The sequence below is a fragment of the Notamacropus eugenii genome, chromosome 6, assembly GCF_028372415.1.
Source record: "Notamacropus eugenii isolate mMacEug1 chromosome 6, mMacEug1.pri_v2, whole genome shotgun sequence".
NCBI classification, from domain to species: Eukaryota; Metazoa; Chordata; class Mammalia; order Diprotodontia; family Macropodidae; genus Notamacropus; species Notamacropus eugenii.
In genome coordinates, this window is record NC_092877.1 from 36,025,671 (window position 1) to 36,097,759 (window position 72,089).

General features: G+C 39.2%; 1 protein-coding gene across 1 annotated transcript; it reads left to right on the top strand.

The window, feature by feature from the left end:
* The first annotated feature begins 16,760 nt into the window (after positions 1-16,760).
* Positions 16,761-52,014, top strand: TMEM41B (transmembrane protein 41B). Its single transcript, XM_072619474.1, has 7 exons — positions 16,761-17,074; positions 32,298-32,415; positions 35,007-35,135; positions 42,439-42,532; positions 43,264-43,368; positions 48,316-48,454; positions 49,660-52,014. The coding sequence occupies exons 1-7, from the start codon at positions 16,975-16,977 to the stop codon at positions 49,827-49,829; spliced, it is 855 nt and encodes a 284-aa protein (XP_072475575.1). The 5' UTR covers positions 16,761-16,974; the 3' UTR covers positions 49,830-52,014.
* The last annotated feature ends 20,075 nt before the right edge of the window (positions 52,015-72,089 follow it).

Genomic DNA, 72,089 nt, shown 5'->3' on the forward strand with positions numbered 1-72,089 from the left:
TTTTTTTTAACCTCAGTATTCTTCTGGTGGTCCTGTATGATTACAAGTCAAGGAATACCACAGGACCCAAGAATTAAAGTTGTGGATCAACCAAAAGTTAGTGGACAGTCTCATGGAGGACATGACCAGATTGCAACATACTACCAATGGAGAACTGTGAAAGAGAAGGAACCAGCATCATCATAGAAAGGGATGATTAGAAAAGGAAATAAGTATGTTATGTAGTAAGAGTAAGATATAATTGATGACCAGGCCACATGCTTTATTTTTATTTATGCAATGTCAAGCATTCTAGAGGAAGGCTTTGAGTACTGAGTTGACCCCCTATGGAACATACGTGTGACGATATGAACAAATATAGTACAAGATCAGAAGGTATGAACAGGCTGGCTATGAGGTGTGTCACATTGGGGGACCCTATTGATGACTTCCCATTGCTATCTAGATATCCTAATGGCAATAATGGGGCAACTATGTGGCATAGAAAATGGAACACTAACCTAGAGTCACAAAAGCCCAAGTTCCAATTTAGCCTCAGATGCTCACCAACTGAGTGACTCTGGGTAAATCACTTACCTATATGCCTCAGTTTCCTCATCTGTAAAATGATCTGGAGAAAAACATAGCAAATCACTCCAAAATCTTTGCCAAGAAAACCCCAAATGGGGTCATGAATAGTCAGACATGACTGAAGTGACTGAACAACACGGCAATAAGAATAAATACTAACATTTCAACAGCAATTTAAGATTTACAAATCCTTCTTTAAAACACTCCTGTAAGAGGGGGAGCACAATATAATTATCCCTACTTTATAGCTGAGGAAACTCAGGCTCACAGAAGTAAGGAAGGAAAATTCTATACTCTGTGTTTTAGGCACAATGCTGCTAGAGACAAATTTGCGAATTAAATAACTCTAATTCTAAGCATTTATTCTCAGGAAGGAAGAAAGCTGAACTGGACAGAAATCCAGCCTGCCTTTGAAAATTTCTCTTAAACAAGCCACTTCTCCTCACAGTTTAGAGTTCCTAATTAAAAAACAAAATTCTGCAATAAGACATAATTCCAGGGCTCAGGTTAGCTTCATATTAGACATTACCTTGAACTCAGTCATCATGAGACACAGAAAAGATTGGGAAATAGCTTGGTCCTTAAGATGAAAAAAAAGACATTTGTTATAAATCAATAAAATGCAGCACTAGGGCATTTAAATAAGTTAAAATGCTACTTATCGCCCCTGGCAGGGTTGTTGTAAGGATCAAATAGGATAATATCTGTGAAGAATTTGCACAGTCCCTGGTGCACAGTAGCTACTTACTAAATGCTTGTTCCCTCCCTCAGTTACCAGAAAGGAAAGAAAGTGTTGTTTTTCTTATTGGAATGTTTTGTCGAATCGGTGACAATGTAAAGATTCTCGAGCGTTTGTAGTTAAACTAATATTTGCAGATGTTCAGTGCTGAGATCTCACACAAGCCACCAGGATGTCTGAGTCAGTCACTGTCCTGAGTCATCCAACAGAACAATAGTTATTTAACTTTTGGCTCATTTAGGAGAATCATTATCCTAAAGCCCTCTGTAGCTACAACTTTCAAGGATTCTTCTTTCAGTCTGGTAGAAAAGCAAATTTAAGAGATACTTCTGTTGATTGAATGACAAGACTTCCTCCTTCTCTTAGTCTGATCATCACCCTGTATTCTGGTCAAGCTACAGAGAAAGTAGGTACTGCTTCTGTGTGAATTCATCAGCGGTCCCCTGCCCTTGTCTAGTCACTACCCTAACTGTATTTTCAGAGAAAACAAACTTTGGCTTGGTTTTTTCTTTAGAAACCATGTAAGCCTTTGAAAAAGATGTTAAAAGGATTGCAGACTAGGACATTGATTAAATATTTAAAAGGTGGTCTACTGATATGGGACTAAGGACTTCAGATGATACTATTACTACTGCTACTACTACTACTACTACTACTACTACTACTAAGATTTATATAACACTTACCATGTGCCAGATACTGTCTTAAGCCTTTTAGAAATATTAGTTACGATAGCTAACATTATATAGTGCCTACTATGTGCTGGGCACTATGCTAAGCATTTAACTATTATTATAAATAATGACTTGCCTAAGGTCACAAAACTAGTAAGTGTCTCAGAACAGATTTGAACTCCCCCACAGAGCTCTATGCACTGAGTCACCTAGCTGACTACAGTACTATCTTCATAATATTTTCTAATCTGTAGCCTCAAAGGGGAACAATAGGTATAGGGAAAGATGGAGGGGGTTCAATGTGCTCCTGAAGACACGAAATGTGTTTCCTAAGATTCCACAACTGTTTAAACTGGTAAAAAATATTGAAACACTCAACTTCTGCTCAAGAACTTAGAATGGCTCCCTATTCCCTACTAGATGAAGTCCAAGTTCTTTCCTTCTTCTTAAGCCTCTTCTTAAGTCTTCCATGGGCATCTACATTTACTCTCTTTGTTTCCCAGTAGGAAACCACCGCTCTAGCCAGACTGGTCTTCCCCAAGGGGGCCAGGCTCTAGGCCTTTACCCAAGACCTCCTCCTTACCAGGTGGCTACTTTGCAGCAGCATAAGCCTTTTACATGCATTATTTCATTTGACTTACATGGAAACCTTGGGAGAGAAGTAATTCAAGTATTACTCCCCCCATTTTACAAATGAAACAGATTCAGAGAGGGAAAGTCATTTGCTGAAGACTGGTGATATCAGTCAAATAAGATAATATTTGTAAAGTGCTTAGCCTACTGCCTGGCACACAGTAGGTGCTCAAAAAATGCTTGTTCCTTCCTTCCCTCTTCCATGGAACAAGTTTTTTTTTTAAATTTTATTTTTATTTAAAATTTTTAATGTTCTGCAATCACTACCATAAAATTTAGATGTTCCCCCCTCTACGTACCACCCACCACCCTCCTCCCTCCCCAAGATGGCATACAATTCTATGTGGGATCTACACATACATTCCTATTGAATATATTTTCACTATAGTCATGCTGTGTAGACGAACTAAAATAAGTGGAAGAAATCATATAACAAATCAAAACATAATACACACACACACACACACACACACACACACACACACACACACACAAATGATCCACTACATTCTGCGATTGAATTCCATAGTTCTTTCTCTGAGTGTGGAAGGCATTTTGCCTTAGAAGAACATTGGGAATTTTTTTTTTTTAATGTCCTTGCATTGCTGTGAAGATCCACATCTACTCTCGCACACTGTGGTCGTTACTGTGCGCAAAGTTCTCCTGGTTCTGCTCCTTTTGCTCATCATCAGATCATATAAGGAACAAGTTTTTAATTAAGCATCTACTATATGCCTAGGGAAAGGGCTACAAGTACAGAGAATGAAACAATTTCTACTTACAAAGAGCTTGTATTCTAATGGAGTAGACTACAGGTATGCATATTAGTATAAATAGCATAATATAAAGTAATAAATGCAAATATATTCAAAGAAGTTAAAGACATAGTAGTTTGGGAAGGTAAACTGTCAATTGAGGGTGGGGGTAGGGAATAGTAAAGGCTTCATGCCAAAGATGGCAGCTGAGCTGGATCTGAAAGAAAGAGAGGGACTCTGAGACGGAGGGAAGGAGGGAATGCATTCCAGGCATGGCTGATAGCCAATATAAAGCCACAGAGAGAGGAGCTAGAATGTCCTGTGTGAGGAACAGAGAGAAGGCTCATTTGGCTGGATTACAGGAAGGAGAGGGAGGAGATAATACACAATGTGAATGGAAAAGATAGGTTGGCTCCTGGTCAAGTAGGGCTTCTAAACTTATACAAAATAGTTTATCTTTGATCAGAGAGACAATAGAAAGCCACTGGATTGAGGCGTAGCATGCCCAGATCTGTGGTTAAAGTGAGGAGACACTTGAGAAAGGGACACCAATTAGGAAGTTTGAAATAATCTAGTCTTGATGATGATCTGAACTACGGTGGTATTGGTGTGAGGGGGGACAGGGAGGGGAGAACTGACTGAGGATTCAAAAGATTCCCAGAAGGTAGAAAGGAAAAGATATGGTAACTGATTGGGCCTGTGAGGTGATGAAAAGAAGGAATGAGTCCAGGATCATGCTGAGGTTAAGAAGCTGGAAGACTGGGGGAATGGTGACGCTTTCGACAGAAATGGTTGCTAAGGAAGCCTGGCCACTACTGATCCCATTCCCCACTTAGAAGGCTCTAGGGATGCTACCTCCAAAGTCATGATAATGTGTAATGGAAGTGTCTTGGAGGGACTTGGCACACAGTTAGACTTTCTGTAATTGGCTTTGGCTCAACAACCAGACATAAGGAGGAGCTTCACCTTGATTGACTGTGCCTGAGAACAGAGCCATTTTCTTTTAGTGGGATCTCCTTGGATGACAAAGATCCCATGAGGGACAAAGAGGCTCAATCCCTCTGAGGCCCATGAAAATAGATTTGGTTCTTTGCCTCGGCATTTGTTCTTAAATTTAGATGAAAGAAACTGGAGGCTGTGTGTGGGACCTTGTGAGTTTTGAAAGGTCATGAGAGTGAGCCACTCGATGTGCAGGTGTTGAGTCCATGCCAGTCTATGGCAGCCAGCTCAGAAATGATGCCCAAGGAGGGAGGAATGACCTGCTGGACCCCAGTCTGGCTATAGCTGGGAGAAGGACTCAATAGGCAGAGAGGTCACATTTGGAGCAGTCAGACTGGAAGTGAACCAGGAGAGAGAACTGTCATGAAAATCCAATGGGGAGAGAGTATTCAGGAGGAGAGGGTGGTCAACAGAGTCAAAGGTAGCAGATAGGCTGAGAAGGATGAGGTCTTAGAAAAGATCACTGAATTTGGCAAATAAGAAATCCTTGGGACTACAATGATGTAAGTGGAAAGATCAACCACTACAAAACAATTGAAAGTGAATTTTGCAAAATTACAAAGAACAAGGCTGTCCCAAAAGAAAAGATATGTGAAATACTTCCCCTACACACACTCCTTTGCAGAAGAGGGGGTTCCACAGGTGTGGAACATTGTATATGTTCATAAATCATTTTGGTTCCCCTCCCCATTTTCTTTCCTTTTAAAAAAAATCTTTGTTATAAGGGATGACTTTCTTATGTGGAGGAAGGACACAGAGAGAAATTTAGGGTACATGGAAACAAAAGATATACATACTCTTTTTTTTTTAGAGAGATCATTGGTAACTTTGGAGAGAACAGTTTCAGTTGAGTGATGAGGTCTATAGGCAGATTCCAAAGGATTGAAGAGTTAGAAGAGAGGAAATGAAGGTGACAAGAAGTTTGAGAAAGGAGAAAAGATATAGGACAATATAGCTTAAGGAGATGGCAGGATTAGGTGAAAGTTTTTTGAGGATGGGGAAACTTGGAAATGTTTGAAAGCAGTTAAGAAAGGACCGATTGATAAATTGAGGCTGAACATTTGAGAAGGGGGATGATTGAGGATGAGATCTACTGGAGAACTTGGGAGGGGATGAAGTCAAGTGAAGATGATGAAGGTTTGGCTTTGGCAAGGATTCTTCTTGTTAGAACATGGGGGAGAGGAGGAGACAGTGGAAGAGGATATTATAGGATTGCAAGATGAAGTAAATGGAAGAAGAGGGAATTGACTTTGAAAGACCTCAATTTTCTCAGTAAAGAGATAAGATCCTCAATTGAGAGGGGAATAGGGAAAGAAAGAAAGGTCTGGAATAGCTTCTATAGGGAGTGAGATAGGATTAGGGAAGCATAAAAAGATTTTTTTGCTACAGGGAGGTATTTTTGGAAGCTGGATAATATGAGTTCATCATGTACCCAGTTAGCACAATTGTGAGACTTCCTTCAGCTTTATTAAACAACTAATGAGTGAAGGTGGTGGAAGAGTTGAGGTTTGGCAAGAGTAGTGATAGGATAAGAAGTGTGTGTGTGGTGGTGGTGGTGGTAGGGCAGTCAGTCAGCTAGTATTTATTAAGTGTCTACTATGTGCCAATTAGTCAGTAAATACACATTTATTAAGTGCCTACAATGTGCCAGGCACTGTGCTGAGATCTAAGGGGAGGACAGTATAGAGTTGGAGTGGCTATTGGATCAAGCTTGGAGAGTGAGAGAAGTAAAGTCAGAACAGGCCTACTAGCCTGAGAAAGTCTTAAAGGGTAGATTGGTTGAAAGTCCCAATGAGGGTGAAGCATAGGTTTTGAAGGGATGAGGCAAAGGAAGAGGTAGAATAAAAGATTATGATCAGACAAGAGAATGTCAGATTTTCCAGTTAGGGAAATGGAGCACTTGTAGGTAATGGTGAGATCTAGTGTGTGACCACGTTTATTTGTGACTTAGAGTGAAGGATAAGGTTATGGGACCTAAGGAAGTTGAGGAATTGGCAAATTAGAGAATTTGAATTTACATGAATATTAAAGTCTGTAAATGTTAAAACAGAAGCTGGGGAGGACAAGTAGAGGCTGAGCCAAGTATTGAACACCTAGAGAAAGATGGGAAAATGACCTAGAGGTCGGTATATTATAGCTACCATAATCTTTCATGGGAACCAAAAACATGATCCGAGTTCTCAAATTCCCAGAGGAAATTCTGGGTAGGACATAGGCCATAGAGATCATTGAGAAAGAGGCCTTCAAGACTGAACCTATGAAAGTCTACCCTCCAAAGCCACTAAACTGTACATGCCCTTCTACCTAGCAATAACATTACAAGGTATGCCAAAGAGCTCAGATGGCAAGGTCCCAGATGTGCAAAAAGATCAATAGCCATTCATTTTGTTGTAGCAAAGAATTGAAAACAAGGTGGGTCTTCATTAACTGAGGAACAGCTGAACAAATTATGGGATGGAGTATTATTGCTCCATAAAACAATGAAATGGATAGATTCATGGAAACCAGAGAAGAATCTTATTAACTAATGCGAAGTGAAGTAACCAGAATCAGAAGAACAATTTCTACAACTATAACATTATAAAGGGAAACAATTTAAAAAGAGTCAAGAACTCTCATCAATGAAGCGTCTAATCATGACAACAGAGGATGCAAAGTAGCACGTTTCCTACCTCTTGGCAAAAAGGTGACAATAAAAAGTAGGTTTAGAATGAGGTAAATTTTCAGACATAGCCTATCTATGCATTTATTATTTTTTCTTAACTATACTTATTTGTTACAGTGAGAGGTTTTTATTTTTGGAGGGAGTATAGAGGGGATAGTAATAAAGAAATAAAATTAAAAAAGAAAAGAATGTCAATCTAATATTTATAAAATATTCAGGAAATAACAGAAGAAAGTTCATAATGGGACAGACCAGTAGTGTTAATACTACGGTGTTAAATTTAATATGAACTGGAAAAAAATAATCAGTACTTAATAGAAATTCATTGTTTCACTTACAATCCTCTTTAATGTTCCTTATACATAGAAATGCTTATATTTATTGATATTGATCAAAGTCACAATTTAAAAAAAAAAAGAAAATTTGGGAAAAAGAAAGAAATTTGAACCTGTGAAGCCAGAGCCTCAGGTTTTGGGCCACAGGGAAAAATGACACTGCACTCTCCAGGTCTTCTAAGTCTTTGGCTAATCCTTCCTTGTTTCCTGGATGATTCCTATTCCTGTTCCTGCCTTCTATATACTGATGCTCAGGAAGCTTCCATCCTTAGTTTTCTAATCTTTTCCCTTTCTTCATTTGGCTTAAATTGTCTGTTTGTACCTTCAATCCTGCTATTTTCCCTAGACTTCAGGCCAAATTTCCAGCTGCCTGCTGGACATTTCCATAGGAATGATGACATTCATTCCAATTTATCCTGATCAAAATTGAACTTTAAAACAAGTAGTATTGCAACTTTATGTCAGTAGGTGGCAGGCAGGGGAATTCTAGGATATCTTTCATGATTCTTTGTCCTAGAAATTTGAATCCCTATACAACACTCTTGTCTAGGAGCCAAAGACGCTGCTTATTGGGTTGTCCAAGACATTGTGAAATACAGCAGTGATGTAGACAATAATTGTGACTCTGAACAAATGAAAAATCAGTGAATTTCCCTGTCCTGTCCCAATCTTCTACTTTTTTCAGTCTAAACTGAGTCTCTATCACTTGACTCACTGACCTTTCTGGTCTCCTGTTCCTGCCCCTGCCCCATACCCTCTGCACTGAACACCCCTGGAGAAATAAGCCTTTATTGTCCTCTGATCCTCAGTTCCTTTTTCAATACCTCAAAAAACTTTTAAATTTGTCCATCTGGTGCTTCCTCTGATGGCGTGCGTGGGCTGCATGTGTTTGGGTCCCAATTCTAAAACCATATTTTTCTTTAAAAATAACATTTTTCCCTAGCCTCAAAATACTATCCCAGGCAGTTTTTCTCAAGCCCAAGGACACAGCCTGCCCCAGCAGCAACCTTCCTGCTACAGTAGCCAGTTGTACCTATAGAACTCATTAGTCTGAAGCAGCTGTGTACTGGCTGAACAGGCTGTGTACTGGGTCATAACGACATTTACTACTCACTGACCAATCATATGTATCTTAGACTTAGACACATGTATACTCCCTTACATTTATCTTGTCTCACAAGACATTGATGAGAACAACCTGGTATTTCTGAGTCAGCCCCGACCGCTAGTTGACTTAGTGACTCAGGCCTAAAACCACACCTCCAGGTAGCCCCACTTTGGGCTCTTTCCAGATGAATTCTGGGTAAAATACCTGGGCAGTAGACACCAAAAGTGCATGTTCCTTAAAGAACTGACCACTATTTAACCACTCCCGAATTCCACCCCAAAACACCTAGTTAGCATGTTTGGCACATGCTTCCCTACAGAATATCCTACATAAACTTTACCTGTACCCCTCTAAGTTTGCAGGTTTCCTAAGAATTCTTGCCCGCTTAAAAGCATAATAAATCTTTACTTTGACCTCAACAATGCTTGAGTCCGTGAATTCTTCTCTAGATGACCTGCCTCTGGTACCCTGGTTTTGTGGGGGGTTTCACATCCTTCTTCCAGCCCTCATCATCTCCACTAATATAGACCTTAACTTTTACAATAAGAGGTCATATTTACATAATGTGTTAAGTTTTACTTCATTTGGGAAATTGTTTCCAATCCTTCTAAATGGGTCTCTGGTGCAGAAAGACATCTTTTAAATGTTTTCTGGGTGGTCCCTGAAGGTTGAGAATCCTGGAGTAGTCAGAGAATCAGTAAACATTTCTGTCAGGTACTCTGCTAACCACTGGAGATTCAAAGGAAGGTGAAAGATAATCTCTGGCCTTCCAGGACCTTACAGTATAACCCAGGAAGACATTACACAAAAGGTAGCGTAAAAGCAGGGAGGAGGCTGTATATGCTGGGACGATGATAGGGAAATAAAGAGGAGCGCAGAAGAAACAGCCATCCCGGGTACACTCCTTAAATGCGGTTCTAGGAGGAACTCTCTAATCTCCATCATCCAGTCTGAGGAAGGGCAAGGCCCCAGGGGAAGAAGAGACTGAAGAGGTGGGAGTTCCAGGGCTGAAAAGATCTTTTAAGATGAAGAAAAATGACTCACTGGTTAGAGGAGATGGGAGAATGATGTTGGGAGATAAAACACTTATTAACTTTCACACCAAGATTGACTTTGAGTTTACTTATTTTATGTTCAAATGTATTAAGACATTCTAGCACATAACTCTTCTGAGTCCCCAGAGTGCAAAACCAGCTGAAGGTGTGGGTGGTAGATCACTTTGGGGTCAAAATTTAACATGGACAATTGGAAACTAAAGGAATGTTCATCCATTGAGGGATGTCTAAACAAACGATGGTATATGAAAGTCATGGAATAGTAGAAAAAATTGTGTAGGGGATTGTTTTCAGAGAAACCTGAGAAGATTTGTACGAACTGATACAGAATGAAGTGAGCAGAATCAGAAGATCAATTTATATATAAGCAACAATATGGTAAAGACAAACTATGTTGAGGGCGGAGCCAAGATGGCGGAGTAGAAAGACACATATACACATAGCTCCGAACCCACAACCCATAGAACATCGGTATAAAGGAACTCACGGCGAATTCTGGAGTAGTAGAGGCCACAGCACAGTGGAGCAAAGGAGATTTCTGTTCCAGAGGGACCTGCAAACCTCTCGCAAAAGGTCCATCACGCTGCAGACACGGAGCCCAGCCCAGACCTGCCGTGGCCGCGGCACGGAGAGGAGCAGATCTGAGCGGGCTTCAGGGACAGGATCTCCAGCGGCCGTGCAGGTCCCTCCATCCACAGGTGACGGGGGTCAGTGAGAGGGTCATCTTGGCAGGTCGAGAGGGGAGTGGGGTGCCCCCATAACTCAGGCCCCCTCGGGAGGCAGTAGCTGACACAGCGGCAGACCAGGGCTCCCCAAGCAGGCAGGAGCCTGGATCCATTGTTGAAGGTCTGCGCATAAACCCCCTGAGGGAACTGAGCCTGAGAGGCGGCCCTGCCCCCACCTGAGCACCTGAACTTAATCTCACACTGAATAGCAGTCCTGCCCCTGCCGAAGCCCCGAGGCTGGGGAGCAGCATTTGAATCTCAGACCCCAAGCGCTGGCTGGGAGGATCAGGAGGCAAGGTGGGTGTGAGGAGAATATTCAGAGGTCAAGTCACTGGCTGGGAAAATGCCCAGAAAAGAGAAAAGAAATAAGACTATAGAAGGTTACTTTCTTGGTGAACAGGCATCTCCTCCCTTCCCTTCTGATGAGGAAAAACAATGCTTACCATCAGGCAAAGACATAGAAGTCAAGGCCTCTGTATCCCAAACATCCAGACTAAATACTCTGTGGGCTCAGGCCATGGAAGAGCTCAAAAAGGATTTTGAAAATCAACTTAGAGAGATGGAGGAAAAGCTGGGAAGAGAAATGAGAGATATGCAGTCAAAGCATGAACAGCAGGTCAGCACCCTGCTAAAGGAGACCCAAAAAAATGCTGAAGAAAATAACACCTTGAAAAACAGGCTAACTCAACTGGCAAAAGAGGTTCAAAAAGCCAATGAGGAGAAGAATGCTTTCAAAAGCAGAATTAGCCAAATGGAAAAGGAGATTCAAAAGCTCACTGAAGAAAATCATTCTTTCAAAATTAGAATGGAACAGATGGAGGCTAATGACTTTATGAGAAACCAAGAAATCACAAAACAAAACCAAAAGAATGAAAAAATGGAAGATCATGTGAAATATCTCATTGGAAAAACAACTGACCTGGAAAATAGATCCAGGAGAGACAATTTAAAAATTATGGGCCTACCTGAAAGCCATGATTAAAAAAGAGGCTAGACATCATCTTTCATGAAATTATCAAGGAAAACTGCCCTGAGATTCTAGAACCAGAGGGCAAAATAAATATTCAAGGAATCCACAGAACACCCCCTGAAAGAGATCCAAAAAGAGAAACTCCTAGGAACATTGTGGCCAAATGCCAGAGTTCCCAGGTCAAGGAGAAAATATTGCAAGCAGCTAGAAAGAAACAATTCAAGTACTGTGGAAATACAATCAGGATAACACAAGATCTAGCAGCTTCTACATTAAGGGATCGAAGGGCATGGAATAGGATATTCCAGAAGTCAAAGGAACTAGGACTAAAACCAAGAATCACCTACCCAGCAAAACTGAGTATAATACTTCAGGGGAAAAAATGGTCTTTCAATGAAATTGAGGACTTTCAAGCATTCTTGATGAAAAGACCAGAGCTGCAAAGAAAATTTGACTTTCAAACACAAGAATGAAGAGAAGCATGAAAAGGTAAACAGCAAAGAGAAGTCATAAAGGACTTAACTAAAGTTGAACTGTTTACATTCCTACATGGAAAGACAATATTTGTAACTCTTGAAACTTTCCAGTATCTGGGTACTGGGTGGGATTACACACGCACACATGCACACGCACACACACATAGAGACAGAGTGCACAGAGTGAATTGAAGAGGATGGGATCATATCTTTAAAAAATGAAATCAAGCAGTGAGAGAGAAATATATTGGGAGGAGAAAGGGAGAAATGGAATGGGGCAAATTATCTCTCATAAAAGAGGCAAGCAAAAGACTTATTAGTGGAGGGATAAAGAGGGGAGGTGAGAGAAAAACATGAAGTTTACTCTCATCACATCCCACTAAAGGAAGGAATAAAATGCATGCTCATTTTCGTATGAAAACCTATCTTACAATACAGGAAAGTGGGGGATAAGGGGATAAGCAGGGTCGGGGGGGATGATGGAAGGGAGGGCATGGGGAGGAGGGAGCAATTTGAGGTCGACACTCATGGGGAGGGACAGGATCAAAAGAGAATAGAAGTAATGGGGGACAGGATAGGATGGAGGGAAATATAGTTAGTCTTATACAACACAACTATTATGGAAGTCATTTGCAAAACTACACAGATTTGGCCTATATTGAATTGCTTGCCCTCTAAAGGGAACGGGTGGGGAGGGAGGGAGGTAAAGAAGTTGGAACTCAAAGTGTTAGGAACAACTGTCGAGTACCGTTCTTGCCACTAGGAAATAAGAAATACAGGTAAAGGGGTATAGAAAGTTATCTGGCCCTACAGGACAAAAGAGAAGATGGAGACAAGGGCAGAGAGGGATGATAGAAGAGAGAGCAGATTGGTGATAGGGGCAATTAGAATGCTTGGTGTTTGGGGGGGAGGGGACAAAAGGGGAGAAAATTTGGAACCCAAAATTTTGTTAAAATGAATGTCAAATAAATAAATTAAAAAAAAAAAAAAAACAATATTGAAAGACTTAAGAACTTGCATCAATTCAATGACCAATCCCAATTCCAGAGGACCCATAATGAAAAATGCTACTCTTTTCCTGAAAGAGAGCGGATAGATTCAAGAGTAGAGATTGAAATGTACTTTTTTGGATATATTAACATGAAAATTTGTTTTGCTTGACTATGCATATTTGCTACAATGGGAGAAGGAGGTGGAAAGATGAAAAAAGATCTTTGATAATTAAAAAAAGTCAATTTAATTTTTAAAAAGATTCAACATGGATTGACTCAAATTTGCCCCCATTTGTACATATCACATTAAATAATAACTATGCTCATAATAAAAATTACAATACTACTTAAATTAAAATTTACTCATTCGGTGCCATTCTAATCAAATTACCAAAAGATTACTTTTTAGAGCTAGGAAAAAAATAATAAAATTCATCTGGAAGAATGAAAGGTCAAGAATCTCAAGAGAAATAATGGGGGGAAATGGGAAGGAAGAGGACCTAGAGCTACCCCATCTCAAACTACACTACAAAGTAGTGATCATCAAAACAATTTGGTGTCCATTAAGAAATAGAGAGTGGATGAGTGGAACAGACTAGGTACAAAATATACTGAAGCAAACGAATCTAGCAGCCTGATGCTTGATAAACCCCAAGATTCTAGCTCGTTATTTGACAAAAGCTATTAGGGAAATTGGATATCAGTCTGGCAGAAATTAGATTTAGAATAAAACCCCATGTCCTATATCAAGATAAACTCCAAACTGATACATTACCTTGACATAAAAGGTCATACAAATAGAGAACATAAACAAATTAGAGGAACAGGCAAGAAATTGTTGTTCATACACATGGATGAGTAAGAGTTCTCTATAGGATAGAGAAGACCATGGAAAACTTCGATTGTATAATTATTGATTATCTACACTTCCCATAAATTCAAAGCAGCTAAGATTAGAAGGAAGTCTATTAACCAAATATCTTTGCAGCAAATTTCTGGGGGGGAATGGGAAGGATAAAAAAATAAATGTTTCATAGTTGAAAAAAATTAAATTAAAAATAGGAAAAATAACAACAGATATATTCCCACAGTTTTGGAAAACTTTGACTTCAAAAATGTTTGCTGAAATGAAATATATGAATTAAATGAATTTGATTCCATGAAGGAGGGGTTGATCAGAAATCTTTTGAAATACTAAAGAGTGCAGTTATCTAAACATAGTATATTTAAACATCTTTGACTCACTAAGCACCTATCTGGGCAGGTCAAGAATCTATGCCTGAAATAAGGAGGTCCATTCCTTAAGTGACAAAAAAAATTACATCTTTACCTTCACTAACCTCTAACTAAAATTTAGCATTTCCTTCCATTATGAATGTAAGCAACAAACCTCAGTAGAATGAGTAGTATCTGTGACTTTGTCACTAATAGAAAATGTTACACATACTTTCATATTACATTATACTTGTTGCAGCTATTTCAAAATATCTTCTATGCTCATCACTACTTCAATTTCCTGGAGTTATTAGATCCACTGTTAAGTTGTTATCGGTCTTCGTTTACAGACTATTTAATTTGGTTTCTTTTATAGGCCCATGTATTTTATTTTATGCATTTAAAAACATTATTGGGAGAAGGGGTCTATAGGCTTTTCCAAACTACCAAGGGAATCTGTGACATGAAAAAAAGTTAAAAGCTCCTTGATCCAGGCACTTTTAGTTTCCATAGTAACCACAACAAATATTTATGCTGTACTTAATATGTGCTAGAGACTGGGCAAAGTGTTGGGAACAGACTGGCAAAATGATCTATGACTTCTAGGAGTCCCCAGTGTAATGAGGGAGAGGACAGGTATACAGCTATGTACGCAGGGACTGAAGACAGGGTAAACTGGGGATGATCTCAAAGGGAAGGCAACTAGCATTTGGCACAGCCAAACCTGAACCTCCCTCCATCAAACACTGCCCTGTATTCTGTATAGCCTCAGGAGACAGATGCAGAATGAAGTGAGCATCCGGAAACAGTGGGACTGGGACTGGGGAAGCAGCGAGAGATTTCGTTTCCTCTGTGTGAGAGGCTCCCATCCTGAGTCAGTAGAAGTGCTCATTTTTCAGTCTCTGGCTGGGAAGAAGGTGAAATAATAAGGTCCTTTGGGGGAAAGGCAAGGCAGGCCTCACCCTAAGCTAAAATTCAAAGTGTTATTGTTCAGCTGTGTCCAATTCTTTGTGACCCCATTTGGGGTTTTCTTGGCAAAGATACTGGAGTGGTTTGTCATTTTCATCTCCTGCACATTTTCTAGATGAGGAAACTGACGCAAACAGGGTTAAATCACTTGCTCAGAGTCACAGCTTTTAAGTGTCTGAGACCAGATTTGAACCCGAGAAGATGAGTCTTCCTGATTCCAGGCTGGCACTCTATTCACTATGGCACCACCTAGCTGCCCAAAATTCAAATTACCTTTTATTTAAAGCTGCCCAAGCAATTCAATCTTCCTCTTCCCCAAACCTCTTAACTTTTCCAAGTGTGTTTGCTCCTTAATGTTGAATCATTTCAGTCATGTCTGACTCTTAATGACTCCTATTTGGGATTTCCTTGGTAGAGATACTGGACTGGCTTGCCATTTCCTTCTCTACTTCATTTTACACAAGTGAAAACTGAAGCAAACAATGACTTGCCCAGGGTGACAGGGCTATTAAGTGGCTGAGGCAGATTTGATTGTTTCTTAACACAAATGAATGTCTAATTTATGGTATTGTATTTGTCAACATATAAGACAGATTTGGGTGACAGTGTAAAATTGAAAACTGATTTTAATTTTATTTTTAAGACTCAGTCAATCTGGCATAGGTTAAGTACTCTCTCCTGGCTGTATGTGTCTATACTCCTTTTTCTTAGCCTTTCACCTACATTCTGGAGAAGCTCGCCTAAAGGTTAAACTTTTATCATAACTCTAGCCACGTTTCCTTACGGTAACCTCGGGTCATTTGAGTCTCAAGTCTATTAATTTAGTTTGTATCTCCAAATCCAAGCTACAGACCACACCCAAGTCTGTTGACTGCTCCTATCACCTGAGGATGGAGGTTGGCAAGTCCTGACCTTTGCCCTGGGTGAAGGGTGGCAATCCCTGTAATCTACAGGAAGGGACTGCCTTTAAACAAAGCTTTGTATGCCACTATCCTGTCCCAGATCTGTCATAGCACTATGTCCTCCAAAGATCAAGTCCAACCTGTCCATTGTTCTCCAGAGTGCTGCAATATAAGCCAGTGAGTCTGTAGCCGTAAATCACAGGGTCCTAGATTTGGAGCTAGAAGGGCCTGAGAGTTCATCTTAGCCCTCATATGCTAGCTGATTTTACTCCTATGCCTTTGCACAAACTGTACCCTTCCCCCTCTTCGCCCTCCTCCCCCACACCCCAGGAGCTACCATGCTTTTCATCCTCACCTCCACTTCTTTTCATTGGGGGGGGTGAGCTAAGTCCCCCTCCCCTTTCTTTGGAAAGATGAACTATGTAACAAATATGAATAACCAACCCCTCAGAAAATCCTCGTGCTAGTTTTATCTAAAGCCGTCTATCTCACACTGCAACCTGAGGTTATCACCTCCGCCCGGGGGGGGGTGGCACGCAACGTCTCTAGTCCCCTGGGATTGCAGCTGGTGGTAATTGCTTTGACCTTCGCTCCGTCAGGATTTCTGCTTAGGACAGTTCAGCACGCAGCTGCCTCTACAGTGCAACTTTGGGAAACATTGTAACCAGAGAGCAGCAGCCGGGGGAAGCTCCGCGGGTTATGCAAAGGTCCCAACGCCTTCGCACGCAGTAATTAACACAAACGACTCGGACTTCCGACTCCTTCCACCCCAATCAGAAGAGTCCAGGTCACACAGTTTTTTGTGGTAACACCTCGCAGCCTCCCGGCCCAGCGGCGAACGTGGGCGTGCCCTCAAGCGCGCATGCCCCACGGCCATCGGAAGACGAAGGAGGAGGGGGCGGGGCTTTAAAGCCGGCCTCTCCCGGCTCGCGGCGGCTTTTGTGGGCGGGCTCGCACGCGCTCGCGAGACTTGGGGGCGGAGCGAAGGGGCGGAGCCAGGAGGAGACGCTCAGGAGGGGGCCTGCGGAGGCAGGGGTCGCTCCGGGTGACGAGCAGGAGGCGGCGGAAGTGAGCCCGGGCCGCCCCGGCAGAGGCTGTGCGTGCGTGGAGACGGCTCCGGCTCCGGCGTCGCGAGGGAGTCTGCGCCCTCCCCTGGTTCCCCCCCCCCGCGGCGGCGGCGGCGGCGGCGGCCATGGCGAAAGGCAGGGTCGGGGAGCGGGCTGAGGAGGTGGCGGCGGCCCCGGCGGGGCCGCGGGACCCCCCGGAAGAGGCCCACGGAGACCCCCTGAAAGGTGAGGTGGCCGCCCGGCTCCGCGAGGGGTGGGGAGCGGGGCGGCAGCCGCGGACGAGGGAGGAGCCGGTTGGGAGGATCTGTCAGTCAGTCGACAAACGTCCCCGAGGCGCCCCCGGGCTGTGGGCTAAGACCCCGCAGGAGGAGCCGCAGTGGGGGGTCCGGGCCGTCCCGGCCGGGACCCTGCGGGGGCCCAGGCAGCGTCCCGAGCCCAGTCCTGCAGACGCTGGACTTGGCCCTGCCCCGGGAGCCCTGGTTCTGGATTTGGGTATGGCTGCGCAGGAAAGGCTGACTCCCTCCAGCCCCTGCCCTCCTGTTGCCCCCAGTCACGGGGGGGAGACAGCGTGCCAACCCCCAAGTACGAACTAGACGTTGGGTGCTCCCAGAGGCTGAGTGCCCTGTTTGTCAGCCCTGTGGACCTCGCGGAGACCAGGGGCTAAGGTTAAAGAGGACCGGGAGAGCTGTCTTCCCAAAACCATTTTGGTTTTTTGTCTTAGAAACCCCGGCAGTCCAGCCCAGGGCCTGGCTCTCCCCAGAGGTGGTTAGCAGACGTATCCAGGACCATCTCTGTGCCAGGCCTGGGGGATAAAAAAAATGGCTAAAGCAACCCCCCCACCACCAAAAGACCCCCCAGTCACCCTAGACCCTCCCTGCTCCTAGGGAGCCGCGCTTGTGGAACAAAGAAAAATCTGGGCTCCTAGTCACTAGAATTTTTTCCAGTCTAGGTAACTTTTATTGCCAAAGTGTTTAGTAATCTGTATAAAAAACTAGTTTTCTTTTCCTCAGTTGTCTTTTGTGTAACTTAAGCCTGTTTAGAAATGGTCGCTGCATAAAACATCTTCAAAGTTCACCCTGTTAAACTATTATACAGAAGGCAAGTTGGTTTTTTGGGGGTTTTTTTTTTGCATGCCTTGAATAATGACCCTAGATAATAAATGATCTTGAATCTAGTTCGGTGTGTACTAATCATTTACGCCCATTAACCACCAAAAATGATTATGCTTCTAAAAACCTGTGTCTTTGAAGTGGTCAGAAGAAATAGCCTTTAAGCATGCTGGTTATTCAGGTAAAGTTAGATGTTTTCTGCATCATCTTGGCACTAATGAGGGAAGAGAGAGTTGGCTGTGTTCAAGAATTGCACTTCTGTGAGTCTTGTAAATATGAAAAAGAGATGTTAGTGTTAATAATATTAATCGTTCCTTGTGGAGTGTTGTGCTAGGGAATGGGGGAGCTTACAGTCTAGTAGAGGGAAAGGGCATAAATACAAATAATTTACATAATATTGCATATTGTAAGTCGTTAGAGAGTTGTGAATCATGGTGCTAGCTGAGTTCTGACAGCCTAGGTTGATGGTGTCAGGGAAGGCTTTGGGGGAAGCTTTGGAAAGGAGAAATTGAAGTTTACCCAGAGAGAGAAGATTGTAAACAGAGACTTAGGAGGGTGCTGTTCTTGTTCCCGATGCAGAAAGAAAACCAGTTTGACTGAAGAATGGAGTGGTTTGAGGGATAATTAGTATCAAAGCCAGTTGCCACTCACTACTCAACCGAAGAGTTCTGTTTGGTTTGCAAACACAGTTGATAATGTGAGGAACCTGTTTTTGAAAGTGTGTTGTGAGTTCTTCTCTATGTGACACCTATTAGACTTCCACCAAAATTCTACTCCATTGCCTTTCCCAGGTGACTGTCCACAGAGCTCAAGCACTTTTGAGATACTTCCAAGCTGGAAAAGCCTTGAATATTTATGGCTCAGCAACGGATAATTACCCTAGCTAAGTTTGGAGAAGCTTATACTCAGAAGGCAACCTACCAAGTGTTGAAATTTGAATGGCCACAACAGCTTACCTCAGTATTGTCTGTATGCCCTGATATAGAGAAGATGCAGTTTACTTTCGTGAAGTGTGTCAACATTAATTAAAAATACAGGATCCTTAAAATTCTTTATTGAAATAGGTATATATTAAGCACAGACTTTCCTGTCAAAGAAGTTTGCAGTTTCGTTCTTGAGATATACATGAGATTTTTCTTTTGCCTTGACTTGATATTTTATTAATGTAGGTTGCCCTGACTTGATATTTCATTAATGTAGGGAGGTCCCTGGTGAAGACTAATTTTACCACTGTAGATCAGCATATCCTACCAATTTGAAGTGTTTGAGGCACTGAGAAGTTATGAACCTAGGCATGGTCACATAATTTCATGGCCAGATAATTTCTGGCTTTGACGAAGGCTTTCTGTCTGTTAAAAACATACTGCCTCATATATAGGAGAGTAAAAATAAAAATGCAAGGCAACATGATGAGCTTTCAGAATGAGTGTTGTCTGCATTCAGTTCAGAGGAAGATGAGAGCATCAGCTGAGGCTAAGTAGAGAATTAAGGAGGAGAAGGAATTTGAAGGAGGAGTAGATTTTCTATAGAGCAGAGAGGAGAGTTGGGGCTTTAAAGCTGTCTTTGTAGGGAAGATAGGACCAGCAAAATGGAGACCTAAGTGAATAAGGCATATCTCAGGTATGTTGAAGAGACTGACTTGTCAGGGTAGTAGTATTACTTGAGGTTGGGTAAAATAGGATGGGACCAAATTGTGGATGATCTTGAATTGTGGCACAAAGGTATTTGAATTGCATTCTGTACATAAGACTTATCATAGATTTAGAGCTGAAAGGAACCATAAGAGATCTAATCCCCTCCTGTTAAAGAAAAGGCAGCTACAGGCTAGAAAGGTTGGGCAACTTGCCCAAAGTCATAAGGGCAGCTCTGAGTCTGGAATCAGGAAGACCTGAGTTCACATTCGATCTCAGGCATGTACTAGCTGTGTAACCCTGGGCAAGTCACTTCACCCTGTTTACCTCAGTTTCCTCATCTGTAAAATGAACTGAAGAAAGAATTGGCAAACCTCTCTAGTATCTTGGCCAAGAATACTCCAAATGAGGTCACAGAGAGTTCAACTTGACTGAAATAACAATGTCATATATTCATGCAAGATTTGAACTCAGGTCTTTTTGATTCCATCCATCACACTTATTAGGGAGCCATTGAAGTTTTTTAAGAGTGCTAGAAGTTAATGGTGTGTGCAGAATAAGTGGAGGAGAGGTGATTTGGTTTAGGTAGGCAGAGAAACCAGTTATGAGATTATAGGAGTCGAAGTATGAAGTGATCAGGGACTGGACTAGAGTGGACTCCATTCCACATTGTGGTTTGCCATCTTAGTCTGTTTGCTGGCACTTCATTGCAGTCACATTCTGAGTTAGGGGAAGTGGTTGAGGGAATGTGATTGTTTTGCAAAAACAATATTGTTGGGACTGATAAATTTTCTTTTTTTAATCCATTCAGGATTCTGCCCTTTTAGTGGAAGAAGACCCTGAATAATGAGAATAAACTTTAGAAGAAACTGGGATTCTTAAGATTTAGAAGAGAGAAGAGAAAATGATTCTGTATTTCTTACCCACACAGCATGTTATTTCATTTGGAACCACTTTGTAATCTAAGTGATTTTAGTCCAGGCTACAAGTGACTTGAATGTGACTCCAAGAAGCCCCAATCTTCACTTTATTGCTGAGGGCGTGGTATTTGGGCTATTTTCTCTCCATCATTACTTATTTGGAGTCCAAAGTAGTAATGGGGTTCACAAGGGCAGGAGAGTGTGCATTACGTTGATAAATCTTTTGTGAATAAGTCATGTTTCTTGCCAAATGCTCCTGTTGGATTATTCTCCCGTTGGTTTGTCTGATTCTCTTACATCCATGTAAGTAACTGGCTCTATCAGGTTTTGGGATCTCTTTGTATCCCTGGTGCCTAACAAAGTGTCTGGCACTTCACCTTAATAGCTGCTTGTTGATTGATTGCTCCTTTAGGCTTGTTCTGCAGGAAATGTTGAGTTCATTCCCTCTTTTAGTAATGAAGCCTGGAGCACTTTTCCTCCACATCATCAGTCAGTGAGTGTTACTTGAATACTTACTTTACCTAGGCTTTGCTTTCTAGGCAACAAGATCAATCAGGTACTATTTATTAAGCACCTACTAGGTGCCTAGCATTATGCTAGGCTCTGAGGATACTAAGACAAAAGTCTCTTAATATTCATTCCTGATTAAAATTTGTTAAACAGTTAATTTATTTGAGAACGTTTCCTAAGATACTTGCAATCTTTCTTTTCCCATTTGTTTTGCTTCATTTGCTCTATAGTCTGTATTTTCATTGTGTTGGCATTCTTTGTTCATTTCATTTTGGGGTAAATTTTCATTCTCTTTGTGCTTTTTACCTACTTTTCTTCCCTTCTATATGTCTCCCTTTCTCTTCCACCTATCCTCAAATATGAGGGGCCTGGTTCCCTTGTAATCCCTTTCTCTTCCATACTGACAGAGGTTCCCCTAACCTAGCCTCAGGAGGAAGAGTTGACTGTATGGTATGTTATGATTTATGAAGACTTCATAGAGAGGAAGGACTTGCCATTAGGTTTTGGAGAATACTTAGAATTTGAATTAAAGAGGGTAAAGGAGGAAATGACCAGAGGTGTACTGGCAGGAAAATTTGACCTATTCATAGGTAATAAATAGACCTATAGGGGCCATCTCTAGTCATCTTGATCTATATTGGGCCACTGTACTCTGAAGGAGAGAGTGAGGCTGGTCACCTTCCCGATATTATGGTCCTCTTGGAGAATGCAGGTTGTGCAGCAGCCCTGCTGCTGTAGAGGAGGAGACCGCATACACAAGGAGAAAGGAAGGGGCACCTGGCACCTGACTTGGTGAAGCTGAGGTCAGGCAGAGCAGTGAGGGAAAGTAGTGAAAAGGAAACCTAGGATGATAACTTGGGGACCAGACTTAGATACTGGGCTTCACTAACAGTAATCATTTTATTAAATGAAAGCTTTATTTTCAGATCTGCATTTTTTTTTCCCTTTTCCAGCAATTGAAAAAAGTAAGAAAAACAAAACCCCAGTTACAAACCGTGTATAATCAAGCAAGACAAATTGGGTCTGCATGGGCCATGTCCCAAAAAAAGGCTCAGTCCATCCTTTATTTCTCTCAAGAGATGGGGTAACATGTTTCCATTTTGAGGCTTCTAACATTGTGGTTGGTCATTGTTTGGATCAGAATTCCTAAGGCTTTCAAAGTTGTTTGTCTTTATAAAATCGAACAGTAGTTATTAAATGTTTACTCTTTGCAGACCATTGTACTAGACTCTGTGAAAGGTATAACATTTAGATAACTCAGTCTGTGCCCTCCAGAAGCTATAGTATAGATAAGAAGCCATCATAGTAGCCAAAACACACAATATTATTTAGTAAGTGTATTAGAGAAAACAGTGCTACGTGAGTTCAGAAGGGAAAGGTTATCTGCCACCCACCGTGGGTGAGAAAATTTTCTGGAGAAGGTAATGTTTGACTTTGCCTGTTAAATGCCTTCTCACTCTTTAGAACCAAAGAGAGGAAAGGAAAAGCTTCTCAGGCACAGGATAAGCTTGAAGAAAGTCTTGAGAGTACAATGTGCATGGGTTGTTGGGGGTGAAATGGAGAAAGAAGGGCATAGTGTGTAAGGGCAGGGAATTGTCCTGTTGTCTAAAGCAGAGAGTAAATAAAGGACACGGTGGTTCCAGGTTCTGGAAGGAACTGAGTGCCAGGCAGAATAGTTCAGACTTTACTCTGGAAGCAGTAGGGAATCACAGCCAAGCTGGAGAGTAACATGACCAGATCTACATATAGAAAAGATTGTTTTGTCACTGGCAAACCCCTGAATGCTTTTGAGCAGAATAATGACATGAGCAAAGTCGTGCTTTAGAAAAGATAAAGCTGGCAGCTGGGTGAGAAATGGGTTAGAGGGGGAGAGAGGCAGGAAGATCATTTAGATCTTTTTAATCTTTTTGTGTCATGAATTTCCTGAGCAGTCTGGTGAAGGCTATAGACTCCTCAGAATAACGTTTTTCAATAAACAAAATGAGGTACATAGGATTATGTAGGAAATCAATTATGTTGAAGTAAGTTGGGGGCAGTTAGGTGTTATAATGGATAGAGTGTCAGGCAGGAATACCTGAGTTCAAATTCAGCCTCAGGCTTAGTAGTTGTGTGATCCTGGGCAAGTCACGTAATAGGAGATAATAATAGCACCTATTTCCCAGGGTTACCATGAAGATCAGATGAAAGAATAATTGTAAAGCACTTAGCAGAATGTCTGGCATGGTAAGTGCTGTTTAAATCTTAGCTATTTTTATTCTTAAATGAGGATGTAGGTTTTTTTTTTCTCATTCAAGTTCTTGAACCCTCTGAAATATATCATTGTTTCCCTATGGGATTCAGAGGCCCCCAGCTTGAGAACTCCTGATTTAGGAGCTTTTATATTAGTTTGGGTTGAAGGTGATAGTGTCCTGAACGAGGGTGGCAGTATTTTGAATGGGCAGAAACAAGAGAAAAATGTGGAAAAGGAACTGATAGGACTTAGTGACTGAATGAATGTAAGAGAGAGAGTGGAGATTAGGGGTTTCATGTTTTTGAGTAACTAGGAAAGTGGTAGTTATAGAAATAAGAAATCTTGGGAAAGACAGTTGTTTCATTTTTAGACCTCATTTGGGGGGTAATAGGATGTGCAGCCTACCCTGAAGATGTAGGATTGGATATGGTTAGAGAAGTTGGAGAAGTCTAGATTGGATAATAGTCTAGGGAGTCACTTGCATAGGCTACAGGATGAGAGGGAAAGCCAAAAAAACTGAACCCAAGGCAAAGTCCACATTTAGAGAGATGAGGAACTAGTGACAGAAACTGGTCGCATTTAGGAAGAGAATGAAAAAAGTGTCATTTGTAGAACTCAGAGGTAGAAGATGTTTCTGAGAGGGGAAAGTTTTTACTATGAGAAAAGGGCATCTAATTTAGTAGGTGATTGATGACCTTCAAAAGGACAGTGTTAATAGGTCAAAAACTAGATGGTAGTGTTCTAAGAAACAATGAATGGCTGAGCAGTAGAAGCACTTTAGAGACTTCTGACCATGAAAAGAGGTAGAGTATAGAATAGTAGAGTAAGTGTTCTCTGTGTCCCTGCGAGTCCATTCCGCACCCCTTCTCCACCACCACCCCCCCACCATGGGGGAGACCTGGCTTGTGGGGAGCAGTAAAGAGGATAAGTGAGTGAGGAAGGTATATGGAGAGGAAAGGGGTTCAAGGCTAAAGGTGGGAGGTTATAGGAGGAAAGGAAATGAGTAAGGAAGCATGCTGAAGGGCAAAGATTGAGAATAGTTGCTATAGGAGGTCAAAGAGAAGAGCATGAATTTGTAGTGGGTCAAGTTTACAGTTTCTTGCTCCATGGTATGTGTTTAATATTTGAATTAAATGTGATTGTCTGATCATCTCTTGTAATGTTCTTTGGTCTGGGAATAAGAGGAAGGAAAGCAAATGGGAGAGGAATGGTATTATGGGAGATTAAGAAAGTAAGAAATTCTAGAGTGTTAGGGAAACCTTCAAGTGGTGGACCCCCAAATACAGGTGGAGCAGTGAGTTGTGCAGCTAGCCAGAAGAGGGCTACATTGTGATTGCATGTGTGACGTGAATGAAGAATCACCAAGTCTCTAGTGACTTTTCTTCACAGAAAAATTAAAACTACGGTCTCCATGCCCTGTTATTATTTAGACTTGGTAGTACTGGATGTACCTGTGGAATAGAATAGATGCTGAAAATTTGATAACTATGCTTAGTTAAAGTACAGCAGTTTCACTAGTCATTGCTCTTTCTAGGCACTGAAGAAGCAGTTTATCTAGAAAAATAGGCTTGCCTTTAAGTAGGTGTTAAAGAAAACATAAGGCTTAAACTAAACATACAAGTTGTTTTGGTTCATATGTCTTAGTATTTCATCATCCCGTATGAGAATAAGCAGGGAGTAGAAGAGAGCTTGGTGTGTAACTTCATTCTTAAGACTGCAGATCAGGATTTAGTATTATGGTTTTCCTAATAGGAAAAGCAGGATTAAGCACTCTCTGTTTTTCTCTTTATTTTTTAATTGTGAATTCAGTAATCAGTAGCAATCTTAAACTTCTCAAGACTTGGAAAAGGTTCACAAAAAAATTGAGTTCCTACCACACATAGTGATTTTTTTTAACTTAGAAAAATACAAACTTTAACAGATAATAACAGTTGGCTTTATTTTTTATTTACACTGCTTTCATTAGTGACTTGGGCCATTTTTTTGTATGGTCGTTGATAGGATGTGTTTCTTCATTTGAGAACTTCCTTTTCATATCCTCTGACCATTTACCCGTTGAGGAATGGATTCCTCCCCTTAAAAAAAACCACTAGGCAACTGTTGAATTGGTAAGAATATACAGGAAAATGTTAACTTTAAGCTTAAGAGCTGACATACTGAATTCTTTGTTTTATTTTTTAGGCTTAAAAACTCTAATGTGAAAAAAAGTTTTACTAAACTGGAGCCTTTGAAAGTGTTTAATGTAGTTAAAATACAGATTGAAAGCCTTGAACTCAAGCTCATGCTTCAAGACGTAGCTGAACTCCTGCTTTAATAGGAACTGCTGAAAAGTTTATTCAGTTTTAGGCATGATGTCCAAAATAAGAGAAATAATAGTTCCATTGAAGCCTGCTCTGGTGAAAACCGTATTTAGAGCACTGTTAAATTCTAAACAATACACTTTAAAAATTATATTTCTCTCCTGTATTATATCACCTGCATTTCCCAGTATCCCTCTTTCCTGCCTACCCCAGAGATTAACAATCCCTTATAACAAGTTAAGGGAGGGAAGAGCTTAAGAAAACTAAACAAATCATTAATCAAGCTATTAAATGTAAAATTCCACACTGATATCCTCTCTCCAAAGAGAGGAAGGAAATATATTTTCTATTTAAAAAATTATTTTTTCTTTTGAACATAGCATACTTGTGTATGTGCATATATATGTACATATATATATACATACATGTATAGTAGAATAGAAAAGGAGGGTTGCTTATGAAACTTCTGACTTTTATGTACAGCTTGTCTTTTTAAGTATGTAAGATATAATAGATAATTTTGGTAAGTTAAAAAGGATTTGCCCAAACAAATTTAGTATAGTTAAAAATAAAAAGGAAACAAGTAAATGGAAAATAATCTTGGCAGAAAATTTCTTTTTATAAAGGTCTCATTTCTAAGATTTGTAAGGAGCTCATTCAGACTTAAAAACTTAAGAACTATTCCCCAAGATATAAAATAGTCAGAAGATCTGAGCATGTAGTTTTCAAAGGATGAAATCCTAGCCATAAATAATCATATTTAAATACTCTTAAGTGTATGTTATGCTTTAAATATATTTAAATACTCTAAAATACATGTAAATACTCTAAATCATTAGAGAATTCAAATTAAGACAACTTTTAGGTTCCTTATACCCATCAGACTGGCAAAGATGACAAAAGAGGAAAATGACAAATGTTGGAGGTGCTAGAGAGGACCAGGCACACTAATGCACTGTTTAGTGGATCTATCAAGTTGTCCAGCTTTTCTGAAGAGCAATGTGTAACTATGCCCCAAAGGGCACTAAACAGTGCACACTCTGTGACTTAGCAGTGCTACTGCTAAGCCTGTACAAAGAGATCAAAGAGACAGGAAAATAATTTATATATACAGAAATATTTATAGCTGCTCTTTTCATAGTGGGCAACAATTGGAAACCAGTGGAGTGTCATCCTCTTGGGGAATGGTTAAATAAATTATAGTATATGGGTATAATAGAATATTATAGTGCCATATGAAATGAAGAAATAGATCATTTTAGAGGAGACTGGGGAGACCACTGAATTGATGAAGAGTGAAGTAAGTACAACTAGAACAGTTTATCCAATAACAACAAAAATGTAGGGAAAGACAGCTCTGATTAATGAAGTGAAAAACCCAGAAACCAGACGGCTTGATAGGAAATACATCCCTTTCCTCCTGCCAGAGAGGTAAGCTCCTTGAGGGCAGGGACTGTCTTTGAACTTTCTTTGTATCCCCAGCAGTTAGCTCTGTGCCTGGCACATAGTAGGAGCTTAATGAATGTTTATTCACTGAGGCACTTCACAAAGAGAGACACTTTGGGGCATGGCCAAGATGGGAATTTGTTTTGCTAGACTGCTTATTTATGGTGAGGTCATTTTTTTGGTTGTTGTTGGGGTGGGAAGCAGTGGGAAGGATAGATTATATATAAATGCATATATATAAATGAATAGAAAAAATAGACTACTAAAAATTAAGTATATAATATCATTCTACAGCTTTCAAAGATGTTCTGTTTGTCCTTTTTGGCCTTCCTTCTTTTCTTTAAAAAAAAAATGCCTTTATAAATTCCTTTCCTTTTCCCTTTCCCTTTTTCCTTCCCATTCCTTTTATCTTTTCCCCTTTGCTCTCTCATCCCTCCCCCATTAGAAAAAAAGTGAATAAAGACCTTGTAACAAGGATACATAGTCATGCAAAATAAATCCACACGCTAGCTGTATCATCTGAAAATGTATGTCTCACTCTGTATCCTGAGTCCATCACCCTTCTGTCAGGAGATGATGTCATCCTTCATCACCCTCTGGAATCTTGTTTAGTCATTGATCAAAAACCACTTTGCAAACCCTCAAATGCTTTATAAATGTTAGTTATTATCGTATTTATCTTTCACAGTTGTCGATCTTTACAACATTATTATGATATAAATTGTTCTCATAGACCTGCGCATTTCACAATTTGTTTAGCCATTCCTTCAGTAGATGGAGTTCCCATAGTTTCCAGTTCTTTAGTATTATAAAAAAAGAGCAGCTATACGTATTTTTTATGGCTGTGGGACTTTTCCCTCTTTCTTTGATCTCTTTGGAATATTGACCTAGGAGTAGCATTGCTGGGTCAGAGGGTGTGTACCGCTTAGTGCATAGTTCCACGTCGCTTTCCAGAATGGCTGGACCAGCTCACAGTAATCCCTTAGTGTGCCTGTTTCCCTGCTTCCCCAGGGAGATGAACTCTTTAGAGCCAAGCTTGGTTGTTCCAGTTTCAGATACTGATTTTGTTTATTCTTTTCGTTTATATTCCTGTAGTCATGTCTAGTATTTTCTTGGCTCTGTTTACTTTGAGTTCATATAATTCTTTTCCTGCTTCTCAGTATACATTAGACTTATTTCTGGGGCAGGGGAGGAGAAGGGGAAGGAAACAAACATTCATAAACACCTACTGTATACTCTGCTAAGTGCATGCCAAATATCTCATTTGATCTCATTTTTATCTTACTTCAACACAGTAATATAGGATTATATTTATACATAGATATTTTAAGAGACATGGACATATTTGACCCTGTCCAAAGGAAGGCAGCTAGAATAGTGAAGAGATTTGAAACTGTTAAAACAATTCATTTGTATAGGCACTTTACAGTTTGAAAAAGCTTTTTAAGCTTTGAAAAGCACTTTTCCTCACAGCTCTGTGAAGCAGTTCAGATTGTGGAATCTCCATTTTCCAGTTGAGGAACCTGGGGCAGGTTCGGCAGAGTTAAGTAACTTTGCCCATAGTCATATAACTAGCAAATATCATAACTCAGATTTGAGTTCTTGATCCCAGTACTTTCCTAGAGTTTCCTGTTGTAGGAGCATTCTTTGGAGGAATTGGTGTTGTTGAGATTGAGGAAGAAGCTTTCACTTAGACAGAAACATGGTGACAGTCTCAGACACTGCAGTTCTCTTGTTTGTAAGATGGATTAGATTTATATTTGGTGTAGTCTAGAGGGCAGAACTATGACTAGTTCTAGATGAAAATTACAGGGAGGAAGATTTTTGAGTTTCTCTGAAAAGACTTTTCTAACAATTGAAATTTATTAAAAAATGGAATGGGCTGTAAGTAGTGAGTGTTCTTGAGGTTTTCAGGTGTCTTGAATTTTATAGAAGGGGAGGAAGGTTGGATTGGATGGTTTAATCATGTTCTATCATGGGATGTCTTGTGATCTAAATGTTCATACCCCCGTTCTGAAGTGTTATACCCATAGAGCTTAAATCACATAGATGAGCAGCAAATACTCAAATGAATAAACCGTTCTAATACTTTAGTATACCCTGTGTTCAGAGCACAGTGATAAAACTCTAAAAGTAATTAACCAAGGAAGGGGAAGAAAGTCATTTAGGGAATAATATGTGAGGCTCATCTATTTTGTGCTTTTTTTCATTAAGCATCTTTTGGATTAAAAAATGCAGTAAATGTTTATAAAAATGGTAAATCCAGAGCATTAAAACAATTCATGTTAAGAGTTTACCTTCTTGTATTCTAGACCTAAGCCACAGGAAGTAAATTCCATTGTGAGATAGGGCTAGTTAATTATAAGTAGATTATTAAATGAAGAATTTGAAGAGTAGCCATACTAAAACAGTTTGATTTATATCTCTGATTGTCTTGTTGAGCAGTTAGCTTAATAGTCAATATTTATTATCCATCATTTTTTCAATTAATACTTTTTTCACATATAAAAATGGAAAAAATAACTCTATGCTAGGATATAAATGGGAAGTGATAGAGATGCAAAGAAAGAAGAGTGTCAGTAAACCATACAAAATAAACAGTTGAAAAGAAAGTTCAGAGTGGAATATAAGAAGATGGTTTTATTACATGCCAATCTTACACATTACTTTTGGCTTCAATTTGTTTTCTCTTTTAAAAAAATATTTATTTTAAGCAATTTTTTCTTTTTTAAATTTTGAGTTCCAAATTCTGTCTCTCCTTCCCACTTCTCCCCCACCCACTGAGAAGGCAAATAAAATGATATCAATTAATTATATATGTGAAATCATACAAAACATTTCCATATTAGCCATAGTGCAAAAAAAAATAAAGTAAATGAGAAAATGATACGTCAGTGGCACTCAGAATTCATCAGTTCTCTCTCTGGAGGTGGGATAGCATTTTTTCATCATGAGTCTTTTGGAATTGTCTTGGACCGTTGTATTGATCGCAGTAGCCTAGTCTTTCACAGTTGATCATCATTACTGTAATGCTGCTCTTGTACACAGTAATCTCCTGATTCTTCTCACTTCATTTGGCATCAGTTCCTGTAGATCTTAAAATCATCCCTAAAACACAGTTACTCCATCATAATCATATGCTACAACTTGTTCACTTATTTCCCAGTTGATGAGCATCTCCTCAGTTTCAAATTCTTTGCTATCACAAAAAGAGCTGCTACAAATACATTTGTATATATAGATCCTTTTCCTTTTGAGAGAACTGTGGGAATTGAGTGAACCACATTGACTACATCTTGTGACTCAGTTTTAGATCTAGCTCAGTTCCCTTTCTATTCAGTTATGGGTCTAGTCCAATTTCTGGCTTGTGAGAAAACTTTATTGCGTTGTTTGAACCTAGTCCTGTGTGACTGAGCAGCTGGACCACTTACATCTGTTGCTTCGGGACCCTTAACTGAGGACCTAGGTTGTGCTGACCAGAGATGAATCAGATCCAAAGGTTGACGCAAGGAATTTGTTTTGTTTTCCCGGTTCTAATTTTTTAATAAACTGTTTTCTTCAGTGAGATTTTGTACCTCTTTTCATTGGGCCAATTCTGCTTTTTTAAGGTATTATTTTCTTCAGTACTTTTTATGCTTTTACCAAGCTGTTAATTATCTTTTCATAGATTTTTTTTTTTGCATTACTCTCATTTCTTCCCAGTTATTCCTGTGTCACTCTTAGGTCTTTATTCAATTCACCAAGGAATTGCTGTTGGGCTTTGGGCCAATTAGCATTTTTCTGTGAGGCTTTGGTTGTAGCTGTTTTCTTCTTAGTTTGTCTTGGTCTTCCCTGCCACCCTAGTAGCTTTTTATGATCAAATTCTATTTTTTGTTGTTGTTGGCTCATTTTTGCAGCCTGTTTCTTGACTTTGAACTTTATGTTAGAGTTGTACTCTGCTTACCTGGGGATGGGGATGCTCTGTCTCAAGTTACTGGCTTTTTTGTGCTGTTGTTTTCGGACATAATTCTGGGGGTCTACAAGTTTCCAGTGCTTTCAGTGTGGTGTGATCTTTTGAGAGATGTGGTTACTGCTCTCCTAGTCTGGGGTCTGGGCTTTACCCAGAAAGGGCCCCATTGCTCCCGTGCAGCAAGTGTTTAGCACTCTTCTTGGTCCTGGAAATGTGACCAGGCCCCCTCCTCCCTTGTGACCAATCACAAGTGCTCCTGCAATTTTGACGCAGAACTGTGTGTTGGCAGTTGCCAGTCAGCACTAGCTGCACACAGTGCCTGCAGAGTGCCCTATAATTCCTCTCTGGCCAGTTGTCTGACCCACTTACCACCTGTGGTCTGAGAGTTCCCAAAGCTGCCACTGCTCCTGCACCACCTCCAGAGCCTAGTTATCTTAGGCTGGAGAAACGTCTCCTTGTGACGTTTTGCTGGCTCTGCTCCTCCAAAATTTGTTTTAAAATTGTTTGGAGGGGAATGTTGGGAGAGTTCATCTGGGCTGCTGCCTGCACGCTGACATTTTGGCTCCCCTTCCTTTTTCTCTTTTTTGAATGTTGTCCCTTTGGATATTGTCTGGGAATTCTGTGGTAGAAAGGATTGTTTTTGTCCTTCCTTGCTCACCCAAGTGTTCTCGCCTGATAGATAAAGGACGAGCCTTGGAGTCAGACATACCTTACTTCAAGTCCTGCCTCTGACATTCATTGTGACTGTGCACAGTCATGGAACCTCTTATTTTCCTTCTCTTCATTATCCTCAGTTACTCAAATAGGTTTGTGAACTCTGATTTGGGAGTCCCCTCCAAAGCATGGATGCCTGACCCTGCTGTACAGCTCTCCACACTGTATTCACCTGACTTTCTGGAGACTTGAATTAGTTTTTCTCAATATTTTGAAGAAACTGTTGGAGCAGTTTGGCTGTTCATCTGTCATCCCTATCTCTTATCAGCACTTCTCTTTGTCATACAGTCTTTGATGACATCCTTTATTCCTCTTCTTTGGTGTTCCTTAGTGGTTTTGTGGTGAGTCTGCTTGCACCATCCTTATTCAGTAACTCTTATTACCAGGTACAGATTATGTCATTCTTTCCTGTCTGTTCCATCCTCAATTGGTTATTTGCCAAAAGACAGTGTAAAACTGTTCATCTTTATAAGGTTTAGTATTTTAAAATATTATACTTCACTGAAAATATTTTAGAAAGAGATTTGAGTAGTTTCCAGTAGGAGTTCAGAGGAATGCTTTCTTGGCTAAATGTAACTTTACTACTATAAATAATGTTTTGTCCTTCATTTCTTAATTTTAATTTTATTTTTCTTTCAGTAAAAGCTAATGCAGAAGCTGGATCAGCAAGGATGTCTCTTCTTATTCTGGTGTCCATTTTCCTGTCTGCTGCTTCTGTTATGTTTTTGGTATATAAGAATTTTCCTCAGCTTAGTGAGTAAGTATCCAAAAGAGAAACTGAATTTTTCCAACAGAAATTGAAGTACATAAATATAGAAAAACAGCAAAATTGGTTTTGCACCATGGTTCTCAAGATGAGATTAAGAATTAAAAGAATTAACTGACAATACTGTCACAAAAATGGTGTTTTAGGTTCTACAACTTATGTGCCTTATCTACACTGCTCTTTTCTTCTAAGATTCTCCCCTTCCCCCCAAAGTTAAGTTTCCTCTCCACCTCTGCCCCTGAGGCAGAGGATGAAGCTATGTTATAATAGAAAGAGTGATAGATTTGGAGTCATAAACCTGGGGTTTTTTTATGTAGCTTTGTGACGTTGGTCAAGTCATTTAACATTTATGACCTTGTCTTTTCTTCATCTGTAAAACGGGAAAAAACTTGCCTTTTCTCTCCCACAATATCTGTTTCCTAGAGAGACATGGTATTGTCAGATCTTTTCCTTGGCTTTCTGACCTCTCTTTGTTTCTTAGGGAAGGAGTGTGGCCTAAATTTCATCAGTAGGTAATTTCTGTAATAAAATTCACCTTATAAGATCTAGTCTTTAATAACGAGGCTGGAGGGTGAAATATGTTATTAAACCCATTGCTCTACTGTGAATAAAGTTAGAGTCTGGAGACACGAAAAGTTGAGGGAAGGTCCAGGACATCAGACGCTAGGTAAAAGGTGTGTGTATCTGTGTGCTTTAGTAGCGAGACATGAAGGATAGAGAAGGAAAAGAAGGGATTGTAGAACTCGGTTTAAGCAAGGACTTACAGAGAATGTTATTTTTAATGTTTCTGCATGAAGCATATGCCATGTAACTCATCACTACAAAATATAAGTGAACTTCTTTCATAGAGGAGAATGAACGAAGGGGAAAATGTGTGTAAATATATGCATATGTATCTGTATATGTACACACATGAAATATGCACACAAACATATGTGTGTATATGCATGTGTATACACATGTGTGTGTATATGCATGTGTATACACACAGAGACACTTTTCATCTGCCTATCGTTGCCTGGTAGGCAAAGGAACGTTTTGGTTTCTGGATCTTTATGGTGTTTAGATTGGTCTCTTGTACTTCTTGCATAGTTACAGATAAGTATTTCCCAAGAGAATTATCATATATTACAAATGTGAAGATTTAGCTAATAATACTTCAGACTTTGTTTCCTAAGGAAGAAATTGCCTAGAATCTAGTTGTGTTCAAAACAAGGTGGTTATGTTGATTTTTTAAAGTGGAATAATTGATGAGAATTATGTTCAAACTTATTTTTATTTTCAGCCAAGATATATATCAACTTTGATGTTGAACTATGGATTATTTAAAATGCCAAGTGTATAATTTTAAAATAAACCCAGTGACTTACTTTTAAGATTATAAAGGTTTTTCAAATTGTTATATGTCTTATGTGCAGCTATATTATTAGTGGTATTTCCCTACTTTATGTCATTTCAATTTTCTGCAAATATTGGCTTTCCAGTGTTTACCCAGGCACTTTGGAATCCTCCCAATGTAGTTTAATAAGCACAGTTTCTTTGTGGTTCATGAAATTCAGTGACACAGAAGGAACTCTGGACTTTTGAACTTTGTGAGTTTGGGTTTGGTCTTTGGCAGCATTGTGCTTTTGCCTTCCTCCTGTGGAATGTAAGCTCCTTTCTTTATAGTCACAGTGCCTGGTTCCCGGAGGGATTTGTTGTTTGTTGTTTGTCCTTCATTCTCAAAGAGCACTGTGACATCAGAGAGGTGATGCCATGACATGCAAGGGAATTGGATTTAAGGCAGGGAGGGCTGTGCAGAGTTACCAGTCTCACTGTCTCCTCTGGAGCCACCGGGGTCCAGTGGCCAGATAGAGATCAGGACGACTGGAGATGACCCTGGATGGTCTTGGCCTTTTTAAGCTAAGGTTCTTAACAAGTCTCACTTTGACTGAAGCAACCCCCATTGAGTGATTAAGAAATGAGGTGGAGAATTGCCTCTATACCTTGTCAGGAAAAAAAAAGAAAAAGAACAGGGTTGAACAGACTATTAAATGCTTCCCATGTTTCTATAGTCACTGTCTGCAAGGATTTTGTGGTTGAATATATTTGATCCAAAGTAGAATAAGATAAGAAAAAAGTAGAAAGCCAGACTAAGAAAAGGTATTTGTTAAGTATTTATTATATAAAGTATTTATTAAGCACTTATAATATAGTAGGAACAGTGCTAAGCACTGAGGATACAGACACAAGCATCACGATAAGCCTTGACTCAAGGAAATTCTATTGTCACGGGGGAAGACAACATGTAGAGGGGAACTAGAGGGGCGTCTGTGGAGTGGTAGAAGTGGCTGGAGGACCTGATTCCGGACTCATCTTGGAGCTCAGATAACCCTGGGGCAGCAGAGTCCACAGTTCTGGTAGGAGAAAAAATGAGAGTAATGGCCAAAGTGCAAGAAAACTTCACAGAATTTTGGAGAAGACTTTATGTTTACCACTTTATTTTAACATCATTTTAAAAAAAACAACATGATTTAACAATTTTTTCTGAACTAAATGAAAAAAAATACACAAACCCCATTAACTTTGTTTTATTTCTTCAGGGAAGAAAGAGCAAATATGAAGGTTCCCAGAGACATGGATGATGCCAAGGCACTAGGAAAAGTTTTATCCAAATACAAAGACACCTTTTATGTACAAGTACTTGTAGCTTATTTTGCTACCTATATTTTGTATCCTTTCATATGAAGAACATCGAGCTATATGTGGGTAATGAAAAAGAGTTTCTTTTACTGTTCTATTTAACAAGGGCAATTTTTGTTAATTGTGAAAGTGACATTTATAATTATACTTATGTTTCTTATCTCATCATTTATTTACCAACTACCCCATTTCTAAATTAACTTGAAGCTTTTATTTCTTTTAAATTCTGTCCTTTTTTTCTGATTTAATCTTTCCTCATTCTTAATAAATGAAAGATTAACTTCTTAATATCAAAAGTAATGATAAGTATTTCATCACTTTATTCATAATTTATAAAATGTTATTATTCACTGTAATACTTTTGATACGTCTACATTGTTCCATTAGTTGTGTCTTATATTGATAGCCTCTTGGACTACTGTTGTCTCTTTTTTGTTTCTTCTACAAATCACCAGCATTTTTATTGTTACTATTGTGTATATTTTGTATTTCAGATTATTCATCTCCAGCAGCCTTTCATAGATGCTTTATGGTGTGGAGGTGACTCTGGGTTGTAGAAAGCTGTGCCTCTGGATCATAGCTCTGGCAGGTCCTGCTGAGAGTTGAACAGGCTTTGGGTGACAGCTCAGTGACAGATTGTGTGTCATCCGAGGACCAGCCGAGCTCTGTGTAGAGAGGCCACCACCAGGCCAGTGGCAGGGTGATGAATGTTCTGGCTATTGCAGTTCATAGAAACTGCGCCTTCAGGTGTGCAAGGATTGCAACTTGGGAACATTGGGTCTCTCAGCACAATAATATAGCTTATTGGAGGGCTAGCATAGCTTAGATCTGGAGAGGTTTCAACCACAACTGCTGAGGGGTTAAGGGGACTGTGATCTGAATCAGTGGAGGACGTGTACACTGGTAGCATGGAATTATCTATGACATCATTGAAGTAATATGTGTACATGTGTATACATACATATGTATACCTTTCCCTCTCCATGTCTTTTTCTGTTTATCTGGATGTGGACCTGTGATTTTATTGGTTTAGGGAACTCCTGGTATGTAACTTCCCTCAGGGATGCAGATTGGCTTCTCCCAAATTGCCTGGGGCACTGAAAGGTTAAATCACTTGTCCATACTTACACAGGCATTTTGTGTTAGAAACAGGACTTCCTTCACTTCACCAGGCTGTGTTCTAAATGCATCTATGTAGAGGTTCCCTCCTGCAATGAAGATTCTTCTCTGCCCATTCTGTGCAGTTCTTGTCTTTGTTTACTGCAGCAGGTCTATCCACTGCCTGCAGAGTGAGGGGAGAAGAATGTTCCTTTTTTTCTTTTGGATACTATGTTGCAAACACATGCTTACATGTTTGATGGCATCCTTTGCTCAGCTTCTCCTTCATAATTCCTGATTCATAATATAACCATACCATGTGCCTTTCTCTTGCCTTTGGATGATCTTCATTTCACTTCTTCAGAGAGTCTTGCTTCCATGTACCACCACCAGAGTAGTATCAGTGTTTTAAAAAAAATAGATCTTTGTCTTGGGGGAAACTCAGGTTTCATAGAAAGGACTTTGTGATTTTTTTCAAAGGTGATATTGCCTATTCTTGTTCAACTTTGGTACTCTCTTTCCAAGGTATAAACATATAAACATATATACACATACATGCGCACATAAACATGCATTGTGTGTGTGTGTGTGTGTGTGTGTGTGTGTGTGTGTGTGTGTGGACAAACACCACAGATTGTACGTTGAACTTTATACCATGAAAGATTATGGATCTCATTTAGAACTTGACTCCACAGTGTTCCAGGACATCTTCAAAAATAAGGCGTCAGAAATTCATTAAGCACTTACTGTGTGCCAGACATTGTGTTAAGTTCTGAAGGTACGGAGTACAGGTAAAAAGTAAGACAGTCCCTGCCTTCAGAGCTTACATTCTAATGGGGGAATAAGGTAACATGGAAAAAGGAGCTAGAAAGGGAACACAGAGGGTCCAAATGAAGCGTGCTTGGCCAGGCTCCATCCCCAAAATGGAGACCCTCCATAAGGAGCTCGCTAGTGGGAGAAGGGGGACAACTTGGTGGGGTCTCTGAAGATCTTCACCCTCTTATTATAAAGGTCCCCAGACTTTATATAGTCTTATCCGTAAGAGGGTGGACCCCTTTGATGAATCAGTGTCACTGGTTTGTTTTGCCTCATACTACTGATCAGAAGGTTCTTGAATAAGACTCTCTTTCAAGGAATTTTATATAGTTTTAATATATAAATGTGAGACATCTTGATGGAAGAAAGACTTTTAAGAGGGAGTATTTTGCTCTAATGAATGAAGTACTTGTTTTTTTGCATTCAAAAAAATAGTAAGCACAGTTGGATCCAGTTGAATATTGCTTTCTACTTTTTCATCATCTTCTAATATTCTCATAAAGAATGACCTTATTTTATGTAGGTTATTCTCATCAAACATTTTTATAGATGAGAAAATAGCCATAGAAATCTGTGGTGACTGATGCTATGTGTCACTTTTTTGTGGTAATAATAAGGGTTTAGATTTTTTTCCTGCTTATATCTTTTGGTTATCTTCTTTAGAAACCTGGATTGTGTCACCTCTTTCTGAATTCTTTGTAGAATTTTTCTACCTCCTCATTCTCTGCGACAGATGTTAGTGGTAATAGTGATGGCCAACTTTTACATAGTGCTTTAAGGTTTACAAAGCACTTTATACGTAATTATCTTCTTTAATCCTTATAGCAGCCTGGTGAGCTGCTTGTTCTTATGTCTGTTTTATAGGTGATTGATATCTTGAGAATGACAGAAGTTGAGTAAGTGTTTGAGCAGGGTTTTGGTCATACATCCAACACTCTGTCTGCAGCGATGACCAGACATTCCATAAAGTTTCTTGTTTTGGGGAACATGATAAAACTGACTCCTTTCTTGGCTTCATTTGTAGCAAGAATATTAAGATTGGTATGATTCAGTTCCTTCAATAAAATGTCCATTAATTAGTTGTGGGACAAAAGATCTTACATTTAAAGCAGCAGTAGTCAATTGGATGTTTGCAGATTTTCTAAAATTATGTGATTCGTAGAATCCTCTCTGTTCTCTTCCTCACCTGTCATTACTGTAGAAGTGGAGGGGAGAGAGGGGAGTTGCACTGGTCTGAGGGACTTTTTGCCTCATGGGTTTTTCTCAAGGAATTCATTATCAAGTAGCCAGACTCCTGGTGATGAACATTTCTGCCCTGGCCAAGCCGGTCCTCAGAAAGAAGGCTTTTCTGTGAGGACTATATTTGAAGCTTTTCTGGACTCTGTTAGAACTTCTTCATTGGCATATCCTTCAAGAATCCAACATTACTTCCATGCTAATGGTGGAACTGGCAGAGAGCATTGAGTTCATTATGTATGAAGAAATAGATTCTGTGCTGTGAGGTGATCTGTCTACTCTACAGTCACACAGTTATTGGTGACTGAACCGGGATGAGGACAGTAATTGACTGACTCAGACAGCTGTGCTATTTGATACACCTCATTGCTGCTTATAAATATTTTGTTTCTTTTAAATTAGCAGTATCGATGAAAATTCCCGTAATTGAAAATCTCATCAATATCTAATATTTATTCAAAGGGACCAACTTTATCCTTATTATAAAATACGTAATGGTGAATATTGTTATATGCCGTGTCGTCATCATCCTTCCACTTTTTTACTCACAGACCTTGAGGCCAGTAGCATCAGAGAAGCTCACATGCATGGATCATGGGGAGAGTATTTAGTTTTTATTCAGTATAATTAAATTAGTCATATAAATTAAGACATTTCTTTAATATATAACTTATGGAGAAATAAGGACACTGAAAATTGAAATCCGTGTACCAAGCTGTGTCCTCCATTTCTTTTGACCTTTGTCAGATAAGCATAGAATTTTTGTTTGCAGAACATTGGGCTTTTGTTCCTTAATTCTGTGGAGCTTAGCGAAGCAGATAGCTTAAGAAAGGGCAATGGTTAGTGTTGCTAATTGTGGATAGAAACAGTGAGCAAGGCTTGGATGATGGTAGGTTTTCCTTTTTTTCTTCAGCCTAATTATAAGATTGATTGACAGCCAAGATATATGCACTATATAGGATTGGGCTCTTGCTCTGTGGGACCTTTTGGGCTACGGTCACTGCTAGGAGGACTCCTCTAATGTCTTTTGCTTGAAACAAATTGTAACATCATTCCTGTGAGATTTGTTGTCCTTTGTAAAGTTTAATACCTTAACTTTCAAATTTAAGCAGAGAGCATTTATATTTATAACCTTTTAAAGGAATTGATTTGAGTTTGTTCCCCCATGCAGAGGGAAGGTGTAGGATTGACAGCTCCATCAGACATTTCCTTCTATTAGTATTCTACTTTGTGTAATTTCCTTTATATTGCAGCCTTAGTGGACAGTGTTGGGCTTGAACTCAGGAAGACCTAGGCCAAAAACTTGCTTCTGGCACTTAACTATGTGACTTGGGCAAGTCCCTTACACTCTTTGGGCTTCTGTTTGCTCATTAAACGAGAGGGTCGAGTTCAGTGGCTTCTAAGGCTTTTCTAGCTCTAGACATAGGATCCTATGAGATTTCGTTTCCCCATCTGTAAAATGAGAATAAGACCAGTAGTATTTACCTCAGAGGATTATTGTGGGGCTCAAATGTGACAATGTTTATAAAATTCTTTGGACTTTAAGATAGTACACGAATGTCAGTTAGTTTTGACTTAGTAGATGTTTCAGAGTTGCTGTGGTCATAAATTTCCAATTTTGCTAGGCTGGTCCTCACATTAGAGACATGGTCCATTAAAGGCCCTTGGGGTCTTTGGTGGGAAGTACTTGAACTATTAGCATATAGCCTTCATGAACCCAGCGTCGCCTCAGTGCCATAATGTACCATTAGGGGGAAATAGAACAGCCCTCTGTTGGAAGAAAAAACAATGAATAAGTTTAGGATTAAAATGGTTATTTATTTTGATTCACTTGTTTTGTCTGTAGCCTTTGTTTCCTCTTTTGTACCCAATTCCTTTATTGATTTTATTATTAAATAGTATTAAAATACTACATTTCTTTTTTCTTTTATTTTTTAAATTATGTTTTTATTTTTAATGTTCTACAATCACTACCATAAAACTTAGATTTTTTCCTCCCCTACCTACCACCCACCACCCCCCTCCCTCCCCAGGACAGTGTACAATTCTATATAGGATCTACACATACTTTCCTATTGAATACGTTTTCACTGTAGTCATGCTGTGTAGATGAACTAAAATAAATGGAAGAAATCATGTAACAGATCAAGACATAATACACACACACAAATGATCTGCTACATTCTGCAAATGAATTCCATATTTCTTTCTCTGAGTGTGGAAGGCATTTTGCCTTAGAAGACCATTGGGAATTTTTTTTTTTAAGTTCTTGAGTTGTTACAAAGTTCCAAGTCTACCAGAAAAAACTCTCGCACACTGTGGTCGTTGCTGTGCACAAAGTTCTCCTGGTTCTGCTCCTTTCACTCAGCATCAGATCATGTAAGTCCTTCCAGGCCTCCCTGAAGTCTTGTTCATCATTTCTTATGGCGCAATAGTACTCCATTACATTCATATACCATAATTTATTCAGCCCTCCCCCAACTGATGGGCATCCCCTTGATTTCCAGTTTTTGGCAACTACAAAGAGAGCTGCTATAAATGTTTTTGTACATGGGGGACCCTTTCCCGTTTTTATGATCTCTTGGGAATACAGTCCTAGAAGCGATATTGCTGGGTCAAAGGGTATACACATTTTTGTAGCCCCTTGGGCACAGTTCCAAACCGGTCTCCAGAATGGTTGGATGAGCTCACAGCTCCGCTAACAATGAATTAGTGTTCCAACTCTTCCACATCCTCTCCAACATTTATCATTTTCCTGTTTTGTCATGTTTGCCAATCAAATAGGTGTGATGTGGTACCTCAAAGTTGTTTTGATTTGCATCTCTCTAATCACAAGTGATTTAGAGCATTATGATTATAGATATCTTTAATTTTTTTCCTCTGAAAATCGCCTGTTCATATCCTTTGACCATTTATCGATTGGGGAATAAAATAGTAGTCACAGTAGTATCGTCACAGTAGTATCGTCACAGATTTTATCCCAGATTTTTTTGCCAAAAAGTGGGGTGTGACCATTATGTGAAGCTTTTATAAATTAAAAAAAATTGTGACTGTTATTTTAAAATCATTTATTACTAAACTGTCTTTGGTGCAAGATTAGGATGCATGGAATACTCATGAATATATATATTAAAATTGGGAAGATGTAAGTCTTAACATATCACTTGACTTACTCATGGCGACTTTGCCTTCCTGCCCTTTCTCCTTGTGCCTCGGGCTCTTCATTCGGTGGAGTCACATGATTATGTGGTGAAATACAGCAGTATTAAAAATAGTATTAAGATAATATTAAAATCTGTTTGCTTCTCAGTTATGCTACCAGTTATTTACAAATTAATTTAGATTTCCAGATTATATATTTTGTAAAATTTGTTTACATATGATTAATTTATAATTATTATAATTTGTTATGATTGTGTGTATTATATCGTTACTAAGCATTAATTTTTTAAGCATTCTAATTTTCTTTATCCATTTTACTTCTTAGACTAAAACAGTTTTAATTGAGGAAGTCTTATTGAAGAGGTCCTTTTAAACTTGCTAGACGAGAGGAAAAGCTTTTTTATGGGAAAGATGGCCAATACAGTGTATTTCCTTGTTTTTGTTAATGCTATCACAAATAATAATACCATATAATAACTTACAATACAAATGTTGTTTAACCATGTGCATGCTTATTTGAAAAGTTAAATGTGGGGGAGAGGTTAACTTTATTTTCTACCCCCAAGCTAATATAATTCTGTTTTTTAAAAAAAAGTCTTTGTTTTATTGCCTAATATAACCCATTTTTTTATTAGTTAAAAATTTGTATTTTGTGGGAAGAATTTCCTGTGTTTAAATTTGAAATGGTTTGTCAGTACAGCAAGTGATCGGCTACCAAATTTTTATGGTTTAAGTTGGGATATTAATATGCCAAATTTTCTTAAAATGGGACATTTTTTAAAACATAATAATACTTGTTATTATTCACCCCAGGGATAGAAACCTTTATAGTCAAGACATTCTACTAACATAAAAAAGTGAATTATTGTAGTTGGTAGAAATCAAACCTATTGAGTATTACTTAATGTTCACATGGGTTGTTTTGTAAATCAGACCATATGCATTATTCTAAGAAGTGTTGAATTTCTTTCCTTTTAAGGATTTTACTTACATTTTAATCCTTAACCATTCCGTTTACAGCTTGCAGACATTTGCTATTCCAGGGTCTATATTTCTCAGTATTCTCTCAGGGTTTCTTTATCCTTTTCCACTAGCCTTATTCCTTGTTTGTTTGGTAAGTATGTGTGTATACATGTATGTATGGGTGTGTGTATACATACAAACACACGCTATCTTAATAAGGAGCAGTGGAGTAATGATTTTCAAATCAAATATGATGATGTCTTAGGGACGCTCTGTGAGATGAGGTTTAGCAGAAGGTGAAGGGCTATGTAGCTGATAAAAACCCTTCAGAAAAGCCGTACCATTTGATGGAACTCTGTTAGCTGTCATCTTCCCTGCCTGTCCCATAGCATTCTGATCTTTGGAGAGTCACATGTTATTGTTAGAAAGGAGGTGGAGCTATGGATTTGGGAAACTAAAGACTCCCCAGGAATAGTGGTTTGGGGTAAAGCAAATCAATGACTTGATTTGAGATTTTTATCTTGAAAAATGCTTTTCTCAGCTATTCTAAAGCCATTTTTATAAACTTGCCTGTATCAAATCCTAAGTGCGAGTCCTGTAATAGAGCTTCATTATAAGGGTGACTTTGGTATCTGATTTCCTGTATTCTTTTATTCTGTTACCTGCCCCTTACCACCTGTGTGACCATGGGCAAGTCACTCAGCTGCTTTGGGCTTCAATCTCCCTATGTCCAAAATAAGGTTGGGCTAAATGACTTCTGAGGTCCCTTTTAGTGCTAAATCTGTGCTCTTAAGGACCACATGAAACTGAGGCTAGGTGAATCCTTAGTTTGAAAAGGGTGAGGAAATACAATTGTGCTCATGACTTTCTGTTTCTTTCTAGTGCTCTGGACTTGGCGCTTCCTTTTGTTATATGCTTTCGTATTTGGTTGGGAGACCAGTGGTATACAAGTATTTAACAGAAAAGGCAGTGAAATGGTCACAGCAGGTAAAAACCTCCTTTGAATTGACGTTTTATATTATATAATATAGTGCTGAATGTATCATCCTTACTATGTACAAACATCCTTACTTCAAATAACTTGGGGCTTGTCTGAAAGAAACAATAAAATGAACAATTAAGAATTTTGATTACAATTAAAACTGTTTTGTTGTTGGTGCTGTATCTCTTTAGATCTTTGCTTATCACTGTAACATCAATAGGGACATTCCGAATACATGCTCCACTTCTCAGTGGAGGGGAAACTTATACTTCAGGTAGGGAGTGTTCTAAATGAACCTCTGAGGCTCCTTCTGAGATTCCGTGATGCAGAATACAAAAAAAAGTTATCTCTGTGCTTTTAGTTCAGTTACTTATAGTGTATTATGGAACTTAGCCACTCAGTGTTTATTGAAAGAAAAAGAGCTGTTTAATTTCCTGCAAATGAAAAATTTCACTTCAGTGAATTTAATATCTTCCATGATCACAACAATTTTAGCAGTTAGTTCCCATAATCATTAAAAGACAAATTTTGATTTAAATTTTCTGTATTTCTGTGATATTTTTAAATGACTTAATTTAATCTCATCTGAAAAGATCACAAAATCACTTTTAAAATCTTTTTTTTTTTTTTAGAATGAAGTCTCTTACAGATTAAATTCTGTAGGTGCATTTGCTTCTGAACTTACATAGTGTTACTGCTAATCCTTCCAAGCAGTATCTGGCGGTTACAAAATCTGACTCCAGTTTTTGTAGGATTTGACTTTCATTGTTGCCTACATTAGTAATCTGTCAGCTTCTAAAATTTAGGGAGTTTTGAGGATTATATTTAGTAGGCATATTCGCGTGTGTTCACTTACCCCTGTTCTTTGTAGGTACCTTCACTGAAAATGAAAGGACAATACTTTTTTTTAATTTAACTGTTATTCTAAATCTTTAATATCAAAACATCTTAGTTTTCATCTGCTTTTTAGGTTCTCATGAAACTTTCTAGTAGCAGGTCATAATATTAAATTGGGTGATGGGCTACTGTTTAACTGATTCTTATTTATTTTAAATGAATGACCTACCAGGTTTTCTCAGAAAAGATGGTTCATTTTCTTTATCCTGGCATCAGGTTCATCACTTAGTGTGATTGCTTCCTGGCAGTTGGGTAGAGTCCATTTTTTCTTAACATTCTCTGATACATATTTCCTCTCTTGTCGTAAGCATGTTTGCTACTACAAAGAAATCTGACAGTGAATTGAAAGTTTAGAATGGCATACTGGACTCTTCTAACCAAACTCTGAACATGCTAGTTGGGATGAAATGGGGCAAATGGCATGCCCCTAATTTGCTGTGATCCTAGTGAGGTCATTCAGGAAGAAGCATGACAGTACTGGACTGAACTGGAATCTTAGAGCATTCCTCCCATTGTGTTGTTGAGGTTATGCTGGGCCTCCTCTGAAGCAGACACTGACTCCCAATTTGACTAGAGATGAGCTCCTTTTTTTTTTTTTCTTTCCCGAGGACTAGATTATGTTAAGGTTAAACCTCCTGAGCTTGAGTCTAATAGTCCAGACCTATATTTCCAGTATCAAGTCACACCTGGACCAACTTTTGAGAATCTGGCAGTAGATATGGCAAGTGATTTACATTAGTATTTTCATTCTTTAGTCATTTTAGTTCATTAAGTATTTACTTACCATCTACTGAGTGGTAGGCACAGGAAATACAAACTGCCTGCCCTCAAGGAACTTATATCCACTGGAAGGGAAAAGTACATACATTGATAACATTTTAAAATTTAGCTGCTTAAGAGAATCAAGAAAGGCATCTTATAGAAGGGATGTTACTGGAACTGATTTTTGAAGTGAGTTTGAGATTCTAAGAGGTGGAGATGAGGATAGAGATTATTCTAGGTTGGGGAGACAGCATACAGGAAATAGCAAGGAGAGCAGTTTGACTGGAATACAACAAAGACAGAGTGGAGAATAAGAAATGAGTCAGGAAAGATAGGTTGGAGCCATATTTTGATATACCAGAATTATGTATACATGGAGTTTTTTGAGTGTGTGAAGGACTTGAAATGACAGACAGAAGAGTTTATGTTTTATCCTTTAGACAGTAGTAAGAGGCTGAATGACTTGGTTAGATCTGTGCTTTAAGAATATCACTTTAACATAGCCATTTCAGGAATTTGTTTGGTTTGACTAAGCATTTTTATTATAGCTTGTTTTTCTTTTTCAGTGGAAGGAGAGGGAGGTGAGAGGGAGAGAAGGTGGGTTGTTGTTTTTTTTTTTAATTTTAAATTTAAAAAATAAGAATATCAGTTGAGCAGAGATGAATGGATGTATTGGAGAGGGGAATCTCGAGACAGGGAGGCCAGTGAAAAGAAACTATTGCGATAGTCCAGACGAGGAGTGAGGAGAGCGCAAACTAGCACGGTGGCTTTGTGGGTTGATGGAGAGACGTGAGGACGATGATGCAGAATTAGAATCTACAATAGTCTCAACTGAATGAATACATAAAGAGTTGGGGAGAGCAGAGAAATGAGGATGATTCTGAAGTTATGAACTTGGAGAACCGGAAGTATGGCTCCCCAGCAATTAAGTAGAGTTAGGTTTAGGTAGAAAGAGAAGGAGCTTTGTTGAGCAGACCTGTTCCTTTCTGACCGATTGACTATCCTACTCTCTGTGGCAGCTCTTTGAAATCTTTTCACTTCTCTTCCAGCTTCCCACTCCATCTCACCCTCCAAAGGACTTTGCTTCTTACTTTGCTGAAAAAAATGGAGACTACTGTCCAAAAGTTCCCCCCTTTTCCTTCTTGTCTCATCTCACATGTTCAGACATCCTCCTCCACTCTTTTCTCCTTCACTCCAGTCTCCTTTTTCTTACCAAGGTCCAACTCTGCTACATTTGCTCATTTTCCTACACCCTTCCATTTTCTTTTTTTTAAAATTTATTTATTTAACTTTTAACATTCATTTCCACAAAATTTTGGGCTCCAAATTTTCTCCCCATTTCTCCCCTCCCCCCACCCCAAAACGCCAAGCATTCTAAATGCCACCCTTCCATTTTCTCCAGCAAATTGTCCCCATTTGTCCTCCCTACTTTCTTATTTAGGATATCCCATATATCTTTGTACAGATTTAAGCTAGTAATACTCCTTCCCTGCTCCCTACAAACATATGCTTGTTTCCCTCTCCTGTCCTATAAATTTTCTGTCTGCGTGGTTAAGCTCCTTGAGAAAGTAGTCTACACTCAAGGCCTCCACTTTCTCTCACTTTGCTCTTTTGCACCCTGGCGTCTGGACTCATCATTTACGCGGCTCTCTCTGAAGTTACCAGTGGTCTCTTAGTTGCCAAGTCTAAGAGCCTTTTCTTAATCCTGATCCTTCTTATCTCCTGCAGCATTTTATACTGCCAGTAGCCTTCTCCAGATATTCTTCTGGGTTTTCCTGAACAGATACTGCTTTCTCCTGAGGGCTCTTCTCTCTGTCTGATCACGCTTTCTCAGTCTCCTCTTTGAGAACTTCCCTGTGACTATTGAGGCCATCACCATCCTTTCAGTCGTCTAAGCTCACAAGTTTCATTGTCATCCCTGACTCCTCCCTCTCATGCACATGTAGCATTTAAAGTTCTTAGCCTGGCTCATTCCTCTCTTTCCAGACTTGTCATGCATGGCCTTTCTTCCTGTGTTCCCCATTCCAGCAGCATTGGTCTCCTTGCAGTTCTCTGAACATGTGCTGCTTTCCTACGGGTGTGCCTCTGCACTGACTCTCCCATATCTGTAATGCTCTGCTTCTTCCAGACCCTGCCAACATGCCACCCATTCGAGGAAGCCTTTCCTGACCCCACTCCCCAACCCCAAGTGTCTTCCATCTAGTCAGTGTGTATCATGTATTTATTTACGTTGTTACATCTCCTATTAGAATGTAAGTTGCTGAAAGACAGAGATGATTTTGGCCTTCCTTTGCATCTCAATGTTTAGCATAGTGCTTGGAACACTGAGTTTAGTACATGCTTGTGGATTTGGTTAGCAGTGTTAAATATTATGGAAAGGTCAAAGGGATAAGAACTTAGAAGATGATTATTATCCGTAGTGAAGAGTTTAAGGTTGAATTTACAGATAAGGCAGAAACAAGGAGAAAACAGTGGCTTATGGACAAAGGATACCATCAGTTTGTACTTGTAACTTCCAAGTGTAAAACACCATTTTCCTCTTCTCTGCCAGCCTCCTTCAAGTCAAAGGAAATGAAAGTCTCTATTGTAAGAGGATTAAAAAAAAAAGGACTAAGTACCTAAAATGGAACTCTTTGCCTTCCTAATTTGATACTCTTTCCTTACTGTGTATATTGAGACACTTCTTATAACTGGAAATAACGTTATAAGCTTTTTAGTTAAATTCTTCCATTTTGCCAATGAGGAAATTGAAGTCTACAGAGGTAAAGGTATTTATCCTTGTCTTGTTACACGGTGAATTGGGGTGGATTCAGAACAAGCAGATGAGTTGCTTACTTCCCATTCCATTGCTCTTTCTACTACACTATTCTGAATACTTGGGAATTGATAAATAATTGCATCCTCTTTATTGTCCTGAAAAGCTAATGGCCTGTCTTTGCCCTAAAAAAAAACAACAAAAAAACAACAAAACCAAAGAACCACCAGTAATAAAATTGTGGTAGAAATTGTGAGCACATTATCGTGAAAAAAACCCAGTTCTATTACTTGTTTAAAAAAAAAATCAGAATTTATTTTACATTCAATATCTTATAGAAATTTATGCTGTAACAACCCCTTTATTGCCACCACTGAATATTTTCATACTTTTTTCCACTCATTTTCTTTTTTGTTCATTTCGTCTGGATAAGATCAGAGTGATTAGCAGGTGTGTACATGGTAAACAATTTTGAAAGAAAAGTTGGAGTCCTATATAGAATTTACTTGAATTCTAATCCTTTTCTCTTTTATGACAGGTTGAACGACATCGAGACCATCTCATTAATTACATAATATTTTTGAGAATAACTCCTTTCCTGCCTAACTGGTTTATTAACATAACATCTCCTGTTATAAATGTACCATTAAAAGTATTTTTTATTGGTACTTTTCTAGGTAAGACTTCAGTTGTACATGTTTTACAGAATACCACCCTCTACTGGATACTGACTTAGAGGACAGGATTACATAAGAATTAAAAACTTGTTAGATGAGAAGAGAGTGGGTTAAGAAGAACCCTGGATCTCTTGTCGTGTAGTTTCCTTTTATATCTATGTAAATGTTAATCATTTAAGGAAATTAGTTGAATTTCATTCTCTGAAGAAAATTTATCCCATTTTGGAATTTATCTGTTCACGGTCTGCTTAGAGGCAGAATAAATATTAGATGAGCATGAGTTCTTTCTGTCAGATCTGTTTCCTAAATTCTCATTAAAATACTGAGATAACAAAATGATCAGTGATCAGCATTTGGTTATTGCTTGCAAATCCTTTGCCACTTAGTAGACTGTCTTTGATCTGCTGTGATCTCTCACCCCTTCACCCCCACCAAATGACCCTGGTGAATAACTTGATGAAAAATCTCTTGGCTAATCCTGGTTCTAAAGTCCTTTATGATAGATTTCTTCTTAGTTTGTTCTGAGTCTCCAAAACCTTTCCAAACCCAGGCCCACCTGCCAAATGAGGCATCAGAAAAAGACCTTAAAGCTAAAAGTGTTTTTAAGTTCTAATAGAGAAATTAATGAAAAAGCATGCTTTTCCATTTTTATTAACAAATATGAAAAAACCCAGCTCTCTAGGCTGTGTCTGTTTACAGCTTTTGACTACAATTGAGAAAAGGAACTCCGTACATATTATATACAATGTAGCAAGTGTAGTAAGTATTCCTGAAGTTATGAAATTTTAAAGGGGATCATTGAGTTCATCCCTCTCTGAGGCCATTGAGGGGAAGCAGTCAGTGCCAAGTCACTCAGCTGTTGTTAGTGCTTTGACCCTTCAGTTTAAGGTGATTCACTTTTCAGCAAACTTTAAAGTGGTGGTTTTGCCTCATGTCTTTCATGAATTATTTTTCAAAACTAAGATTCATTATAATTCTGCTATGCAACGTGACTGGTGTGTAAATGTATTTAATAGGAATGTATGCGTAGAGCCCATATAAGACTGCGTGCTATCTTGGGTAGGGTGGGAGGGGAATATTCAAAACCTACGGAAGTGAATATTGAAAATTGAAAACAAATAAGTTTGAAAAAAAATTAGAGGCAACATATTGTTCTTAAAACTTCAGTAACTTATCTTATCCTTTGGTTTTGTGTTTTGTTCCAGGTGTTGCACCTCCATCTTTTGTAGCAATCAAAGCAGGAACAACACTTTACCAGCTCACAACAGCAGGAGAAGCTGTTTCCTGGAACTCAGTATTTGTCCTGATGATTTTAGCAGTTCTCTCTATTCTGCCAGCTGTCTTCCAGAAAAAACTGAAACAGAAGTTCGAGTAACAAAGCATTTCGATTTTAATTTCCCTGTATTTTCATCTCAGGATCTGCAGTTCCATATTTTTCTGTTTTGAAATCATCTCCTCACCAATGGAAAAAGAACCTTTTCCTATCGGACAGCTGAGGGAAGGCATTCTAAGTGGTGAGGGAGAAGAGGAAGTCAGATGGGAATGGGAGAAGGACATTGACTTGTTTGGAAAGGGAAACACTGCAGACAAGTATTATGGCAGAGAACTCTTCATCTAAAGCAGTAGAGCTAATCTGGCTGTTTAATCCCAGGACCTGCGGACACTTATCCCTGACTTGGTAATTGGGGCTGTTGATTTTCCCTTCTCCCTTCCCTCTCTTTCCCAAGTGATAACCTAACGGATATGCAACAGTACTTGCTGGAAAACAAAGTGTTAATACTCTTGCTGAGATCAGCCTTTTTTATAGAGCATCAACTGGGAAAATGAGACTGATGTGCTATGGTTCTTATTTTTTCCCTTTTAGGTTTGTACTGATGGATTTGTTGAATTACAGGCCCTTGGAAGACTGAGGGATTCATTTAGAATATCAAGTTTTTCTACTCTTGTGGGTTTTGATTTTTGTTGTTTTGTTTAGAATTTTTATCATGAATTTGTCTGAATTCTAAAATTCTGACCTCAACTTGTTTTGTTCTCTTTAAACTAGTTTTGCCAATATTTCAGTTGTGCCTGTATACTAGGGTGATCAAAATTAATGGCAATAATTTCTATCCAGATAATAATATTTTAGAATACTCCTCTTCTTTGAAAACTCAAAAGAAGATTTCCAAAGCATCACTCCAAATACAGTCTGAAGGGGGTAGAAGAATTGCACTGCTTTGATTTTTAGGGACAAAACTTGGTGCCAGTATACATCTTCACTGGTAAATGTAATAAATTGGTTAATCCTTAATTGATTAGTCTGGTACTAAAAGTATGTTATGTAATTACACTCTTTAGTGCATGTTATACTTATAAGGCTATATGGTTTTTTTACCCAATTGGTAGCTTTTTGTTTGTAGCTGCTTTAGATCAATGCAGTTTTCAAATCAAGTGATTTATTTTGTCGTAAGCCACCAAATAAAAAAGAACACTGTCTCTCAGATGGTAACAACTCTATAATTAGGTAGCACTGGAAAAACTACTCACTGCTACTGCTTGTTTGCAGTGCCTCTGATTCTGGGCTTTGTCATTCTGTAAGGTTTTGTCAGTTTTCCCAGAAGTTTGTCCTTACACTAGAGTCTACTTTAGAAACAAGAGAAACCCTATATTATTATAATTTTTTTTTTATTTAGAAAGATGTGGTCATCTTTAAAACCTGGTTTCTATAATATAATGTGGATCAATCCATTACTTCTTCTGTCACAGTATTAACAAATGAATTTATTGTAAATACACAGAAAATATATTAATAATTACATGTCTCATTGCTTTATGTGATCTGGTTTAATTTTGTTCATAGAAAAAACTTCCTTTCCTGTTGCTCTTAGACCTCACAACAAAGATTTTAGTATTTTTCATAAAAGGATCTAAAACATACTTTATGGACAGAGTAGTACTAATTTAAAAAATATGACAGGATAAATTTTTACTTCAAAATATGAACTTGAATTATAATTTATGAGCTTGGGCAGACCAGTGAAGCTTCACACTACTGAGTTTGTCATCTGAAGCCTCTCATAACTGTTACCTTTCCAGAGATATTTTGTTGTAATTATTAATTATCTAGTTGCTTCTCTCTACTGTTGACCTTTGTATAGTAGATGTCTGCTATTTTCAGTTCAGTGTTGTTTTCTTTTTCTAAGAGTGTCATTGACTTCCAGCTTAGTAGTTGTAGATTCCTTTTCAGTGGCTGCTAGGAAGGAATCCTTGAGCATGTTTTACTGGGGGAAAATATAACCAGTGACATGCAAAGGCCCCTTCATAAATATGGCATTCCTGGAAGACTTGTTCTAATGCCCCAAATTAATAAAGTCTAGTTGGCACAAGTTTCAGTCCTTTGGAGGGAGAGAGTTGCAATGAAACAAATGGGAAGGTAAGGCACCAGCTTTCCATGTGAGATTGCATTCACTTGGCAAAGTAGACTGTCTTTGGAAATGTTGTATTATGTTTTGTGTACAATATTTTTAAGACACTCAGTGTAAGCTAACCTGTGATGGGAATAAAACACTTGATAAACATCACCTTTGTTGTGCATGAATTTTATTCACAGAAGTTTTTCTATTAATAACTTACTTGGAACTTAGGAATTCATTGAGAATGATCTCATAAACTTGTGAGGATTGCTTTTTAAGCCTTAAATCCTCTATAGGTTTGAATTATTCTATAATGTTTATATGTGTGTGGTGTTATTGCCTCAACTGGACAATTTCTAGAAGGGTAGAGAGGGTTGTGTCTTCTTCTAACATCCAGCACAGTGCTTTGCGTTTTGATCTAGAACTCTTATTTAATTCCTTCACAGAATTAAGTGACCAAACTCCCTCTACCCATGCAGATCAGGAATTACTCTGCACTTAAAGTCTTAGAGTATACTAAGGAGCTAAATGATTTGTCCAAAATATACAGTTAGTATGGGTTAGTGGTGGGATTTGAACCTATGCCTTTTTAATTAAAAAAAATATTTTCAGTTCTAAAGTCTCATCTTATCCAATCTTTACCCCACTCATTGAGAAGGCAAGAAATATGATAGTCATTAGTACATGTGAAGTTCTGCAGAGCATCATTTCCACATCAGCTACATTGTAGGGAAAAAAAGAAAAAAATATGCTTCAGTCTGCACTCAAAGTTGATCAGTTCTCTGTCTGGAGGTGGGTAACATTTTTCATCCATTCAGTGATCAGAGTAGCTAACTCTTTCACAGCTGATTGTTGTTATAATATTGCTTCTCCTAGTTTTGTTCACTCTGTATCAACTCGTATACATCTTAACAGTTTTTTCCCAAACTCATCTCCCTTGTCATTTCTTATAGAACAATCGTATGTTCACCTATTCTCCAATTGATAAGCGTCCCTTCAGTTTCCAGTTCTCTACCACCACAAAAATAGAGATGCTTTAAATATTACTTGGATTACATAGATTTTTTTCTCTTTTCCTTTGATCTCTTTGTATATAGACCTAATAGTACTATTGGTAGGTCAGAGAGGGTGCATAGATGGAGCCAAGATGGCAGAGTAGAAGCAGAGGTTTGCTAGTGCTCTTTCCCCAAGGCCAGCCAAATACCTCTAAAAAATGACTCTAAACAAATTCAGGAGCTACAAAACTCACAATGACAGAGTGAAGCAAATCTCCAGCCCAAGACAGCCAGGAAGGTTGATGGGAAGCATTTATCACATCACACTGGGAACATAGCATGAGCAGCAACAGCACTGATGGGAACTAAGCAGGCCTGTGGCGGTTTCCAGACTTCACAACCTTAGAAAGCTGAGGACAAATTGGAAGGTTAGTGGAAAAAAACCTATCAGACCTGTGTGAGAGAGTAGAGTGGTCCAGCCCCAGAACCAGGGTGGTGGGGTGATGGTGGGGGAGCAGCAGCTATTACTGGAGCTCTGGGTTTCAGATTGGGGGAGGGGATCAAGCAACTAAAAGTAATTCCCTACACCCCTTGGAAGCAGAGAACTACCTTGACAAAGAGCTAAAAAGTCAAGTAAATGGCTCAGGAAATTAACAAAAACTGGAAAAAGAATAAAACTATAGAATCTTATTTTGGTGACAAGGAAGAAGGAAGACCAAAATGTACAAACAGAAGAAGACAGCAAAGTCAAAGCTCCTACATCCAAAGCTGCCAAGAAAAATATGAATTGGTCTCAGGCCATGGAAGAGCTCAAAAAGGATTTTAAAAATCAAGTAAGAGAAGTAGAGGAAAAATTGGGAAGAGAAATGAGAGAGATGCAAGAAAATCATGAAAAACAAGTCAACTGCTTCTAAAAGGGACTGAAAAAAAATGCTGAAGAAAATAACACTTTAAATAGACTAATCCAAATAGCAAAAGAGATCCAAAAAGCCAATGAGAAGAACGCCTTAAAAAGCAGAATTGGCCAGATGGAAAAGGTGGTCCAAAAGCTCACTGAAGAAAATAATTCCTTAAAGATTAGAATGGAGCAGATGGAAGCTAATAACTTTATGAAAAATCAAGAAATTACATAACAAAGCCAAAGGAACTGAGAAAGTAGCAGACAATGTGATATATCTCATTGGAAAAGCAACTGACCTGGAAAATAGATCCAGGAGAGACAATTTAGAAATTATTGGACTACCTGAAAGCCATGATCAAAAAAAGAGTCTAGGTATCATCTTACAAAAATTTATCAAGGAAAACTGCTCTGATATTCTAGAACCAGAGAGTAAAAAAGATATTGAAAGAATCTACCTATCACTTCCTCCAAAGGAAAACTCCTAGGAATATTGTAGCCAAATCCCAGAACTCCTAAGTCACAGAAAAAATACTGCAATCAGCCAGAAAGAAACAATTCAAGTATTGTGGAAATAAACAGAATAACACAAGATCTGATTGGTTGGTTGTTGTCCTTGGTCTTCAAATGACATCAGCATGATAAAGTGCAATTTCAGGGTGTCTGGCTGATCAGACCAATCTGAGCTCAGAATGCTCTACCACAGGTTGGGCACAGATAGTCCATGTGACTATTTGGAGTGGACATCCTAAGAAAGCAGCCTATCTAAGACATAGGATAGAACCAAATTATCTTAGAGGTTAGAGGTGAAAGAGACTGTTGGATCACTCTTCTTGTTAGAAGATTCTTACAATATGTAACCAAAATCTGACTTCCCTGTAACTTCCATGTATTGCTGGACTCTCTGAATGGATAGAGTTTTAAAGCAATCACACTTTTTTTTCCCTCACAGTAACCCATAGCAGAATTGCACTTGTTTTGAGTTTCTTTAATAATTTCTCATATGATGTGGCTCTTGCAGGTCCTATAGCCATAACTATTGAAGACTCCGAAAAAAAAGTTCTTGTCACCAAAGTCCTTAGTACTGTCAAATGATTCAGCATCAGAAATGGCTACATCATCAGTGGAAATGACATGAAAGAAGAGACATTCCCATCTACCTTGCTACCCTAAAGACCATGGGACGTTTTCATCTGATTTGCCCCTGAAACCTTACATGAATGTTTCTCCACCCCTCATTACGATGTGACCACCTTGGAGCAGGGACTGTATTTTCTGTTTTTATTCCCCACCTTTAGCACAGTACTTTCTTTGTACATACTAAATGCTGCTTAAATCCTTTATTCATCCCTTTGTGGTTTCCAGACCCCTCACCTTCCCAGGCATCCTGGATATATTTCTTTTAATAGGATGCCCACAACTGGGCACAGTCCTCTAGAAAGCCTCATGATACACCAAAAAGAGTTCTGGATTAGGTGTCAGGTGACCTGCGTTCAAATTCTGACTCTGCCCCTTCTTTTGTGATCTAGACTTGTCACTTAACTCTGGACTTCAGCCAGAGATCATAGCTTTTTGATTCACTGAGCATGCGATCCACCAGAGCTCCAAATTCCGCTCATTTGAGGAGCATTGCATGTCTACCTTGTTAAAGGCATAGTCTAATATAAAACAACAGATAGACAAATAAGTATAATGTGGCCTCCCACATTCCACTTCCATACTAGTTGCCTTACTATACACACACACGTACACATATACACACCATCATCCTCTCCATCCCAATCATTCCCAGCATTACTGCTGTTATTATTAAAATATTCTTATAACCTCGAGCTCCCACTGTAAACCTACCCATCTCTTCCACTGTGCTCTTTGGAATGTTTTCTCTGTAACACTACTTTCTTCTTAAACCTTTTCCTTTTTCCTTCCGTCTTTGGTACTCATTGAGACCCTGTACCCTTTGCAGAACTGGTTGCACTTTCAGACCTTCCTGTACTCACTGGTAGTGGTAGGGGGATTGGTATACTCCTTGCTCCCCATTGCCATTTCCAGAGTGTCATCACACAGTGACCTCTCTTCATTTGAGGTTCATTTAGTTCATATTTATCACTCAAGATTCTGATAGCTTTTATCTACCAAACTCTGGGTTACTCTCCCTTCTTCAGTGAGTTCAGTACCTGGCACTTTCTTACCTAACTCCTGCCATTATAGTAGGGGACTTAATAGTCCCTCAAACACTATTACCTCAAGGTTCCTCAGTTTACTCCTTTCCTCTGACCCCAAACCACTCTCACCTTCACAGAGAGATGGGTCATATTCTTGTTCCTGATGTCACTCGTAAATGTTCTACTTCCATGTTCATGAACTCTGAAATTTCCTTATCTAATCACAGCTCATTGTCATTCAACCTCTTCCTCTTCCTTGTCCTTTCTTCTCACTGTGACCTCCAATTCTTCACCTCAGTTTTTCTCAGGCTATCAACCTTGAGCTGTCTGGTTATACACTCTTGGAGTCCCTTGTCCCCCTTATCCTCTTGCCAGCCTTGCCCTGCCAAGCCTCAGCCTTGGATTTTTTCTACCATCTGCTTTCTATACTCATGCTGCCAAATGAGGCTGGAGAAAATCATGAAACCATATTGTTTATCCACTACACATTTGTTATATAAATATCTACTGGGCCTTCCCTGTGGCAAGGCAATACTTTTATACCTCCCTAATTTTGGAGGCAGCTAGGTGGCTCTGTAGATAGAGTGCTGGGCCTGGAGTCAGGAAGACTTGAGTTCAAGTCTGGCTTCAGACATTCACTAGCTGTGTGACCCTGAGCAAGTCCCTTAATCTCTTTTTGCCTTAATCCATTGGGGAAGGAACAGCAAAGAACTCCAGTATCTTTGTCAAAGAAACCCCATATGGGGCCACAAAGAATCGGACACAATGGAATAACAACTCATTATTCAGCTTGCAGCAACTTTTCCAAATTTCCTTTTTCCTTCTCAGACATGCCACAACTCTCCCACTCTCGTGCCTCATATTTCACTGAAAAAATTGGACATTTGCCAAGAGCTACCTCATCATTTCATTACTCCTTTACATCATTGATGCTTTCTCCTGTTTTTTCATCCCTGCCTCACGTGAGATTAATCTTATTGCCAAACCAAATCCCTTTACATGCACAAATGATCCCATTCCATCCCATTTTTTAAAAAAGATTTCTCCCACTCACACATCCCCATTCTCTCACTAATCTTCAATTTTCCCCAGTCTATTGATTGTCTCCCTGCTGCTTATAAATATGTCCATATTTCCCTCTTTCTCACTACCTATCTTGTATCTCTCCTCCTTTTCGTGTCTAAACTTGAAAAGGCCATCTTTAATTGGTGTTTCCATTTCCTTTCCTCTTATTCTTTTCTTACATCTCTGGCAGTCTGGCTTGTGCCTCATCATTCAACAAACTGATTTTTCCAAAGTGATTAATGATCTTTTAATTGCCAAATCTAAGGACCTTTTCTCACTCTTCATTCTAGACCTCTCTGCAGCCTTGATGACCTGTTAATTATCTTCTTGGTACCTTTGTCTCTAGGTTTTTATAAAGCTGCTATCTTCTGGTGTTCTGTGTGTTTAACCTCTCCTTTATAATCTCTTTTGCTGAATCTTCAACTAGGTTACACCCATTAATTGTGAGTGTCCTCCAAGCCCTCTTCTGTTCTCTCTGCTGTTTCATTTGGTGACATCATCTCCCATGGATTCAATTATCAATGATGCAGATCATCCTCAGATCTATTCTTCCAGCCTTTACTTGTCCTCTGATCTTCATTTTTATATCTCCAAATGCTTATTGTATTTCTGGAATGTCCCTTAGACGTCAAACCCAACATATCCCAAACCGAATTCTCTCTTTCCCCCAAATCCTCTCCCTTATCTTAATTTTCTTTTTTTTTTTATTTTTAGTTTTCAACATTCATTTCCACAAAATTTTGAGTTCCAAATTTTCTCCCCATCTCTCCCCTTCCCTCACCTCTAAACGCCGTGCATTCTGATTACTCCTTCCCCAATCTGCCCTCCCTTCTATCACACCCCTCCCTTGCCTGCTTGCAATATTTTCTCCTTGACCTGGAAACTCTGGAATTTGTCTACAATATTCCTAGGAGTTTCTCTTTTTGGATCTCTTTCAGGAGATGATTGGTGAATTATTTCAATGTTTATTTTATCCTCTGGCTCTAGAATGTCAGGGCAGTTTTTCCTTGATAATTTCATGAAAGATGACGTCTAGGCTCTTTTTTTGATCATGGCTTTCAGGTAGTCCCATAATTTTTAAATGATTTCTCTTGGATCTATTTTCCAGGTCAGTTGTTTTTCCAATGAGATAGTTCACATTATCTTCTATTTTTTCATTCTTTTGGTTTTGTTTTGTAATTTCTTGGTTTCTCATAAAGTCATTAGCTTCCATACTCCATTCTAATTTTTAAAGAACGCTTTTCTTCAGTGAGCTTTTGAACTTCCTTTTCCACATGGCTAATTCTACTTTTGAAAGCATTCTTCTCCTCATTGGCTTTTTGAACCTCTTTTGCCAATTGAGTTAGCCAATTTTTAAAGGTGTTATTTTCTTTAGCATTATTTTGGGTCTCTTTTAGCAAGCTGTTGACTTGTTTTTCATGATTTTCTTGCATTGCTCTCATTTCTCTTCCCAATTTTTACTCCACCTCTCTTACTTGATTTTCAATATCCTTTTTGAGCTCTTTCATGGCCTGAGACCATTGCATATTTATTTTGGAGGTTTTGGATACAGAAGCCTTGACTTTTATGTCTTCCTCTGATGGTAAACATTGTTCTTCCTCATCAGCAAGGATGGAAGAAAACACCTGTTCACCAAGAAAGTAACCTTTTATAGTCTTATTTTTTCCCCCTTTTTTGAGCATTTGCCCAGCCATTTACTTGACTTTTGAGTCCTTTGTCAAGAGGGGAGTATATTCTGGAGACCTGTAAGTTCTCAGTTCCTCCAAGGTGGCACAATAAAGGGAGAGGAGTTTACTCTTCTCCTGGCCTGTGCTCTGGTCTGGGAGCTACCAGTGCTTTTCTGTCTAGGATCTGCAAAGAATTCCTTCTCCAGAGCCTCCACCAGCTCCACCATGCCAGCCAGCACTCTTCCTCACCCCAGGGCCACCACTCAGGGCTGAGACCCAGATCCATGACTCAGTTCCCCCCGGGTCTTTAGATGGAGAACTCCAAAAATGGATGCTGCTGCTGCTGCCAATGCCACCTGGGGCCAGGGCTAGGGGAGGACCTTGCTCCCTTCTCACCCAGGTGAAAAAGCTTTCTCACCAACCTTTGAAGCTGTCTTTGGCATTTGTGGGTTGAGGGATCTGTGAATGGCAGCTGCTGCCAGGGATTCTGCCCCCGAAGTCTGTTCCAGTCCTGTTCTGCTGATGCAGTGGCCAAGGCTGGGCTGGGCTTTTGTGGGCTGTGCTCTACTCTGTGCCCTGGGCAATAGAGCTTTCTTGTCAGCCTTCCAGGCTACCTTGGGCTGGAAATCTCTTTCACTCTGTCATTTTGTGGCTTCTGTTGCTCTAGAATTTGTTTAGAATCATTTTTTACAGGTATTTTATGGGCTATGGGGACAGAGCTGGAGTAGGTGCATCTTTCTACTCCACCATCTTGGCCCCCCCCATCTTAATTTTCCCATTACTGTTATTCAGTAGTACCCGATCTTCATTGATCCCACTTGGGGTTTTCTTGGCAAAGATACTGTCATTTCCTTCTCCAGCTCATTTTACAAATGGGAAAACTGAGGCAAGCAGGGTTAAGTAACTTGCCCAGGGTCATATATATAGTAAGTGTCCAGAGTGGGATTTGAACTCAGGAAGATGGGGATCTTTCTCAATTTAGGTTTAGCGCTCTATCCACTGTGCCATCTACTATTATTCTCCAAGTTATCCAGGCTTGCATCCTGCTGTCATATCCAATCTCCAAGTTCTATTTTACCTTTGTAATGTCTCTTACTCCCCTTTCTCTGACACTTCCACTGTCATCACTTCACATGTGCACTATTGCAATAACCTGGTTGGTCTCCATACCTCAGATCTTTCCCCATTCCAGGCCATGCTCTGCTCAGGTGTCAAGTTGATCTTCCTAAAGTGCAAGTCTATGATTAGAGAAATGCACAATAAAACGACTCTGAAGTTTCACCTCACACTTATGACAAAAAGAAAATAATAAATGGTGGAGGGATGTGGGAAAATTGGTACACTAATGTAATGTTGGTGGAGTTCTGAACCTGTCCAATCATTTGTGGAGAACAATTTGGAACTATGCTCAAACAGCTATTAAATTATGCATAACCTTTGATCCAGCAATACCACTACTAGGTCTGTATCCCCAAGAAAATATTTTTTTAAAAGGGAAAAGGACCTATTTGTATGAAAATGTAACAACTCTTTTTGTAGTGGTAAAGAATTGGAAATTGAGGGGATGCCCATTAATTGGGGAATGGCTGAACAAGTTGTGGTATATGATTGTGATGGAATACTGTTGTAGTATAAGAAATGATGAACAAGATACTCTCAGAAAATCCTGGAGAGACTAACACTGACTGATACAAAGTGAAGTGAGCAGAACCAGGAAGATGGACACAGCAACAACAATTTTGTATAGTGATCAGCTGTGAATAATTTAGCTCTTCTCAGCAATACAATGATATTATTTAGTATAATAGTAATTTGTAATTGTTAATTAATAAATCCATATGGCTTGATTGCTCAGTTGTCCTTTGTTCCAAAAGAAAGCCAAAATGACATCACTACGTTGGAGTCAAGGTACAGAGTGTTTGACTGAGTCTGAAAACCTTCAGTGATTCTTTATTGCTGATAGCACTAAAGAGGTTTCGCAGTCTTTCTCCAATCTACTTTTCTAACCTCATCACATATCATACTCCTTTATATACTGTGGCCAAATTGGACCATGAGCTGTTCTGTGATCTTGTCATGCCAATTTTTGGTTCTGCCCAAACTGCTTCCATTCTTAGGATTTGTTTCCTCCTTCCTAGGCCTAGTTCAGGTGCCTGTTACTCCAAGAGGTCTTAATTTTTTTTTAACAGAAAAAATTTATGATGTTTTATAATCTAGAGTAGACTAAAAACATTCTCTCTCTCTCTCTCTCTCTCTCTCTCTCTCTCTCTCTCTCTCTCTCTCTCTCTCTCTCTCTCTCTCTCTCTCTTTCCCTCTCTCCCCCCCAAATTTTTCTACAGCACTTTCTCTAGATTTCTCCTTTGTGATGATATCAAGACTTTCCAATGTGACATAAGCACATGCCACATGTATCTGAGGTAAATAAATACCTATAGTATGGTATTGACTCCTAAGTACTGAAAGTAAAAATCTTGTTGAGGGGTTTGAATTAGCTCAGGGGGCAACCTTTAGGTCCTATTTATTTGTGCTGTCATTCTGGGCTTTTTATAGTCCCTCAAGATCATCCCACGTGCCCACAGGCTAGCCACTTAAAACAAAACAAAAAAGTCGACTGCAATATCCGCTTTAACCTGTAGAGGGCAGTCAAGCTTGCAAAAGCCAGAACTGTTCTGTCAACCTGACCAATCTATAAAGATGACTCAGAATTGAATTTTTTTAACTTCTTATTATCTTGAGTCCCAGTCTAATCTAGATGAAATATTGATCAAATATTTGAAAATAAAATGTATTACTTCTATTTTCCATTCATTTCTCCCCATCACTGTAATGTATTTCACTCTTTCTGGTGTCATCCCTCCGTACCCCAAGATTCACCAAACTTTGTGTGGGATCACATAGTTTTAAAAATATGACAGAAAATGCAGAAGAAAATATAAGTTCTTCCTTTCAAACTCACTTCCTCTTGGATCTTTATTGTGCATACCCATAACTCATAAAGAGGATTGCTATTTCCCAATCCTAGACTTACAGATTAAAGGAAAGTGTGGAATATGATGTCAGCTAGAACATTGGGTCTAGAGTCAAAAAGACCTGAGTTCCAGTCTGGCCTCAGACACGTACTGGTTGTATGGCCCTGGGCAACTCACTTAACCCCTGTTTGCCTCAGTTTCCTCAACTGCAAAATAGGAAAAATAGCACCTACCTCCCAAGGTTGTTGTGAGGACAAGGATGAAGCAATATTTGTGAAGTGGTTGGCACAGCGCGTGCTCCCTTCCCTTTCACTCCCAACTCACTTGCCCACCACGCAACAACAGTCTTAGTAGCTGCCTACCCTCAGCAGATTTTCTCAGAGCAAGAGATCATCAGCTCCTGAAGTTTGAAATTCATCTTTTGACAACCCCACCCCAAGCCCTCTTTGCTTTATAAATGGGAAGGGTAAAGAAAGAGAGAATGCCAAGTACAAATAGCCTCTATTTTATTCTGTTCCATGGCTCCTTGTAGCAGTGAGATTTATTCTAACTTTAGGACAACCCTGCTTCATTGGTCCTTTTTCTTGCAAAGACATTAGGGACAATCTCTTCTCTGTTGGAGTGTCCAGAATTATGATCCATCCCCCTCCTCTCTGAATTGTCATGGACCTGTGGAAGAGATTCTATGAATTATTAGTAATTCCATGTAATGAAAGCTGAGTATCCCCATTCCTAATATATGTGGTTTTTTTTTTATAACCTTTCCTAATATATATGTTTGCTCCTTGCAAGAGATTGTAAGGTCTTTGAGGTCAAGGACTGTACCATTTTTTAATCCTTGCACCTCTAACAGCTAGCCCGAGACCTGACTCATAACTAGTAAATTAATAAACTTTTGTTGAATCTTTCCCACTGCATCACTATGACACAAATACAGAGGGAGGGGTTACTGTCGTTTCTTTTTTAAAATGTATTTAAATCAGTTCCCAGAAATGATGATTTATACAACTTGATGTAACAGCTTAGATTGCTTCATCTTCATCGTTCATACTTTATGAACAGAAGTAGGAGACATATTTGCCTTTTTTTGTTATTGACAAGAGATTTTGCTATTAAGTGACATCTCATTTTTTTTCATAAAATAAATTCTGTAAATGGGCGTAAGGTGAAGAACCTGTTGGCTAAGAAGAAAGCAAAGGAGAAGTGAATTCAGGAATCAGAATCACTTATAATATATATATTAGTAGAATTACAGTTCAAATATCTTGAAATGACTTCTCTGCAGAATGGGTACATTAGTTATACCTTAAAGGTAGACCAACTTGTAGCTCCATTTAAAGTGAATTGGATTGTTAAACCATATCAGGGAAACAAACCAAACTCCAGGCCAAATGAAAACTAGGCTGCTACCTAGCTCTCTTTGCCTTTTTATTTCATCCAAGCCTAAATGTCTCTCAAGTACCTTTTAATGAGTTTTTTAAATTTCTTTTGTAAGTCTTATTATAAAAGAAAGAGAATTGAATTTTGAATGAATAAATGAACAGACCTGGTTCTAACTTGTCAATTATCAACAGTTATTTGATTGATTGATAGGTTGACTCATGATTGGGTGTCAAGGATTGGTTGGTGCTTACCCTAAGATGTTTCTTCCCCTTGCCAGGATGCACTTAACCTCCTTGTAGTAAAAAGTGTGAAGGACTGAGGAAGATCCCAGACAGGCAGATGAGGTTCACCAGAGAGAGAACAGCTGTCTAGACTGTTTTGGTTGTGAGTCCTTTGCACTTTTTCCATGTTAAATAAAATATTAGATGTATTGTTGGTTTGTTAGCTTAAATGCTTGCATTGGGATCTCTCTCTCTCTCTCTCTCTCTCTCTTTTTTGTAGATAACAGAAACAGACCAAATTGTTATGTCCCCAGGGGAAATTCTGGTTTTCATGAACCCAAGAGAGAATGATGGTTGATGGATTTGCCAAATTGAATATTACATAATACCTGAGAGGCCATTCTGAGCCATGATACTTCCTGTCATTTCTTCTGGTTCTACCCTATGAAAGAATAAATAGAGTACGTCTAATTGCTCTTCCACACATTTACACTTAAGAAGCAATATGGTGTACTGCTTACAAGAGTAATGAATTTGGAGTCTAAAGACCAGGGTTTGAATCCTAACTTTGCATAGAGAAGAAGGGAAAGCTGACAGTGGGTACGCAATGGAGAGAAGATGCAGGTTCTGAGTAGAGTAGACATGAGGCATGCAGGGCTAGCTAGGGGAAGTGTCCATGCTGCTTGGCAAGTACTGAGAGACTCTGGGTCCCAACCAGGAGCTGTGGGCACTGGGCACCATGATGAATGAAATTGTTGTATGGAAAGAATCAAGAGCTGAAGGTCTATGCTGAGAAACAGGGATTCAGAGAGTGAGCCACCAAGTTGATACTGGAGTACACAGACACCAGAGGGAAGGAGGAAAGAAAACAGTGGACATTGAGCCAATCTCAAGATCCACATCGGTGATGTTCATGACCAAAACACAGTTAAGCACTGAACTATGAGTTTTGCAGAGACTAAGGCTAAACGTCTGTGTAGTAGGGAAATGGAACTCATTAAAAAGGGAACTGTCACTTTTACTTTAGCAACGGGGCTTTCCTGGCCTTTTTTAAAAATTGCTTTTAATAAACTTTTTCTGTGGTTAAGGTTTTTTATTAGCCTTGGTGCTTACAGAGAATTTGGGACCTCTTGAGGCACCAAATTCTGGGGCCAAATGAGCTAATGAAATTATGATCAGAGAAAGGTCCTCAAGACTGACCTGGGCCAGTTACAGGTTGAGATCTCTCACTCAGATTATAGAGATAATAATATTGTACAACCTACCTTATGGTGTTAGCAGCTAAGTGACACAATGGATGGAGAACTGAACTTGGAGTCAGGAAGACCTGAGTTCAAATCAAACACTAGCTTTGTGACCCTAAGCAAGTTACCCAACCTCTTTCAGCCTCAGTTCCTCATCTGTATAACAGGTATAATAACAGCGCCTACTTCCCAGGATTGTTGTGAGGATAAAATGCAGACCTTAAAGGCGTATATAAATGCTATCATCGTCATCATCGTCATCCCTTCAAAGCTCACTGAAAATGCCGCCACCTCCATGAAGCCACTGACATCTCCCCATCTTTCTCCAAAGCCAGAAGCAGTTTCTCCCTTATCTGATCTCATAGGACTTAATCTTTTATTCACTTAATTATATTCTAACTTATTTATTTGTTATCATATATGAATATATTATAATTTGTTACTTCTTTCTATTCCACTTGAAGATTTATAAATCATTCCTTACAACTAAATCATTTGCCCCTTTTTTATTGATGAGGAAATAGGCTCAAAGGAATGAAGTGGTTTGTCCAAGGTTACCTGGTAGCTAGTAAGTGATGGGGCTGAGACTGGACCCAAATCTATGCTTGTTGAGTGAATGTATGTTAAGATGAAGGAGCTAAGTAGTGCAATGGATGGAGTGCCAGACCTAAAGTTAGGAAGACATGTTCCTGAGCTCAGCTCTGGCCTCAGACACTTACTAGCTGTGTGACCCTGGGCAAGTCACTTACTCCTGTTTGTCTCAGTTCCTCATCTGGAAAATGATCTGGAGAAGGAAGTGGCGAACTGCTTCAGTATTTCTGTCAAGAAAACCCCAAATGGGGTCACAGAGAGTCAGACATGGCTGTAACAACCAAATAACAATTTGAGAAAATCCTATAGAAAATGATAAAGAACATAAATTTCTCAGTTAATTCATGTAGGCCTTTATATCTTTGTGGGGGGGAGTTGTATTTATTTCTGGGCAAATGTTATTTGCAGCTGTGTAGGTTGTTTTGTTTTGACAGCTGAAGATTGTATATGTATGAGTGTGTATGTGTGAGGATGTTAGGGAAGGGGGATTAGAATTATATTTATATTGCTGTCTCTACTCATGAGTAAAATGCTAGGACCTACAGCAGACAGAGAGAGGAAAAATAAAGAAGATATTTACAAACTTAGAATTTCCCTTTTTGAGTAGCAAGAATAATTTTTTTCAAACGTCACAGAATCACAGAATTTTGGAGATAGAAGGGACCTTGGAGATGATCAAGTCTTATCAGTACTTGGAGAAGCATCTTTTCCAATTAGTCATCTAGCCTCTGCTAGAAAAACTCAAGGGAGTGGGGGAGCCACTACCTCCCATGGCAAACCATTCCACTTTGGGGTGGCTTCAGTGTGTAGGAAAAATTTTCCTTGTATCTTTCCTTGGTTAAGGGCTTTCACCTCCTGATCCTAGCTCTGCCCTCCAGGGACCAGTCAAAACAAATCTAGTTCTACCTTTTGGACACAGGGAAAAAGAAGTCTAGTCCTGCTAACACATGGCAAGCCTTCCAGTCTTTAAGGACAGCTCTCATCCCCAGGACCAAAGCTCATGTGACATCCTGGCCACCATCTTCTGCACACTCTAATTTGTCATGCTCTGGGAAATGTTGTGCCCAAAACAAATCACAACATTCCAGTTGTGGTCCAACAAGGGTAGAGGGAGCAGGACTATGAACATCTGCGTCTGAAACACTATCCTTTTATTATTTCAAGGGTTGTGTAGAACCCACCCAACACCTTTCATAACAGCTCAAGATAGCACTGGCTTTTTTTTCGTGCTGTTGATAAATTTTGAAGAAGAAAGAAAAAGCATTTATAAAGCACTTTTTATGTTCCAGGCACTGTGTTAAGCATTGAGGATACAAATAAGAAAGCAAAAACAGCCCCTGTTCTCGAGGAGCTTTTAAAAAATTTTATTTTTAATTTATGGAATAAAACAAGCATTTCCATAACATAGTAGAATAAAAGATGATTGTACATGAAATTGCAAATCTACTGCTCTTTCAGATATACAACAAAATTATCATGTGCACTTTTTTTCTTCTTCCCTCCCCTACTACCCTATAGATGGCTACCATTAGACACAAATAAATGTATGTATGTAAAATTTTTCTGTACATCTATTTATCAGTTCTTTCTCTGGATGCAGAAAGTTTCTTTCTTCATATGTCCTTTATAGTTAATTTGGGTAAATTAATTTGCGCTCACATTCTAATAGGACAAAACAACACACATAAGGTGGAAGGGAAGAACTTTGGTGCAGAATGTAACAGAGATGGTTAGGGAGGCTGTGGGGGAGTAGATGATCCACCCCTTCCAGGAAGGTCATTTGATGGTTCCAGAACCAGAGGGTGTGAAGGAGATGCTCTAGAGGCAAGAGAGCTGGCCAGACTGGTATGAAGAAGACCAAGCAGTGGGGAATGAAGTGAAGTATGGATGGGGTCTGCCTGAAATAGTGAGCCAGGTGAAGCAAAGAAGTGTTGAGGTCTTTTTCATGCAATATGTATGACTATGTGGTTCCATCATATACATATGAAATAACTTAGGGTTTTTTTAACCCAAATGTAGAACTTCACATTTCTCTCTTTTACATTTTATCCGATTTGCTTCAGCACCTCACCTTGGCTCATCAAAGTCTATTTTAAATCCCTGTCATTGACATCCAACCTGTTGTCTTTTCCAGTTTCATTCATGGATCTGTAAATCTGGAAAGCTTTATCCAAGTCATTGACAAAAACGTTGAATAGCATGTGGAGTAGGATGGAAGCCTGGGGCTGCCCTCCTAATACGTATTGACCCATTTATGACTTCTTTTGGGGTTTCCTTGCTCAATCAGTTTTAAATTCCCTTAATTGTATGGTTGTCTAGCCAATATCTTTCCATCTTGTTCACATGTCTAGTATAAGCAACTTTGACCAATGCTTTGCTAAGATTTAGATGCGTGGTATCTATAGTAGTCCCTTTATCTACTAGACTTACTACTCTGTCAAAAGAAGTTATATGATTAACTCTTGATGAAGCAATATTGACTCTTAGAGATGATTTTCCCCTTTCTAAATGCACAGAAAGTAGTTCTTTATCATCATTCTTATTATCCTTAGTTCACTTTTCAAGTTATCCACTTAGAAATGCATTATAAAATTTTGTCATATATAATAAAACTCAAATCTGCAGGCCTCTAGTTGTTTTAAAAAATTTTGTATTGATAGCTTTTGTTTTTCCATCATCTTGGTTTTCAGATCTGTTCTTCTCATCTTCCCCTTTTCTCGATGAACCATCTCTTATATCAGTTTAGCAAATGCTGCTAGGGACCATGACTCAGTGCTAGACATGAACCTACAGGACCCAAGTTTAAATTCTACGTGTGCCAATGAGTACTTGTGTTGCTTTGGGAAAATCAGTTAACCTCTCTGGGCTTCCTCATATATAAAATACGGGGGTTGTATTAAAATGATGGGCAGCTAGGTGGTGCAATGCATAGAGTACTGGGCCTGGAGTCAGGAAGACCTGAGTTCAAATTTGACCTCAGAAACTTACTAGCTATGTGACGCTGGGCAAGTCACTTAATCCTGTGTGACTCACATTCCTCATCTGTAAAATGAGCTGGAGAAGGAAATGGCAAACTGCTTGAGTATCATTGCCAAGAAAACCCCAAATGGAGTCATGAAGAGGCAGACATGACAGAACACTAAAATGATGGATGACGTCTAAAGTCCCTTTAAGCTCCAAATCTATGGTCCTGTGAAAACTAGCCAATACATGAATCATATGTATCAGCGTATATAAAGTTCCACACCCATAGTCCACCACTTCCACAAAAACGGGACAGAGGTACACTTCTTAATTTTTTTCTTTGGAGCCAGGTTTTGTCTTGACAATTACATACCATTCAGCTTTGTTGTGGCTTCTGTTATTTCCAGTTATTTAAATTGTGCTTAATCTTTTCCTGGATCTACTTACTTCGGGCTGATAAGAGTCTTCCTGAGCTTTTCTGAATTTTTCCCTGTAGTTTTTTTTAAAATAAGATTTATTGATATCTTTGTTTTTTACATCACAGTCACTTCCTGCCCACACTTCTGCCTTGGGAAATAAATAAAATAACAATTCAGCAAAAACTGCTGATAGAATGACTACATCCTTACCCATAATCCTCCACCTCTGCTGAGGGGAGAGAGATGTGCTTTATTATCTGTCCTCTGAGACATAGAACTGGTTATTCTAGTTACTCAGAGTTCAACTTCCTTTGAGTGTTTTTTCATCCTCATTGCTGAAGTTACTATCTGTGTTCTGATTCTGGTTCTCTTATTGAATGTCAGGTCAGATAGCTCTTCCCATGTTTCTCTGAATCCTTCCTCATTGTAATTCCTTGCAGAACAAGAATTCTCTATTACATTTATACGCCACAGTTTGGCTAGCTATTCCCCAGTCTGTGGGCACCCACTCTGTTTCCAGTTCTTTGCTGCCATGAAAGTGCTATTACAAATATTTTGCTATTAATCAGTCAGTAAATAAGAACTTATTAATGGCTATTAATGACAGTACTAGGCACTGTGTCAGAGAGCTGGGGTTTATTGAGGCAAAGATTCCTGCCCTTAAGAAGGTTATACAGGTTGCTCTAGCTTCAAGAGCTACAAACTGAGCTAAGACTTTTGGAATCCCCTGCAGAGGGCTGCTCATTCCTTCACTTTCCCTCCCCATGTGTATCTAGGAAGAGACACTGTGATAGACTTGGATTATTGCTTTTACATTGACATTTTCTATATCCTGAATTTGTCTCAAATATAGAGAAGCCATGGGATAGCTGGAGAAATAAAAAGATTGGAATCAGGGAAGAGAGCCAAATCTATATGAATTTTAGCAATTCTAACTAGGGGCTCTCAGGTATTGGAATTATATCAATCACTTCTAGTGTGATGGAAACTCCATAAAAAAAAAGCTAGCGTAAAGCCAAGGAGCTAGGAGAGAGAGAGTCATAGGGGAGGAACTAGAAAGAAGGTGAGTTGACTGCACCTAAAATATGTAAAGGAGAGTGATAGGTCATAAGGTTAGAAAGGCAGATTGAAGGCAGGTTGTGAAGGGCTTACTAGAGGAGTTTGTAGGTGATCTTAGAAGCAACAGGAAGTCATTTCTGAAACATGTCACTCTTGAGTGTGCATACAAGAGTGACATGTTCAGACCCAAACTTTAGGAAAACCACTTTGGCAGCCTTGGAGAAGATGGATTGGAAAAGTGAGAGATTGAGTAAGGAAGAAGTAATGAAGGCTTGAACTAGGGTGGAAGCTGTGTGAGGAAGGAAATCAATGGGAAAGATGTTTGTGGTGGTAGAAAAAAATCAGGATTTGGCATTTGATTGAATTTGTAAGGCGAAAGAGAAGGATCAAGAATCATGCCAAGGTTGCACAGCTAGGAAAAACAATAATGACTACCATTTTTATAGTGCTTTACCTATGTTATCTCATTTTATTACTATCCCCATTTTATAGATGAGGAAACTGAGGCATGCAGGGATTAAGTGACTTGTACACAGGATTTGAACTTGAGTCTTTCCAGTTCCAATAATATTTATCTGAGAAAGTTTAGAAGACAGGTAGATTTTTTGGGGAAGAAATAATATTTAATTTTAGACATGTTGAGTTTGAGATGCTCCAAGACATCCAGTTCAAAATGTTCAAAAGGCAGAATTGAAGATTAGGAGAGAGACTGGGGCCATATGTATAGATTCAGAAGTCATATTCAAGGAGACAATAATGAAACCTTTGGAGGTTGGTGAGGTCACCAGTAAGAGACTTTAAAGAGAGCAGAAGGTTCAAGAAAGAGCTATACAGGGATCCCCAAGTTTAGGAGTCATGATCTGGATGATGATTCAGTAAAGGAAACTAAGACAGAATGGTCATGCAATGATCATGAACAGAACCGAGAGAAAACTGTGTCACAAAATCCCAAAGGTTGAAGAATATCTTAGAGGAGAGGGTGGTTAGTACCATCAAATGCTACAGAGAGATCAAGAAAGATTAGGATTGGGGGAAAGACGGTTAGGTCTAGCAATTAAGAAACCATTTGGAACTGTGACAAGGGCAGTTTCAGTGAAGTGATGAGTTTGGAAGTCAGATGGGTTTAGAAGAGAGGCTAGGATGTGGAGGCATGGGTATGAACAACTTTTTTTTCTAGGAGATTATCTGTGAAAAGGAGAAGAGATATAGGAATCCTTGTTGTCTTTTACAATTGCTGTAGGGTGAAATAAAAGCTATTGTATATTTGTTAAGCACTTAATAACTTGAATGGTTATATAGGACCTGCAGAACTCTTTTACTTACGTTGGTACCAGGAGGCAGCTAGGTGGGCGACATAGTGCACAGAGTGCCAGGCTTGGAGTCAGGAATTTTTTTCTGAGTTCAAATCCTGCCTCAGACAATTCCTGCCTGTGCCGCCCTGGTCTCTTAACCCTGTTTGCCTCAGTTTCCCCATTTATAAAATGAGCTGGAGAAGGAAATGGCAAACCACTCCAGTATCTCTGCCAAGGAAACCACAAATGGGGATACAAAGAGTTGACCATGGCTGAAAAATGGCTGAGGAAAAGACAAAAACTTCTTGGAGCCGCTCTGGCAGGGACAATAAGCTAAAGAGATGAACTGATTTCTTGGTGTTAGGCCCCCAAAACCAGTTTATATGAATTCAGAGTTTTGGGTGGCCTTGGACCATAGGATAAATATATATATATTATTTTTTAGAAGAAATTATTATTATTTTTTATGTATCCATTCATCCTTCCCTTTCCCAAGAGTCATCACTTAAAGATAAAAAAGTTCAGCAAACCTAACCAACATATTGAAAAGTCTGATTACGTATATATTAATTATGACAACAAAGATTATTCAAAGAGAGCATAAGTAAGCAAACAAAACACTATGAGAAATTGCCATAGATGCTATTAATAACTCAGCTATGGAAGGAAAGAGACCATAAGAGTGCAGGCATAGGACAGAGATCCTGAGGGTGAGACAACATTCAGTTCTGTGCCCATCTTACGTAGAAAAAATTGGTTTTAAGATTTGTACCCTGTGGTGGTTTCTCTGATCTCAAAGGTCATTATTAGTGTCTAGGAAAGTTTGGAGGCATCTTTCTACAGACCTGAGTCAGAGAAATAATGATGAGTGGGAAAGACGCTGGGGAGAACTCATTCTTTATGGACTCTCCAAACCTCTGAGGGAGGAGATAGGTCTTGAGAGTCTTATACCACAGAAAGATGTAGCCTTGTCCCAGCCACTGGGGAGCATTCCTGTAGGGGAATTCTCAGTCTCTGAGCTGTGTCGATTGAGGGATATGTCATGATGATCACAAGATGCTGATAATAGACAATACAGTCTTAGCATAATGTGGTTCATGATCACACATATTTAGATATACCACAGGTCAAGTCAACTCCCCCCCCCCCACACTTTGTCCAGTGTAACCAATTATATGTAAAGAGAACTTGACATAACAGCTAGCTTCTCCCACAGGTAGGTGTGAAGAGCTACATTAATGCGAATTGTTATAATTACCTTTAAGGTCTTTTTTTTTTTTTTAATACTTATGGAAGTGTCTGACAAATGCT

Excerpts from the sequence above, each read along its gene's own strand:
- TMEM41B (XM_072619474.1), top strand. The coding sequence starts at position 16,975 with ATGGCGAAAGGCAGGGTCGGGGAGCGGGCTGAGGAGGTGGCGGCGGCC. Across the intron at positions 17,075-32,297 it reads CCACGGAGACCCCCTGAAAG|TAAAAGCTAATGCAGAAGCT; the intron begins GTGAGGTGGCCG and ends TTTTTCTTTCAG. Across the intron at positions 35,136-42,438 it reads TATTTTGCTACCTATATTTT|CTTGCAGACATTTGCTATTC; the intron begins GTATCCTTTCAT and ends TTCCGTTTACAG.